Below are 56,809 nucleotides of genomic sequence, written 5' to 3'. Positions count from 1 at the left end.
CTCCAGGCTCTGAGCTGTCAGCACAGAGCCCGACACGGGGCTCGAACTCACAGACGTGAGATCATGACCTGAGCTGAAGTCGGCCGCTTAACCGACTGAGCCACCCAGGCTCCCCATCTTCGTGAAATCCTTGAAGAGAGAAAGAATCTGATTGCCTCAGGTCGTCCTGCAAATGAGTTCCTTTGGAGTCTACTCTATGTCCCAAGACCTTTGGGTGCAGACTGGAGCCCAGAGCACAAAAAGGCATCCAGGACTGTCGGAAGAACTTGCATCTTTAAGTAAAAAGCCATCATGAACAAAGTCTTTGTTTTATTTAATTTTGTGTTCCCACTGAGGAGATTGGACAATCACTGGTTTTTGTTGTTATATATGCACACCTATGATATTACACCAAAAAAATACACAAAACACACATGTATGTGCCTTTCTTCATGAATTCCCAATTGTTTCTATGAAAGCCTTTTTAAAAGTTGTTTTAATTTTTATTTATTTTTGAGAGACAGAGAGAGAGACAGAGTATGAGTGGGGAGGGGCAGGGAGAGAGGGAGACACAGAATCTGAAGCAGGATCCAGGCTCTGAGCTGTCAGCACAGAGCCTGACTTGGGGCTTGAACTCATGAATCATAAGATCATGACCTGAGCCGAAGTCAGAACCTAACCAACTGAGCCACCCAGGTACCCCTCTATGAAATCCCTTTTCAGTGTATCTTCTCAGGAACGCTGATCAGAAGGCTTGGCTTTCCCGGAACCTGAACCCTAACTTGGCAATTAAGCTTCTCTCCTGATAGAGCTTCTCTCCTAAGAAAACCTTCAGCTATTTTTCTGCTGGTCATCCAGTTGGCTATGAGCTGAACTATTTTCATCCACTGTTCCCCACCACACACGTCAGTTCCTTCAGGTTCTTTCCCCAGTTAGCTTTAAAATGAGACATAAACCCTACTCTGCTGTAAAATTCCATGTTTCTCTTTCATCCATCCCTCACCAGGAAGAAAATCATCCCAACCAGCTTCCTCTTCTCTATAGCTAGAGTTGGGTGCAATCACTGTGGTATTAATTAATGAACAGACTCTTGGTCTGGTTGCCCTGGCAATGCTCATCAAAGCGTCAGAACCCTTCCAACAGAACAGCACATCCAGTAGTCGATTAACTGTTTTCTTCACACATGTAAGCCAAGTGCACAGAGCACCTGGTGCAGAGATGGGCACCCAGGGGATGTTCAGTAAACACTTGCTGATTAGCTGACAATACCTAGGCCAGTGAAGAGGGTGCTTAGTCCGCTGCCTTGAACATCTGAAGGCATCTAGAGCTGGTGGCTGAGACACCATCCAAAGGGAATAGTAACCAGTGTGATTCTACAAGAGCATCAGCATGGTGTTGTGACCTTAGAAATAATCTGGAAGAGCACGGAAGGGACTATAAGCCCTTTACTAGGGCAAGGCTGTGATTGGAGGGGAAGACGGGAAAACTAGAGCAATTCTTTCTGCCTGTCATTCCCACTACCATCTCCCAAGGCAACAAAGAAGACTCTCCACTTTGGACTTCAGTCTCAGGGGTTCCTACATAGCCAGCCATTAGCCCAACTCATGCTAGGTCAGACGTCCAGGCAGGAAAAATCTCCCTCACTCAAGTGTAACATAGAATGCCAACTGTATGCATAAACATAAGAACCAGCTTTCAGCTTAGTTACAAGCATGGATTTTCCAGCTTGTTTCTTCTGAGCCCATGTTTGGGGCTGTACTCTTTAGGAAAGTTGAGTCCTCCCAGGTACATCTCAAACCCAAGTGGAAACCGTTTACTCCATTACATGCTCAATCACTGATTGCTTCTCACATTTCTTTGGAAAATAAAGAACAGAGGGAGACCCGTTTATCCTAGCCCACTTAAAGGAGAGTTTATTGAAAAGATGAAGAACTGGCAGTCACCTGACCTATCCAGGCTTCTTGGAAAGAGGATCTAAGTAACTGAGAGGCGTGGGGCCCAAGCAGCTACCCTCTCTGGTTCTCTCAGACAAAAATAGTCGTGCATCTCAGCCTCTCTCCAACGTCTACTATCTTTTCCTCTCTGCTTCATCACTCATGGTTTCTGCTCTCATAATTTAAGCTTTGGCCCGCACTGGAGCTGACTCTGACCCCATCCCTATATGCACTTTGGGCCCACATGATGACAAATAACTCTCTCAGTCCCTCACTATTCCACTTCCAGATTTCAAGAGAGGGATCTGATTGACTCAGCTCTGCTCAGGAAACTGCTCTAGACCAAGTAATTATATGAGAAGTAAGGGGCAAGAGTGGGTTGTATGCTATAGTCATGACCACCTTGGTCAACCTTCCTGATCTGGGCTGGGAGCAACTGCCCAAGGAGGAAGCTTTGGGTGGGAGCATGAACCCCAAGCTATGTTGACTGCAGCTTCTGGAATGGGGATCTCCTGGGCCTTTTTATTTCCCGTAGTTTCTATATACTGCTGCCCATCATTTAATACTTCCTTTTGTTCTTCCACATTTTCTTTTTACCTTTTGAGCATCCTTTTCCTGACCATGGCCTTTGTGGTCTCATCACCTACCCTCAACTCTAGTTACTCCTGCATGATATTCCTAGATTCTTTTATGGATGAAAGGTATCGTATACAATATGGTGCATGATGGTATAGAATCTCCATGCAGACATTCCACATCTTCCACTCACGCTCACCTGCTTGTACTCCACTTATCTGAGCACACAGCCACCTTCCTACTCGCTGAAAAACATTTGTCTCCAAAACTCATGTTGACACGATACTCTATAGCCATCTGTCTACCCAAAGTCTGTTCCGTAAGTCATTTTGTCAGCAAAATCGACTTCCTTTGAGAATTTGAGGACTTAAGCTTAATGAAGATAGTCATAACACATCAATCAGCATGGTCCCTGAATCCAAGTTAAGCCATAAACCAGTTTTCACAAATTTTCAATTCAAACTTATTTTCTAGACTGCTTAATTCTGATTCCTAGAACTTAATGAGACCAGGTGCTTTTTGAGTTCAAAACAATAGCCCTCATTCAAAATAAAAGCTGCACATTATCTCCTTCATTTGCTCACCAACGATTCACCTGGTGTGTGTTAAGTCTTACCTTCTAAGGCGAAGGAGACACAGGTAAACAAAAACAGACAAGTCCCTGCTCTCCTGGAGACAAACATTAATCAAGTATCTGTATTACTGTTATGATTATAAAGTAAGATGAGGACAATGAGGGAAGGAACACAGTTTGAGATCATATAACAAAAGAATTTTATCTAGACTGGGGACAGGGCTGAATTGGAGGTTTCCTGAGGATGTGAGATTTGTATTCAGTGCTGAAAACAAAGTTACCTAGGCCAGCAGGCAAGGATGAGAAGACAACTCCAGGTGGAGGATGTTCATGTGCAAAGGCCATGTAGCCAAAGGCAGCAGGTTGCATTTAAGGAAGTGCAAGACATCCCAAGCAAAGGGATGATAATTCCCAATGAGACTAGAGAGGCAAGGGGACAACTAGACTCCACAGAACTTGTAAGGTCATGTTCAAATATTTGGGCTTTGTCCCAATAGCACAAGGAAGCAGTGCCATGGGAGGACTTTAAGTGTCAGGTGGGTGAGGAAGGGTTGCAGAGGGCTAATACTACCAGACTCCGGTGTTCAAAGACTCCCTTTGGCTATAAAGAGAAAAACAATTTGGAAGGGGGAGGAATGATGTGGACAGACCAAAGAAGCAATGTAGGAAATGTGAGCAAGACAATGGAGCTGGGACCAGACCAGTTGGGAGAAGGGTATGGATTTGAGAGATATTCGGGGGAAACCCATCAAGAGCTGTGCAATCTGCTGAGAGAGCTAATGTACATACATGAGTACATAACTGTAGGAGTTAACCTATTTTAAATGACAGAGAGAAACTGGTTGAAGCGGGGGAGGGTAGTGTTAGCTCTAACCACGAAAGGCATTATGGAGAGAGAACATAGTTCTGAACTGGGGCTTATTGAACATGATTAGATTTGGACATGCTGGAATGGGGGAGAATGGGGACCCCAGATGTTCCCGGGGAATATGTTTTGCAGTTCAGATGATGGGTTATTGTGCTAGTATACTTTACACATAGACTTCTCATTGCCCAGTGAGGAGTAAAACTTGAAAAAAAAAAAGTCAGATAATCTTGAAAGTGCACAGAGGTATTCACTGAACACGGGCCAATGTTTGTGGGATGTCTCCTCTGTGACAGGCACTGTGATTATACACAAATCAACACCACACAGTTGCTGCCCCTAATATGCTTATGGTCCAAGCCCACCATCTTCACAGCCCACGGAGCAGTCTCTACAAGTAGAGTCTGAAGACCGCTTGCGTCAATGTCACCTGGGCAGCTTGCTCAAAGTGCAGATTCCCAGGATTCTCCCCAGACCAACCAAATCTGACTCTCTGGAATGAGATCCCAGAATCTTTAGAGGCTGTATATGCATCTCAAGCCCAAAAATGGAGTGGGGAGGGGTGCGGAGGAGGAAACAAGTATTCTTCAAGTGACTGTGCTTTGTATGTGACAAGCATTTTACATATTAATTAATTTAATCCTCTCCCCCGATACTACCCATGTTTTTATTATCTCCATTTTATAGACAAGGAAACCCAGATGCAGAGAGGCTAAGGAAGTTACCTAATGATACAACACGTGTTGTAAAATGGAGGTTTCCAAAGGTGAGATGTTCTGTTCCACAAGACATTTTTTTTAAGTTCAGTCCAACAGTCAAAACTTGAGACAGACCACCACCTTTTAGCGCAGCAACAGAATGGCATTGGGCCATTTGATGAAAATGCCCCGTGAAGATCTGTGATCTTCCCAACAGAAACAGGTAGAACTCCTTTTGACATCTCTCAGGGGGATCAGTCATGGGGGAAAAGGAACAGAAGGAAAAGAGGGAGCCAAGGAAGAACAAAACTGATTCACAAGCTGGTAAATCGAGTCAGGTGGGCCAGAAAATCACTGGAAGGACCACCTGGGTAATTCACATGCTATCTCTTGACAAAGTCATTGGTTTGCAGATAAAATGGCCTCTTTGACACTTAGACTCCCTGCAGAGCCACTTCTATAGGGAGAAACAGCAAGCAAAAACATCAACACCTTTTCTTCCCCCTCCACTGCCATTTAAATATAACCTCCTGGGTCAGGCACTCGCTGGTCCCTCCCGGATTGCAGATCATACCCAGCAAAGCAAACACAAACCTAGAGGACCAGACCTGCAATTAAGCCACTGGGAGTTAGGAGGAGAGAATTGCCAGGTAGAATAAACAGGCACTGAGACTGCAGACAGACGAGGGTGGAGGTTTAATTCTGTCGAGCAGGGAAGATTGGTGAGCATGTCCCAACTGGAGCAGAGTTTTGCAGCAGAGGTGAAATATTTCATTGGATATTTTCAGAGGGAGATACATGCAGAGGAGCTGTTCCAAATATTTTTTTAAGTATCTTTGCAGTAACAAGCTAGGTAGGAGCATGTGAGTAATTGATGCATATGCATGAGAGCATAATTAAGAACTGTAAGACCTGGAAGATTTTCAAGCTCTATGGCAATTATAAACTATGAAAAAATGCCCTTCCTTGGGGTGTATGGCTATTATTCAAACATCTCTCCTCATTATGGTAGCTGGAACTTACGTGGCACCGCACAGAAATGTAATAAACAAGGGGTGAGCTGTCATAAACTAATAATGATTCCTGGCTTTGTGTTTTTCCCAGAGTCTTCCCATGCATTATTTTATTTGATCCCAGCATGTATTAGTTTCCTATTGCTGCTGTAACAAATTACTACAAATTGAGAGGCTTAAAATAACATAATTTTTTTTTTTTTGCTCTTACAGTTCTGCAAGTCAGAAGTCCAAAATGAGACTTACAGAGCTAAATCAATGTGTAAGCAGGGGTGGCTCCTTCTGAAGGCTCCAGGGGAGGGATCTGTCTCTTGCCCTTTCTCACTTGCAGTCCTTGGCATGTGGCCCCTTCCTCCACCTTCAGGACTGGCCACATAACACCTCCAAGTCTTTTTCTGCTTCTGTTACCACATCACCTTCTGTCCCGCTGACCTCCTGCCTGCCTCTTACAAGGACCCCACTGATTACATCAGACCCATCTGGATAATCCAGGAAAATCTCCCCATCTTAAAATCCTTAATTAGATCATATCTGTGAAGCCCCTTTTGCCTTATAAGGTAACATATTCACAGCTTCCAGGAATTAGGATATGAAAATCTTTGGGAGACATTACTCAGCCAACCACACTGCAGAAACCCTAGGTAGTAGATACCTAAATCCCATTTTGCAGATTAAAAAAAACTGAGATTAAGTCAGTTTCTTGACTTGTCTTTGTTGGGTAAGGTCACTCATGTGTCCCACCAATATTTATTGAGAGTCCTCTGTGTGGCAGACACTATTGTATGCACAGCAAAAGAAAGTCTACTTTAAAAAATATTTTTTACTTTAGAGGGAGAGTGGCAAGGTAGCAGGGTAGAGGGGCAGAGGGAAAGAGAGAGAGAGAGAGAGAGAGAGAGAATCTTAAGCAGGTTCCAACCTCAGTGCAGAACTGGATGCGGGGCTCAATCCCACGACCCTGGGATCACGACCTGAGCCAAAATCAAGAGTCAGGCACTCAATTGACTGAGCCACCCAAGCACCACGGTAAAGTCTACTTTGAGGAGGTTACATCTTGGTGGGACAAATAGATGAGTATTTAATAGATACAAATATATCTGTATTGTAAAGGAAAGGAATAGAGCAGTAGAAAAGAAAAATCAGAGTAATCATTATTTAGGTTGGGTGGGGGGTGTTACCCAGAGGAAGCGTCTTTGAGGCCAAGACTTAGAGGTGTATGGGAGCAGTCAAAATGAGAAGGAGCAGCATGTGATGCTGAGGGAACAGTAAATGAAGATGGCTTGGAGTGGGGAGGAACCTGTAACTCCAAGAAGACAGCGTGGCTGGAGCATAGTGAACAGATGTCGCCTCTGCCTGGAAGGCTTTCCTTAGTCTTGCACAGCCCCTTACATGCACCCCTCATCAGAGGACCATGCTGATTTTTATAAACCTGAAAATTTGGGTCTCTTTGACTAGAATATGAATCATGGAGAATGAGACTGGGTCTGTTCATCTCTGAACACCCAGCCTCACACAGCGCTGGACATGAAGAAGGTGCTCAGTAAACACTCATGGAATAAATGTATGAATGAGTAATGTACAAATCGCTTCTTCTATAAAACTCCCTGGGCCCATGTGATCGGGCCACAGAGTTACCCACATTGTAACTACGGTGCAAAAAAACTATTACTCTTTTATTTCTCCACAGCTGATCTGGTCTTTCTCACAAGCCTTCCGTTCTCTTCTCAATTACCTTCCATCTGCCAGATAGCGAGGTGGAAAATCCTATATTTCGTTTATCTGGTTCGATTTTTAAATGTATGTGTCAGCAGCCTTTCGTATCACCTGCACTCTCGAGGATACTCAGTCTTTCAGATTTCTTAAAAATTTTTTGATGTTTATTTCTTTTTGAGAGACAAAGCATGAGCGGGGGAAGGAGGAAGAGAGAGAGAGAAGGAGACACAGAATCCAAAGCAGGCTCCAGGCTCTCTGAGCTGTCAGCACAGAGCCTGACGTGGGGCTCGAACCCATGAACTGTGAGATTATGAACTGAGCCAAAGTCAGACGCTTAACCAACTGAGCCACCCAGGTGTCCCTCAGTCTTTCAGATTTCTGCTCTGTTTCCACCAAGATGGCAGCCAGGCAGACAAAGGGGGCTTTTCTGCATGTGAACCATTAACTCTTCTTCTACTAGCTCTGCTCAGTAGAAAATGAATTCATCCATGTTGGAATGGAAACTGTTTGAAGCAAAAGACTACACTCTATCAGGCACTCTGGACAGTACTGAAAGTATGGAGTGAATTTCTGATGATACCAGTATCATTACTGGTTATAACTAAGGTGACAGACCACATCCCAAGAGAGAGTCAACATTCTGTGACTAACTAGTAAAACAAGCTTAGGTGGTTGGTGACACACTTTTTCCTGGTCTCATTTTCCTTATCTGTGAAACTCGGAAAACAAAAATATGGATAACATTCTTTGAGTTTAATTTACAAAATCGAGGTGAAAAAGACATTTGGGGAAGGGAAGTTGAAAGATCCAGAAAAGAAATCAAGACCATTGTCCTCACTCCCTCGCCACCCCTCTAATCTGATCTGTCCTCCCAATGTTGTTTGTCATTTCACCAAACATCAAGATCCCATAGAGTCATGTTCCAGGTTGTCTCCTTGGGATTCTAGAACTTCCACTATCTTCTGATCCTGCCTCCTTTTCCAACCTTGTCTTTCCTGGTTTTGTGACCTCAGGCAATCTGTTTTAACTTCTCTCTGCTTCAGCTTCCCTGTCTGGAACTACTCCTTCCTGCCTTACCACAGTTAGTGGCTTACTAAGTCAACCTGACATGACCCAGGCCAGAGAGTAGTGACTCAGTATACATCAGTTCCTTCCAGGCTGGGAGGCCCACCCAGACAGCCCATGTTACATCAGATCCTTCCTCCAGCCTCTGCTCTGGGCTGGAATGCCTTCCCAGCTGAGGCCACTCCAGAAACCCTTCCTGTCCTCCAGAGTCCCTCCGAGAAGGGCAAGCTCCCCTCCAGGAAGCCACATGAGAATTCTTCACTACACCACTTTCTTCCTTGCTGAATACTGTAGAGCCATACATTTCAGGGCTTAAATCTCTTCCATTTGTTCCATGTGACTTCTTTCTTCTTCAACTGGCTGTAAAACTCTTGATGACCATGTCTTAGGCATCGTAGCACAGAGAAGCCAAAAGGAAGCCTAATGTCCTCACACTGGCTGAATTATCTAGATCCTCCTTGGCCCCAGGACAAGCGAACTCAGACGGGGGCTCACAGAGGCAGAGCTGGTCCACCCAGCCAGACACACAGGCTCCTGCAGCAGTTGGAGGTTTCTGGTAAGAGAAGGTGGTAAGAAAGCTGATTTGCCCATAAGTAACTGTTGTAATTATGGAACATTATTCTCAACAGACCAGCGGATGGAAACCAATTTGCATAACAGACGTGGTTATTCATGGAAATGTTTGTGATTTATCTACCAAAGCAGATGAAGACCCTAAAATTAATGTGTGAATGCCAGCTCCAGTAAGCCTAACACTCACTTCCTCACCCTCACCTCAACAAGGCGCACAACTTGCCAAACAGGTCAGCTTTGGTGTCTTCAGACGTCTTTTGTTGGGGAGCTCTGACAAATTGCAGGTCTGAGAGAGTGGCGCAGGAGCAAGGGTGAGGAAACGCACAAACCACCAGCATTTTCCATTAGGCCATGAGGTGAGAGTTGCTCGTCTGATGGGCAGGTGTCTGGTATGAGTCTGGTATGTCCTGGAAACTAGGACCAGAGGGAGAGGGATGGAACACGTGAACCCTGACAAAGAGAAGTTGGTAGGTTCTGAAACACTGGCCTTTGCGTATATCAGAAGCATTTAATGATTTTTTTTGTTTTTAAATATGAGCTTTTGTGAAAACCTGGATTTTCACACCTTGGCCCAGAATTTCAGATTTAAATGGTGAAATAAGGTGCCTCCCTGCATGCCCAGGGAAGCAGCCATTCTAAAATGCAACCAATACAGAATCATGTGAAGAATGTGACATGCCATGAAAGTGCCACGTGTTGAAATAAAGAAGGTGGTCAATGGGGCCCTAGAAGCTGTGTGTTTCAAGCCCCCCCAGGACATTCGGATTTAAGGCCCCACTGGTTGGACACACTAGGGAGGGGTCCAGGTACCCTACAAGGCGTAAAATACCCATGTCCTCAAGTTCAGGGCTTGAAACCAAGGGAGCAATGAAGGTAAAAGCCTCAGTTTTGAAGCAGACTCCTTTCCAGACCACTTTCCCTCTGGGGCTGTAATAGGGAAGAGATCTTAGAGCCAGTGAAGAGACCGAACTACAGGGAACAAATGGGCAATCCCCAAGTGAAACCTCATAAATCTGGGGCTCTAAGGAGGGAATTCACACTTGAAGATAAAGACCTGGGGCTTAAGGTATTTGTTTCTCCTAAAGACTTTTTTTTTATGAAATTTTTTAATGTTTTATTTATTTTTTTGAGACAGAGAGAGAGCATGAGCAGGGGAGGGGCAGAGAGAGAGGGAGACACAGAATCCGAAGCAGGCTCCAGGCTCTGAGCTGTCAGCACTGAGCCCGACGCAGGGCTTGAACCCACGAACCGTGAGATCATGACCTGAGCCGAAGTCGGACACTTAACCGACTGAGCCACCCAGGTGCCCCAAGACTAGCTTTTAAATGTCTATTAGCAACATTTGTTTGCCTACCTTTTTTTTTTTTTTAATTCTTTGCAAGGGAAAGAAAGCTTTCAGTTTGAAACTCCAAAACTTAAAATCAAAGGTTGGCTCTGCTTAAGGTCCCTGCACACTTTCAATTATTTTTGGCTCAGGGGATATTTATACAAGCTCCCATGGACTCCTAGCAACATTTAAGGTAGCAGCTATCAAATAAACCGACCCATGTGGTGCTTTAAGGGCAGTCTGCAGGGCGGGTCACAGAGAGTCCCTTTGCTTAAGCTTAAGGGGAGCCCACACTCCTGAGAGGGATCAGCTGAAGGGAACTGGGCTGTGGGAGTGACTCAGAGGACACCCATGGGTGACAGAGGGTCCGCCCACACACTCAGCGATGCAGATCAACACGAAATCATCTGTAGAGTTGGACGGCGTAGATGGCCGTGGAAGCTCCATGCATTCACATGAGGACAGTGATGTCACACAAGCACGAGCACAGATGACAGTAAGTGACAGCTGATGGCGCACAGCCAGGAAGCAGAGCTCACCGCTGTGAGGGGAGCCGTCAGGGGGACAGGGGAGTGCACAGCTGGCAGCACAAATATTTAATCACTAGGAAGGCCTTTGCTTCAGCGGCTCAGGCTCGTCTCACTGTTTAGCCATCTAATGATTTGTTTGCTTTTCCAGGTGCCCAGAGGTGGCCCTTCCCGGAGGGCAGGCATCCCCATCTTGTCACTCTAAAGGAGAATCCTCTATTGGCTGTTGATGGACTGAACTCTCAGGACACATTACGGATACGTGAGCACAATGGGTGGGGACCCAGGTTCCCAGAGACTTGTCGCTTCTGGGTGCCCTGACCTGGGGATTTCTGACCAGCTGAGCCTTGAGCTGGGAAGGTCCCACAGGCTGTTGTTGGAGGCTTAGCTAGAAACTAGCCTGCTTCTCTTCTCCAGCCTCCCACTGCCTCTCATTAAGGAGACTTCCAACATGCTTTCTCTCTCTCTAAAAAAAAAAAAAAAAAAAGACATCTGATTATTTTAATATATGATGTAGAAAGTTGAAAAAGGCATTAGGAGGGATGCTGGGCATAACCAAGAAATGATGAGAAATCCTGGGAACTGACTACATGGAGACTGTCCTCGGCTGGGTAGAATGAAGTTACAGATATGGGATGGAGGGAAGGCATCCCAATTGTGGAATGGGAGGGCTGTAGGTAGCTGAGAATTGTGTCCTAAGGCTGGGCTTCTTCCCTGTCTTAGGAAAGTCAAGACTTAGGAATAACTGACCACACTCAGCTCAGCTCTGCCCTCTACCTCCTGGGGGTGACCAGCCACAAACTGCCCGTGTCCTGCCCGGTCTCTCTGGGGCAATGCCCCCCACACCCACCCCACCTTCCACACACACATGGCCAGTGCTGCGTGGCTAGGTGGGCTTACCAGGATCAAGCCCCTCCGGTTGACAGACCAGGGGCTACGTCTTCCAACCTGGTCTCCACCAGTAATAAAAATGACACTTAGACTAGTTTTGTCCTATTTCTCAACTTATTGAGAATCTGGACAAGGAGGAGATATGTTATTTATTGGGACCTTCAAAGGCTTTGGTGGAAAGAGCACAGGGTTTCAAGCCAGGAGCCCAATGTCTGAATTTGGACCCTACTTCCTTTTTTTTTTTTTTTCAGTATATGAAGTTTATTGTCAAATTGGCTTCCATACAACACCCAGTGCTCATCCCAAAAGGTGCCCTCCTCAATACCCATCACCCACCCGCCCCTCCCTCCCACCCCCCATCAACCCTCAGTTTGTTCTCAGTTTTTAAGAGTCTCTTATGCTTTGGCTCTCTCCCACTCTAACCTCTTTTTTTTTTTTCCTTCCCCTCCCCCATGGGTTTCTGTTAAGTTTCTCAGGATCCACATAAGAGTGAAACCATATGGTATCTGTCTTTCTCTGTATGGCTTATTTCACTTAGCATCACACTCTCCAGTTCCATCCATGTTGCTACAAAGGGCCATATTTCATTCTTTCTCATTGCCACGTAGTACTCCATTGTGTATATAAACCACAATTTCTTTATCCATTCATCAGTTGATGGGCATTTAGGTTCTTTCCATAATTTGGCTATTGTTGAGAGTGCCGCTATAAACATTGGGGTACAAGTGCCCCTATGCATCAGTACTCCTGTATCCCTTGGGTAAATTCCTAGCAGTGCTACTGCTGGGTCATAAGGTAGGTCTATTTTTAATTTTTTGAGGAACCTCCACACTGCTTTCCAGAATGGCTGCACCACTTTGCATTCCCACCAATTATGCAAGAGGGTTCCCATTTCTCCACATCCTCACCAGCATCTATAGTCTCCTGATTTGTTCATTTTGGCCACTCTGACTGGCATGAGGTGATATCTGAGTGTGGTTTTGATTTGTATTTCCCTGATGAGGAGCGACGTTGAGCATCTTTTCATGTGCCTGTTGGCCATCCGGATGTCTTCTTTAGACAAGTGTCTATTCATGTTTTCTGCCCATTTCTTCACTGGGTTATTTGTTTTTCAGGTGTGGAGTTTGGTGAGCTCTTTATAGATTTTGGATACTAGCCCTTTGTCCGATATGTCATTTGCAAATATCTTTTCCCATTCCGTTGGTTGCCTTTTAGTTTTGTTGGTTGTTTCCTTTGCTGTGCAGAAGCTTTTTATCTTCATAAGGTCCCAGTAGTTCATTTTTGCTTTTAATTCCCTTGCTTTTGGGGATGTGTCAAGTAAGAAATTGCTGTGGCTGAGGTCGGAGAGGTCTTTTCCTGCTTTTTCCTCTAGGGTTTTGATGGTTTCCTGTCTCACATTCAGGTCCTTTATCCATTTTGAGTTTATTTTTGTGAATGGTGTGAGAAAGTGGTCCAGTTTCAATCTTCTGTATGTTGCTGTCCAGTTCTCCCAGCACAATTTGTTAAAGAGACTCTTTTTTCCATTGGATGTTCTTTCCTGCTTTGTCAAAGATTAGTTGGCCATACGTTTGTGGGTCTAGTTCTGGGGTTTCTATTCTATTCCATTGGTCTGTGTGTCTGTTTTTGTGCCAATACCATGCTGTCTTGATGATTACAGCTTTGTAGTAGAGGCTAAATTCTGGGATTGTGATGTCTCCTGCTTTGGTCTTCTTCCTCAAAATTACGTTGGCTATTCGGAGCCTTTTGTGGTTCCATATGAATTTTAGGATTGCTTGTTGTAGCTTCTAGAATAATGCTGGTGCAATTTTGATTGGGATTGCATTGAATGTGTAGATAGCTTTGGGTAGTATTGACATTTTGACAATATTTATTCTTCCAATCCATGAGCAGGGAATGTATTTCCATTTCTTTATATCTTCTTCAATTTCCTTCATAAGCTTTCTATAGTTTTCAGCATACATCTTTGGTTAGATTTATTCCTAGGTATTTTATGCTTCTTGGTGCAATTGTGAATGGGATCGGTTGCTTTATTTGTCTTTCTGTTGCTTCATTGTTAGTGTATAAGAATGCAACTGATTTCTGTACATTGATTTTGTATCCTGCAACTTTGCTAAATTCATGTATCAGTTCTAGCAGACTTCTGGTGGAGTCTATCAGATTTTCCATGTATAATATCATGTCATCTTCAAAAAGTGAAAGCTTAACTTCATCTTTGCCAATTTTGATGCCTTTGATTTCCTTTTGTTGTCTAAATGCTGATGCTAGAACTTCCAACACTATGTTAAACAACAGCGGTGAGAGTGGGCATCCCTGTCGTGTTCCTGATCTCAGGGAAAAAGCTCTCGGTTTTTCCCCATTGAGGATGATGTTAGCTGTGGGCTTTTCATCAATGGCTTTTATGATCTTTAAGTATGTTCCTTCTATCCCGACTTTCTCGAGGGTTTTTATTAAGAAACGTTGCTGAATTTTGTCAAATGCCTTTTCTGAATCGATTGACAGGATCATATGGTTCTTATCTTTTCTTTTATTAATGTGATGTATCACATTGATTGATTTGCGAATGTTAAACCAGCCCTACATCCCAGGGATGAATCCCACTTGATCATGGTGAATAATTCTTTTTATATGCTGTTGAATTCGATTTGCTAGTATCTTATTGAGAATTTTTGCATCCATATTCATCAGGGATATTGGCCTGTAGTTCTCTTTTTTTACTGGGTCTCTGTCTGGTTTAGGAATCAACGTAATACTGGCTTCATAGAGTGAGTCTGGAAGTTTTCCTTCCCTTTCTATTTTTTGGAATAGCTTGAGAAGGATAGGTATTATCTCTGCTTTAAACGTCTGGTAGAACTCCCCTGGGAAGCCATCTGGCCCTCAACTCTTATTTGTTGGGAGATTTTTGATGACTGATTCAATTTCTTCGCTGGTTATGGATCTGTTCAAGCTTTCTATTTCCTCCTGATTGAGTTTTGGAAGCGTGTGGGTGTTTAGGAATTTGTCCATTTCTTCCAGGTTGTCCAATTTGTTGGCATATAATTTTTCATAGTATTCCCTGATAATTGCTTGTATCTCTGAGGGATTGGTTGTAATAATTCCATTTTCATTCATGATGTTATCTATTTGGGTCATCTCCCTTTTCTTTTTGAGAAGCCTGGCTAGAGGTTTATCAATTTTGTTTATTTTTTCAAAAAACCAACTCGGTTTCATTGATCTGCTCTACAGGTTTTTTTTATTCTATATTGTTTATTTCTGCTCTGATCTTTATTATTTCTCTTCTTCTGCTGGATTTAGGCTGTCTTTGCTGTTTTGCTTCTATTTCCTTTAGGTGTGCTGTTAGATTTTGTATTTGGGATTTTTCTTGTTTCTTGAGATAGGCCTGGATTGCAATGTATTTTCCTCTCAGGACTGCCTTCGCTGCATCCCAAAGCGTTTGGATTGTTGTATTTTCATTTTCATTTATTTCCATATATTTTTTAATTTCTTCTCGAATTGCCTGGTTGACCCATTCATTCTTGAGTAGGGTGTTCTTTAACCTCCATGTTTTTGGAGGTTTTCCAGACTTTTTCCTGTGGTTGATTTCAAGCTTCATAGCACTGTGGTCTGAAAGTATGCATGGTATGATCTCAATTCTTGTATACTTATGAAGGCCTGTTTTGTGACCCAGTATGTGATCTATATGGAGAATGTTCCATGTGCACTCGAGAGAAAAGTATATTCTGTTGCTTTGGGATGCAGAGTTCTAAATATATCTGTCAAGTCCATCTGATCCAATGTATCATTCAGGGCCCTTGTTTCTTTACTGACTGTGTGTCTAGATGATCTATCCATTTCTGTAAGTGGAGTGTTAAAGCCCCTGCAGTTACCACATTCTTATCAATAAGGTTGCTTATGTTTGTGAGTAATTGTTTTATATATTTGGAGGCTCCTGTATTCGACGCATAGGCATTTCTAATTGTTAGCTCTTCCTGATGGATAGACCCTGTGATTATTATATAATGGCCTTCTTCATCTCTTGTTACAGACTTTAATTTAAAGTCTAGTTTGTCTGATATAAGTATGGCTACTCCAGCTTTCTTTTGACTTCCAGTGGCATGATAAATAGTTCTCCATCCCCTCACTCTCAGTTGGAAGGTGTCCTCAGGTCTAAAATGAGTCTCTTGTAGACAGCAAATAGATGGGTCTTGTTTTTTTATCCATTCTGATACCCTATGTCTTTTGGTTGGCGCATTGAGTCCATTTACATTCAGTGTTATAGAAAGATATGGGTTTAGAGTCATTGTGATGTCCGTAGGTTTCATGCTTGTAGCGATGTCTCTGGTACTTTGTCTCACAGGATCCCCCTTAGGATCTCTTGTAGGGCTGGTTTAGTGGTGACAAATTCCTTCAGTTTTTGTTTGTTTGGGAAGACCTTTATCTCTCCTTCTACTCTAAATGACAGACTTGCTGGACAAAGGATTCTCGGCTGCATATTTTTTCTGTTCATCACATGGAAGATCTCTTGCCATTCCTTTCTGGCCTGCCAAGTTTCAGTAGAGAGATCGGTCACGAGTCTTATAGGTCTCCCTTTATAAGTTAGAGCACGTTTATCCCTTGCTGCTTTCAGAATTTTCTCTTTATCCTTGTATTTTGCCAGTTTCACTATGATATGTTGTGCAGAAGATCGATTCAAGTTACGTCTGAAGGGAGTTCTCTGTGCCTCTTGGATTTCAATGCCTTTTTCCTTCCCCAGATCTGGGAAGTTCTCAGCTATTATTTCTTCAAGTACACCTTCAGCACCTTTCCCTCTCTCTTCCTCCTCTGGAATACCAATTATGCGTATATTATTTCTCTTTAGTGCATCACTTAGTTCTCTAATTTCCCCCTCATACTCCTGGATTTTTTTATCTCTCTTTTTCTCAGCTTCTTCTTTTTCCATAAGTTTATCTTCTAGTTCCCCTATTCTCTCCTCTGCCTCTTCAATCCGAGCCGTAGTTGTCTCCATTTTATTTTGCAGCTCATTGATAGCATTTTTTAGCTCCTCCTGGCTGTTCCCTAGTCCTTTGATCTCTGTAGCAAGAGATTCTGTGCTGTCCTTTATACTGTTTTCAAGCCCAGGGATTAATTTTATGACTATTCTAAATTCACTTTCTGTTATATTGTTTAAATCATTTTTGATCAGTTCGTTAGCTGTTATTTCCTGGATGTTTTTCTGAGGGGAATTCTTCTGTTTCATCATTTTGGATAGTCCCTGGAGTGGTGCGGGACTGTGGGGCACTTCCCCTGTGCTGTCTTGAATAACTTGCGTTGGTGGCAGGGCCGCAGTCAGACTTGATGTCTGTCCCCAGCCCACCACTGGGGCCACAGTCAGACTGGTGTGTGCCTTCTCTTCCCCTCTCCTAGGGGTGGGACTCACTGTGGGGTGGCGTGGCCCATCTGGGCTACTTGCACACTGCCAGGCTTGTGGTGCTGGGGATCTGGTGTATTAGCTGAGGTGGATCGGCAAGGTGCACAGGGGTGGGAGGGGCAGGCTCAGCTCGCTTTTCCTTCGGAGATCCGCTTTGGGAGGGGCCCTGTGGCAGCGGGAGGGAGTCAGACCCTCTGCAGGAGGGATGGATCTGCAGAAGCACAGCGTTGGGTGTTTGTGAGGTGCAAGCAAGTTCCCTGGCAGGAACTGGTTCCCTTTGGGATTTTGGCTGGGGGATGGGCGAGGGAGATGGCACTGGCAAGTACCTTTGTTCCCCGCCAAGCTGAGCTCTGTCGTCCGGGGCTGAACAACTCTCCCTCCTGTTGTCCTCCAGCCCTCCCATTCTCTGAGCAGAGCTGTTAACTTATGACCTCCCAGATGCTAAGTCGCGCTTGCTGTCGGAACACAGTCAGTCCGGCCCCTCCGCTTTTGCCAGCCAGACTCGGGGGCTCTGCTTGGCCGGCGGGCCGCCCCTCCACCCTGGCTCCCTCCTGCCAGTCCGTGCAGTGCGCACCGCCTCTCCGCCCTTCCTACCCTCTTCCGTGGGCCTCTCGTCTGCGCTTGGCACTGGAGACTCCATTCTGCTAGTCTTCTGGCAGTTTTCTGGGTTATTTAGGCAGGTGTAGGTGGAATCTAAGTGATCAGCAGGACGTGTGGTGAGCCCAGCGTCCTACTACACCGCCATCTTCCCAGGATTCCTGGACTCTACTTCCTAGCTGCAACTTGGGCAAGTCATTTAGCTCAGCAGTTCCCTAAGGAGAGTTTGTGGGTCCTTCCAGGGCCCAGATGAGTCAAACTGTATAAATAAAAGTGCCAAGCTGTTTTTGTCCTTGCAGGTTGTGTCGACCTTTACACCACTGGTGCAGAAGCAACGGCGGGTAAGCTGCAGACACCCTGACACGAATCTGCCTGGTTGTAACTGGACTGCACACTCTCATCATGTTCCTCCCCACCACACACTCACAGTTAAAAAAGGAGAAGAAAAAATGCCAATTTCATTTAAGGTCTTAGATGAAGCAGTAAAAATGACTCGTTTTATTAAATCTTAACTCTTGAACTCATGCCTTTTCAGTATTTTGGGTGAGGAAAGTGCACCTAAAGGGAGTTTAGCAGCAGAAACCCCTGGTGAGAACCTTCCCATGAACAGCTTTCCCTGGTGCCCCAGATGGCAGATTTCCAGCATGTTCCAGCAGTTCAGATTTCCATAGGTTTGGCCATATGGTACCACAGTGACTTCTCTGCCATTCATGAGCCACAGATGTGCCTTCTTCATTGAAGTGTGAATCAGCTCTGAGTTGGGGGAAAGGAGCTCTCCCTTGGCCACCCTATCGCAGTCCCAGGGAGGGCACATGACTCTGTCCCCGCTCATGGCACATTATTTCGCCCTCTCATTATGTTTTATCACCCAATCTCTCCTTACTCCAATCCCCTGTTAACGGTTACAAAGTCTTTACATGAAGCTTTCTTGATCACCTTCCTGTGTATTTCTCTCTCCCAATTGGGCCCTGATGGAGCCTCCTACAATAAGACAGTTTCCTCCAAAGGACCATCCCCTAGAAAGGAAGCCTTGTGGTCAACAGCCCCCCAGTGTCCAGTAAGATCCCATGGTAGTACAAAGGGGTTTTTAAAGCTCCTGCCCAGAAGCCCTGGTCTTACTGGTGTGAGTCTGGGTGGAGAATGCCTTGTCTTGTCCACTGAGTGCCCTGTTCACTTCTTGGACTGCATCTATTACACATCTCACAAGACAGATGGAACAGAAATTCCTTTCTGGCTGAGTCCTGAGAAGCACCTGTAAAGCCCCTATTAGCCCCCTTCCTTCCCTGCCTCCCTCAGTGCCCTCCTGATAGAGCATGGCCTGGGCAGGACAGCAAGGCTTGGGGCGGCCTCTTGTACAGCCTGTCCCAGGATGCCCTGTCCTCATCATACTTTCAACCTGGCCTTTGTCTGGGTCTCTGAGACGTGAGGTGGGACAGGGTGGCCTCCTCGCCCCACCTGCCTCCCTGGAGCAGCTCATCCTCTAGCCATGAGGGGTTGACAGCAGACCTGTCTGGAAAAGCACCTATCAGGGCCTTCTGGGGTTCCATGACTGGAGGAGAGAGAAGGCCCAGAAGGAGATAAATCATGAGAACCTACCACTTCCTGTGGACCTTGGGTAGGCCGCCTAATGTTCTCTGAACTTCCCATTTCTACCTCTGCCACTCTGTCCTCTGCTAAGCGACTAAAATGATCTCTCCAAAACACACTATATCCTGCCACAGCCACTGTTCCTCTCAGTCCTGTCCCTTGTTGTTCCTTCCACCTCTCTCCCCGGGTACCTCTTAGCATTCACACCCAGCACACGTCCTCCAGGAATGCTTCCAAGACTCCCAGGTTAATCTGAGTTCCCCAGTGTGCTCCTCATGCTCTGTGCTGGGCTGACTTTCTTGCATTTTCCTCCAACCACCCTTCAACAACCTCCTTAAGAACAGGAGCTCCATTTTCATCCCTGGGCACTGGGATCTAGCCTAGCCTATTTTTTCTCACAAAAACTATATAAATAATAAATTCAAGTACATATGGTAAAGTAAAATAAAATAAAGGCCTATCTGTCTTCTCTGTGCTTGGGGTTGTTGAATAAACATAAGCTGTTACTAGAGCCTGGTCTAACTAACAAAGTAACCAAGACAGAGTTTGACTAAGCTTAAATCCCACAGCTAATATGTGGTGGCAGCTGGACTCTAACCCTTTTCTTTCCTCTTCACTTAGGACAAGGGGAGGGAGCAGCAGAGTCGCTGGGAAATGGTCCAGGGCTGTGGTCTTCAGCATTGCTCAGTGCCCTGCATGGTAGCCGGTCTGTGTGCTGAGGGCTGGTGGAGAGGGGGCACTGAGGGGCCACCCACCACACATGTAGACATAGCACCCACATCTCAGTAGCCAAGCTAGATACTTGGAAGCTCCCAGTTCTGCCCCCAGCCCCCACTTCCCTGCTCTGGCCCCAGGTGTCCCGGGGGAAATGACACTGTTGCAGAGGTAGACGCCAACCCCACTACCAGTGAGCCAGTCCACTCACCAAACAGACGGGCTCACAACCAGAGCAAGAGGCTCAGATCACGTGGTCAACTGGATCAACTTAAAACACAGTGGAAAGCAAGAGGGGAGAGAGGGGGGTAGTTAACACACTTAAAATGCCATGGGAGAGGGTGAAAGGACTACCCTACTGAAACCTGGGTTGCACAATGCCCATGTGTCTGTACCTCTGCTACATCAGCCCTTTCCACTGATGGTGTGGTCACAGCACCAGAGTGGAGGCTTGAGCAAGGAGCCCAAAGGACAGAAGGGGCTGGAGCCCAGCTGCACAGGGGTTCCATCAGAGAGACAAGGGAGGGAGGGATGGCCAGCCACAACTGTAGCTCACCAGTTAGTCAGCTGGGAGGCGTGGCTCTCTACCTGCACCTCCGGGGCTGAGAATGGGACTGTATGGGTGGCACCGATGGGCAGCTGATTGGACATGGACAGCCTTGTATGTTGGGTCTGTTGTATGTTGGACTTTTCCTGAGTATTTGGTGCTTCCTATGCCTCATGTATATTCAGTGAGTCATGAATATTCTGTGTCTGCTCAGCTCCTTCCTCCCTTCCTGTGTTTACACACATGCTTCCCCTCATCTGCATCTAACCTGTCTCTCAAGCCGTCTGCTTCTACACTTGCTTTGATGTATCCTTATTAGTTGGTTTCTCTTATTTTCGAGAGCAGAATCAAATATTCTCAAATAATCCAGCAAAGGCACATAATGCCAAGTCTGTTCCTCGAACTGGGACCCCCAGCTGGGTGCAAAACCCCTACTTTACTGGGTGCAAAGCTCTCTCACACTGAAAATCTTATCTGATCTTTGCCACGGTCCTGTGAGGCAGGAGTTACCAATAAATCAGAAGATGAGCACACCAATATCTGGAAAGTGACATGACTTTCCCAAGACCACACAATCACACAGCCCGTAGGTGGCCAAGGGGATGTAAGCTCAAGACCTCTGGCTTCTGGTCAAGTATGTTTCCAATTTCACCAGCACCTCCCCCCACAAGATCAATCATTTCTACCCCCTGGAAGACCCCACCTTTCACAGCAGACCTCACAGAATTCAGACCCCTCTTCCCAACTCCCGAGCCTCACAGCCTGGCCCAGCCTGATCTGAAGCCACCATCATTCCTAGAAGCCTGAGTGGAGTGTGCGTGCGCACACACACACACACACACACACACGGAAAGGATAGGGAACAGTGCACAGGCCTGAGCAACAATCTCACAGGAGCACTTCCAGGTGATGCCTGCAAAGCTAACTGCATATTACAACCTCCTAGAGTCCACAGAAAGCCTGGCTGCAGCCCACTCCTTCCAGAAGTTCCTCCACTCATGAAGAAACGGTCGTAGTTTGAGGGAAGGAATGTCTGCACCCCAAGAACAGCATGGTTCTCTCAGCGCTAAACCTCAGGCCAAAGGCACTCTAACGATCTCTGATTTCTCCCTTCTCAAGGAAGCCGAAGACCAGGAAAAGAATGTTCTTCGTGAGTTAAACATCTGAGCTGCACCCAGGGAACCCCCAACCACGTTCAGTGGGAATGAGGGTTAGCACACAGGCCAGCCTTGCTGAGGGGCCTGAACCAGGCCCACGTCCCCCAGTGTGTGTGGTGCCAAGGGGTGGAAGGTCAGAGGAGGCAGCCTGGAGGTCCGTCCATTCAGCCTGAGCCCGTGCTGCTGCCAGCTGTGTGGCCTCCGCGGGGCTGCCTCCCACCGTTACTGTTGATGAACAAATTGGCCCGAGAGCTGTGGGAGTGTGAGCTTGGTGAAGCTCCCTGTTGGGGGAGCCTTGACGCGAGGCCAATGCAAAGCCAACACAAAGACAACAATCATTTCGATCCTTCGATTCAGCCAAAACGAAAACGAATCCGGGAACGGGATCTTTTGTACAAAAGCTTTCCAAGAGATGTTTTCCGAACAGAATCGCAGCTTGGGTCTCAGGCATCAAGGGCCTTGTGGCCTCTGGTTTGCTCTGGCTCAGAAACCATTTAGCTTCCCCTTAGCCGAGAGGGCACAGCACAGGCCTGGCTCTGTGCTAAGCAGTTCAAGTATGTGATCACATGTGATCCACGGAGCACCCTCTGGACTGTGGATATGAGCCCTGGTGAGTCATCAGGGTAACTTACACCAGTCAGTGGTGGAGCCCGACTCAAGTACGCATCCTTTTTGTTTTTTTTAAGGCCAGCCTGGGCTCTTGCAAATTTGCTAAATCCAGCCAGAGGCAGATTTAGAAATGATACAATACAATCTCCTCTAACTGCACACATGACTTAAAAAAAAAAAAAAAAAAGTTGAATTGAGAAATTAGGGAATTCATCTGCAGCCCAAGAATAGCTGGTCAGGGAAACAAAACAACACCCAGACTCCCTGATAAGGTGAGGCCTGAGCCTTCCGCCTGCACCCCCAGCCCCCCCGACCCCCCTGTGTTGGGCTGCACAACTTCTGGTCTCTTTCTCTGGCAAGCCAGAGAAGCTGAGCACACTGAGGACAGAGATGATGACTTACCAAGCTGGCCTCCCCTCGGGCTGGGTCTGACCCCAGGCCAGCCACCTCCTGCTCACAAAGCTTCCACCGTCACTTGTAACCTGAAAGCAAAAGGCTCTGGAACTTGACCCAGCTGGTTAATGCTTCTGGGAGGGTGAATTCTGAATTTGTAAAAGAAAATGATGTCCAAGTCCGCAGGATGTCAAAATAACGTCCCCAGGATGTCAAAATAAGAAGAATGTCTTTAGAAGAATGTCTCTTCAAAATAAGAGAAGTCCCCAGAATGTCAAAGCCTGATGAGACTTTCAACAGTTGTTTGAACTGCCCCTGGGACCAGGGCACGGCACAGGACATCAGAGTAAACTGTACCTTAAGCCATATCAGAGGGGCCCTTTTACAGGTAGAGGAAAATCGTGTTTCTTTAAGCAACACTTATATGCTACCATCTTTTGGTTAGCATCTCAAACACACCCTGACTTTTCAAGGACAGGATTCACCTGAATTACTTCAAAAATTGTTCATCCATTCAGTAAATCCCAAACATGAGCTAAGCATTAAGTGAGGTGCTAAGCTAGGTCCTGCGGTACCTGGGTGAGCGGCCTGGACGCGGTTCAATCTCCCAAGGAGCTGCGTTCACAATGGTTTAAAATGCTTTTGCTTTTTCAGAAACAAAAAAGCTATACATTATTTAGGGGACAGTATTTGTAAAACAAAGTACAGGGCATCCATGAAAAACTAAGCAGAAAAAAAACGGAAAGGAAAGTGAGTTCCATGGGACTGAAGCTGGTCTTTTGAACCGAGTCGTGCTGGCGGGGCACTGAAGCAGCCCAGTTTCCCAAGCTGGAGACTGAAGGTGTCACTTGCCCGCACCGCGAAGGAGCCCTTGCGTGGGGACAGAGCGCCATCTAGTGCTGGTGTGGCCTCAGCACATGCCACAAAGGGGGGAAGGAGGCGCCTGCCTCCAGGTAAATCAGGTGGAGCTCACAAGGGCACTGACAAATGCCAGAAGAGCTGGCATGTTACCTCTCGATACTGTGAGGTGAGTGTTGTCACCATTTTATCAGTGACGCTGCGGGGATTCAGAAAGATGAAGTCATTTCACCAAGGTCCCCTGAAGTAAGGCAGGGATTTGAACTCGGTTCTTCTGACTCCCAGGTCATTGTCTGCACCCTGTTGACTTTCTAGCTTTGCTGGGGGACAGGAAGGGCCTGAGTATCTCAGGATGAGGCTTGAAGTTCTTGAGTGATGCCTCAGCCCCGCAGGAGAGGACCTGGATGCCATGACAGAGCTTGCATGGGCCTGGCCACCGCCTGCCTATGCCACCTGGGCCCACGCTGCTCCCTCAAACAGAGCTGAGCCCTGGCTCCTCTGCCCCACTGGCTGCGTTCCTGACATTCCATTCCATTCCGCACTTTCCTCACTTCTGGGTCTTTTACCTCCCTGCCCCATGCAGTACATTCCATCAGGAACCTTGTCTTTCTGCCCTCAGTGTCTAATCTGGTGCTTCTTTACTAAGCATCATCTGCCAAGAAGCCTCGCCCCACCCGTCCCAGTGCCAGGCCACCTGTCAGTCATCTGCTGCCCCAGCAGACGGCCACCCTGGTCCCCGGTGCCTAGCACGGTGCCTGATCCACGGTAGGAGGCTGACCAGTGTCTTCCGACAGGTGGATGAATGTCTGGCTGGATGGCTGGATGGACAAATGGATGGGACGAGAGCTCACTACCCAACTGGCCTCACCACTCGCTGACCAGCCAAGTTAGCCAATGAGCCCGTCAGGACAGAGCATCACGGTGAGGACAGAAGTCTAAGGGCGACTGGCTTCATCCTGGACTGTGGACTCGCCACGCCTTCTCACGATTAGGTCGGTTCTAGATCACACCTGAATTGCCCAGCGGAGTGTCTGGAACAGGTGCTGGCAAGTATACGGTCTCATGGAAGACAATCCCAGAAGTTGCCTGGTCAGTGGTCCAGAAAACCCCCAGCTGGCAACCTGGGCTCTGATGCGGAAACTTCTCTGCTCCCAAGGTTGCAGGCGAGCAGAGGGCAGTGTCCTTGTCTGCTTGACTTCAGAGGAGCCTTAATAACAAGACGGTCACTTTCTCAGAGGTCCCTAGAGCTGAGTGCCTGACATTGGAGAGTGGGGCAGTCCTCCTGAGGCCACACTTCAAATGGCTTGAACAAACAAATGGCTTGAAATGTTCAGAGCGGGGACGTGGAGGGAGAAGAGGAAAGTGGAAATGGACTACGAAATCTTGGGTGTTTCCAAAAAGCTGTCACTACGAGGGAGACAATTGATTTATTGAGTGCCCATAGTACATTGGCACTATTTCATATTCATAATGGGCCAATGATGTAGACATTCCGGGCTCCATTTTACAAAGGGGTAAATTAAGGCCCAGCTAGAATGCTCCTTCCTAACCTCTCTTCACTTTCATTCCTGTTGGGTTTTGTACCCCTGAGTCCTCAGAGCCCTGGAAAAGAGACAGTACTCAGGACATGAGGTCAGCGGCCCCAGATGGTCGTCTTTCCAAAGCCCCCTGAGAGCCCGACACACAGCCTGCTTCTCCACTAAGCCCGGCACAGCTGGCCCACTTTGGCCTACCCCTGACCCGTGCAACTCATTTCCTCCTTTTTTCCCATTATAAACATAAATGCATATACTTCATTGGGGAAACATCAGATTGAGAATCCCAGAGGCTCAAATCATTTCTCTAACCCAGCGTGACGGTGGCAAGAAAGAAGTGCTATTTACAGTCAGCTCCCAACTGCCCTGCCCCAGGCTCCAACTGGAATCTAGAAGGTTCTCTTTGGTGGCTGAGTTTTTATACAAAACATGAGAGACGGAAAAGAGAAAAAACACGGATAAAGAAAGGGGTAGGTATTTTAAGTCCCCTCTTGTAAATGTCCTTTTCTTTCACCAGGTAGGGTCCTTTTCTTCTTTTTTTTCCTGGAGATTTTAAAAGCTTGCACAAGTGCTCATCCCAGTGTTTTCTGCCTGTTTATGCTGGATGGGTGGACAACCGCACCTTCTGGACTCCCTGACCTCACCTGTCTTGGCACCTGAGGACCGATTCCTTGTTCTTCCTTCATTGGGCTTCTGGTATGCATGCTTGCTGCTTATCTGGGTCATGATAAAACTTTTGGCTTTTGACTTCCGGGAAATAGAGATGTCCACCTGTCAGACCTTCAACCTGGCTTCATTCTGACCCTTGTGCAGTGTATCCTGTCCCAGATCTTTACTTACCCCACATGCCCTGGAGTAACAGAGGATGGGGAAGAGATATTTGGGGGGAGAAATGGCTCTGCTCCTGGTCTCCAGTACTCAGCTTTGGGGGACATTGGAAGGAATGGAGGAGGAGGTCAGCAGGGCATAAGGCATCTCTGAGTTGCCACAATGACAGCCTCAGGTGAGTGAGGATAACACATGAGTGACATAGGAGGGCAGTTCAGACCATCGAGAAGCTAGAAGGGAGATTCTATCAGGCTTAACTAACTTAGATAATAAATACCATCTGTACCACACCATCACACTGTAGCCCAAGTGTCATGAACGAGATGATAGTATCACGTTCCCAACCCCCAAAATCTTCCAAATTTCCTTCATGGGACCAAAGCAATAGCTGTTTAATTAAAACAAACATTCACAATAGCAGAATCTAAAGACAGAGATACTGACAAATAAATAAACATAAAAATCTTGGCTATAATACATGATCATCCCTTATAAAATTGGTAATATCTCATGTACCTGGAACTTTATGGAAAACCATTTCACGTTTCATCATTTGGAATCAATAAAGGTTTTTCTAAGTAAAATTCTTTTATACTTCCTAAGCCTGGCTTAGAAAGTGTTTGCTCCTGCTAAGGGTCCATTTATCTGACCGTCAAGCTTCCTTTTGTTCTGCCAATGGGCACCCTTTTATCCCATCATTCAGCTTCCTCCTTTAGTTTTTTATGGGCTTGGAAACCAGACGATCATGTTTATTAGACAGTTTGAAAATCGAGAATAAATAGGATTTTAATGAGTGGCTCTGTGTTGCTAACCTATGTGTAAAATGTATGGGCTTTGGTAAATGGCTATTATTCTGGTTTTCTTCCAGGTTCTGGGTTGGTTGGGATGTTGTTAAAGTGAGGCGGCATGGTAGTGCAAAAAATCGAGTATACCCACCAGCCACTGATTAACTCTATGATATAGCATGGATTTGTTGTTCTTCTTTAAAGTAGCACAGAGGGGTGCCTGGGTGGCTCAGTCAGTGAAGCATCTGCCTTCAGCTCAGTTCATGATCTCATGGCTTGTGAGTTCAAGTCCCACATGGGGCTCTCTGCTGTCCATGCAGAGCCCACTTCAGATTCTCTGTTCCCCTCTCTCTCTCTTTCTCTCTCTCTTCAAAATAAATAAAAACTTAAAAAAATAAAAATAAAGTAGGTACGGAGAGGGTATGGAGAATTATTTGAAATGGATAGTCCATAGGTCAAGTAAACAGATTGACACTTGTTACATGTGGGGAGCCCTTTGAGAATTCAGGTGTTTTAAATCCATTGGTTCCCACCTACCACCCCCCCCCCCCGCCGCCCTCCACCACCCAATTCAATCATCTGGAGATATGGTAGCAGAAGACCATCCAGTGACCTCAAATGCCAGAGCCAGCCCAACCCACCTGGACTCTGCCAAGCCTCTCATATTCTGTGTTCTTAAAAGCTCAATATAGCCCCACCCCACCTCCACACAATTGAAATTTAGCCTATGCCTCCACCAATTTATAGATGCTGGTACAGTTATTTAAGGACATATTAGTCCCTCTTCAGATCTTGAAACCTAGACTATTACTCCAAATGGGATATTTGGCTAAGGCTATTTAAAGTTAAGGCTATTTAAATTGGATAGCCATCATCTTCAAGCGACCAAAATGCGATCAACAACAACATAAACTGTAAAAAGGCTTATCATTGAATTAGCAGTAAGTCTAGAGATAGATGATTCCAGAGTTGGCTGAGTAGCTCAATAAAGTCATCAGTGGCTCAGGTTCTTTCCATCCATCTGCGTGCCAACTTCACGCATTGGATTTCATTCTCAGCCTTGTTGTAGCATAAGCCTTGAGAGCTGTTGTTATTTTCTCTCTTGTAATGCAAGGATCTGACTTAGGCTTTGGTTGACCAGGCATCTTGAATAAACACTTTACCAGCCATAGGACTAGATAGAGAGATCTTGGTTCATTTCTATAACTGACCATTTGAACCTCTTGTTTCTGTTTTTCCCCCTCTTCCCACTTTAAATTCCCACTCCTGTGTTAAAATTCACCAACAGAGAATGAACCCATGAAACCCTGCCCACAACCCCAATAAAAGGAGAACCCCAGGCATTCTCTCCCTCTCTCTCTGTCTTCCCCTCACAACAACCTCACTGTGCAGCCCTAGGGGTGCTATGTAATTTCCAGGTCTTATAAGTAATAAATATTTATTTTTTCAAAGTTAAAAAAATAATAAATTGGACAGCCATGGAGGCAGTATTGTTAAAGGTTGACATACCAACTCTGGAATCAGATTTCTTAGACCACGTCAGCTGACATCCCTGCTGTGACAAGGTTGTGGCTGGAGAATGACAATTGGTCTTTACAAGTCCAAGGCAATCTTTGCTAACTCCTTTCCCTTTTTGCACACTGCCTATCCAAGGGGAAGGTCTGCAGAAAAGAAATCTTCCCAGCTGAGAAGACGATGACTGGAGACACGGTCCTGAAGAACAGTAAATGGGCTGAATGTGGATTGGTTTCAGTCAAAGGCTACCTTTGAGCCACATGCAGAGTTCTCAGTGAAGGCAGACAGGGCTCCAGCCTTCTCAGGAGTACAGAGTCATCATCAGCCACTGAATATATTGGGGAAGCAAATTACGGTCAGTGCAGGCCCACCTATGACATTCAGCTAAGGGTGCTTCATTTCTCTGTCACCAGACCCAGGAGGCTGACACAAGACTTAGGACCTCCTCCCCCTCATTCCTGGGAAGCCACGGAGACAGGACATTAATGGATGGTTTAGCCAGAGGGACCACACCATCTGGTAGTAAGTATAAATCAACCTGAAATATAATCAACCTTGACTTCTCATGGTGCCGGTGAATGATGATAACCAAGATACAGGCTGATTCTGTATTCAGTTCTCAATGCAATTTCCCGCCATGAATTCAACTTGGCATGCTCATGACAGCGGTGTGCAGGTGTGTGGACCAACTGGGTAGCAGAAATCCATGAGAGTCTATTCTACATGTTTACATTTAAGGGCCCATTTGTCTGACAGCTTTATGTGGGTGTGATGAACAGCCCCTCTAACTCACACAGAGAGAACCTTTGGAGAAACCACTCCCCAAGCCAATTACATCAAAATGGTGATACTGATGATGGTGGCGATGAAGATGATAATGTGAAGTTACCAATGGCGTCAGAGAAAACCTGCGTGAAATTCTAACAAGTTGGCTGCCACTCCCTGTAGGCCTCCTTGGATGGCCCTAAGGATCTCTTTCTCATGGAGCCAGTGGTGGTTAGAGCTGAAGAGGGCCTTAGAGACCACCTAGCCCAACTCATTCATTTTACATGTGGGGAAGCTGAGGCCCAGATCTATTCAAGTTGATTTGCCTAGGGTCTCACAGCTAGTTATAGGAGTGCTGTGGGTTCTACCTGGGGCTCAGTCCAGTTCTCTTCCCGTGATGGCACATTGCATTGCTGGGGTCTGCTCAGGCTGTGGACTACCCTGTTTCATGATGTCCTGCTCTCCCAGCTCTGAGTCTGCACTATAGAAGCACTGCTTGGGATCTGGACATGAGCTTGGGGATTTGAGATGGAGATGGACCCAGAAGATTCTAACCATTGTCCCTCTAGCTGAATCTTACCTTCACACTCAGACGTGGCCAAGACTGAGGTGAGACACATGCTGAGGGTCCCAATATCTTGGGAAAATATTACATGAAATGGACATTTGAGGTCAAGGAAGAAACCTCAGCTTTTACTAGGACCTTTTTAAGCAGCCCAAATAGAAGATGTGTTTTTACAAAGAAAGGGCAGATGGTTTAATTCCAGATTCCAGTGTCTTTGCAGCAAACCCCACTTGGCACCACATCTGACACATAGCAGGTACACAGTAAATCCATGAGGTTTGAAGGATCGGGCAAGACAATCAGTATCAGGCACAGATTTGTCCTCTCGGTTTATCGCCTCTTTCACTCAACAAACATTCGTGAAGCTCCTATTACATGCAAAGCACACTGTATGAAGTTCAAGAAGAGGACATCCAGACAGATCAGAATCCCTACCTTTATGGGGAAGGCTAAGCCAGCTGTTGAGAAAGATCTGCCTGATCTTTCCAGAAATCTTAAGCCAATTTTGTCATTATTTATACACTAGCCAGGACTGCACACAATGTTCCCTCTAGAGGAGGGAGCCTTTCCTACTCTCCACTCTGCCTCCTTGGCTCCTTCTGATCTTTAAGGTTTCAACTTCGATGTCACCTCCTCCAGAAAGGCCTCTGTGAAATGCCCTATTCAGACCAGCTATCTTATTACTGTCTATGCTGGACTTCATTGCTGGCCTGGGTCTTCACCCCCCTCTGTGTCCGTGCCCTCTGCAAGTGACTTTGATGTTCCTCTCATGACAAGGAGAAGGCTCTTTCCCCAAGTGCTGGAAGTAGGCTTGGCCACATGACTTGCTTTGGACAACAGAATGAGTTGCAAGGCATGATGTACCTGATCTCAGACACCCTGCGTGTTTAAGCTCACTTCCCTGTGCTTCTGCCATTGTCCTAAGACCATGAGACTAGCCTGGCCAGAGCTTCCTCAATGAAGGTACCCCAGAAAAGCCCCCCGTTCACCCACTGATCATGAGCCAGCCAGCTGAGATCCACTGACTTCCAGCCACGTGGCTGGGGAGCTCCATGAGTGTTGCTGTCACTGCTAAAGTTAGGTGGATTTGTCACATGGCATTATTGTAATCATAGTTATTGGGTCCCCTGAGTCAGTCTCCTGGTCCCTGCATAGGTGCCCAGCACAGAGTGAGTGCTTCGTAAAGAGCTGGCAAATAGACAAATAGGTATAGTCAAGGCAGGGCTACATCCCAAACTCAGTAGAATGAAGGACCCAGAACCCTGGTCCTTCACATGGACATGCCGTGACCACCTCTCTCTAAGATGAGGTGTGTCAACCCCACAGAGAAGGGCTTACCTCTGGCTTCTGGAGGTAGATCCCTTTGCCATCTTGGGTTAAGTTCTGAAAGGCATCTGTGAACATGCACCAGAAAGGAACACAGATGTGTCTGGAGACATTACAGACTGGTTCCTCCATCCATCCCCTCACCTGCAAACCCAGTTTTAGCCTGTGTGCAGCCATGTGTGCACTTTACAAGTGTAAGTGAACTGCCTCAGACCTTTGCCTCTGGGACAGGCAGGGTATACATGAGTTTGGAGCAACATAGCTGGGTTTCTTGGGTGCAGAGCCAGCGTGCCCCATAGCTCCTGGCCTATTGTTTCCTCCCTGGTAGCTGTCTTCTCTCCTGCTTGGACTGGGGGCAGGTGGGCAATCCGTGAGGCACGCAGAGGAAGCACCGGCCCTGCCTCCTTCCCCCCAGCTCACCCTCCATGTACTCTGCACGCAGCATCAAGTGGACGAAGCTGACGAAGTCCATCTGGAGGTTGGGGCCGCCATAGCGGATAAGCATCAGCTGGCAGACGTCATTGCTGAGCATGATTCCTGCATTGAACACAGACTCCCCCCATGTGTGCTGGGGACCTCATATCCCCTCCGCTCCACCTGAGGCCCCTTGATTGAAATTGTCCCTCCCCTTCCAGGACCTGAATCCTGATAACACGGGGATCTTCTTTTATGGGGCTCATTAGTTTAATTATTAGCCAATTTTCTTTGTCTCATCTCAACTCCCCCTTCCTGCCCCCTTCGGCCACCAGCATGAGGATCTTTTTAGCGAGCGGGTTACCGGCCTTCAAGGCAGGAGGCAGTCTATGCAGCCGTGGTCAAGAGCATCCGCTTTTGAGCCTGATCATCCTGGACTCAAACTCCAGACAACTTACCTAACTTGCCTGAGCTCTAACTTCTCCCTCTGTAAAGTAGGGATTATCCCACGGTGTTGAAGATTACATGAGAGAGTGGATGTTCCAACCCCCCCCCCCAAATGTTAGCTATGACCATAGTGATAGCAATAATAAATCCTTCTGTTATTTGCAGATCCACATCTTTGGGCCTCTGGACTCAGGGAGCAACTGTGCACATTGGAATTACTTCAGAAGCCACGCACCCCTCCCCTCCCCGCTCCGCCCGCAACATCTGCTCGGCCTGCACCTACCTGCATCCCTCATGGCAGCCTGCAGCTGGGTCCTGTTCAGGTATCCTGAGTGACTGCTGTCATGCTTGTGGAAAACCTCCTGCAAAGAAGCCACACCAAAGGCTCGGGAACCAAGCGTTTCTGTGCACCACATGAGAGCCCCCCCCCCCCCGGCCATGCCCCAGCATCCATGCTGCTATTGGCCATCGTGAGGCTCTGCCAGCAGCACCTGCTGCCAGCACGAGAAGAGGCAGAGGGTCCGGGCTTCTGAGAAAGGGAGCGTTTTTTGCTTTTGTTTTTGTCACGGGGATGGACAGTCTGGGTATAGCAAAATGTACTTGATTGAGGCACGTCATCCTAAACCTTGAAGGGCTTCCAACTTTCTGACTCAGGAAGGTGAGAGGGACAGTTGTGAGTAATAACTGGAAAAATGGGAAGAAGCCACTTGATGCAGGACTTTAAATGCCGTGCTAAGGAGTTCAGACTTTATCGGAAGACCGTGGAGAGTCTCAAACAAAGCAACACGATCAGATGTGCACTTTAGAAATCCAGGAGACTATCGGGGAGCCTGGGTGGCTCAGTCAGTGAAACGTCTGACTTCGGCTCAGGTCATGATCTCACAGTTCGTGGGTTCGAGCCCCGCATCGGGCTCTGGGCTGACAGCTCAGAGCCTGGAGCCTGCTTCGGATTCTGGGTCTCCCTCTCTCTCTGCCCCTCCCCCTGCTTGTGCTCTGTCTCTCAAAAATAAATAAATGTTAAAAAATAAATAAAAAAAAAAAAGAAAAGAAATCCAGGAGACTATTGCAACAGGCTCTCTGAGTTTGGGAGAGAGGGAAGGCTGGCCCACCGGAGGGAGAGCAGAGCAGACTGGGTGAAGAGTGGGGTACACGGGGCTGAAGGGGTAGTGGTGCCGCACCCAGCTTTGCAGAGCTGCTGCCTCTGCCCCTCCCTCAGGGACGTGTTGTGAAGACACGCTCTTACCTGACACAGCATCAGCTGCTTCCACAGGTCCCTGAACTCCTGGATGCTCACGGTACCCGACGCATTAAGCTGATAGAAGGTTAAGGTCAAAGCCGCCAGGGGAGTTGCACCCACACCTCTGAGAGCGGCAGCTGGCCCTCCACACGACGGGGTGCGATTTGTGGACAGCCCTGTCCCGTGTCTGATCTCCCTACTTGGCCTCTGCTGGCTGGTCAGTCCAGCCCACGGCTCCCTCGCCCTTGCTAGGAAAGGACAGAATGAGCCAGAACACAGCCACACTGGGAGAAGTCTGATGATGGCGGTGATGATGGTGATGAAAACAGCTACCGTCTAGTGAGACAGGAGAGTTCGACCCAGCCAATTTGATGTGATTTAAATAAAAAACAGTAACTCTTTTTATGTTATTAATTGCTCAAACCAACTTCTGGAAGGGGTCAGTCACAGGGTGGCTCTTTTATTTAGTCATTTTAGAAAAGGTTAAAAGCTTAATGAGTGGCTTTGAGCCATGTCCAAACACCCCTGCCTCAGAGAGACTGGGTCAAAATATCATCACACACACCTCCATCTGGGTCCTTCGGGTGGCTCTAGGACTGAGTTACACACTTTAATTACATTACTTCATTTTCACCTCATAGGTGAGGTGGGTACTCACTCCCCTCTAGAGTGGATGATAAAAGGGGGGCTGATGAACTTCCTGCATCTGATGATGAGGTTGGGACCTCCTGCAATGCCTGCGCACCTGACTCCCGTCCCGTGATGTCCATGCTGTCTGCAAAGTTTCTATAAAGACTGCTTTTGTATTCACAACCCTCCCACCATGCATTCACACACCTCTCTGTAGTACAGATAATTAAACTGTGATTAAATGGTTCACGTAGAAAGAGGGTTTGCTAGAAACATCGGAACCAGGAAGGCAGAGTCTGTGGCATGCACTGAACTTACTGAGCTCTGATTTCCTGATCTGTCAAGGCGAGCAGCCACTGCCCTGTCACCACATGAAAACTTGGAACCCTGAGGCTCTTGTAACAGTTTCTTGTTACTTGGGGGATTGTTACTAACCACCACCCAGCAGCTGCCTCATCCTCCCTATCAGGAAATAAGATTATTTTTAGCAATAGCTAATAGTGAAAATGTAATCGATGACAGCACTTTGCCTGGGTTACCCCATTTGCATTCTCCCACTGATACTACAGAGGAGCTGTAGCATGTCTATGGTGCACACAAGGACCTGGAGGCACAAGGAGGCTACATGATGTGTCCGAGATCACACAAATAGTAAGTGCTTGGGCTGGGATTCAAACCCAGGCAGCCTGGCCCAGAGCGAGGCTCTCCACCAGCAGCGTGCGTCCTGCCACAAACCTGAAAAGATACATCCAGTAGGGCCAGGATCCCCTGGCAGGCGTCCAGGCTGAAGAAAGGCTGGGCACTCCCCAGACCTGCAGAGGGACAGAAAGAGTCTGCATGGGGCCCCGCCCTAGGACTGCACAGCCCTTTTCTTAACAGTAAGAGGCAGCACTATCTAGGCCACCTGTAGGTTCTAATGACTGTCATTCATGGGGAGTAGCGGGAAGCAGGAACAAGAGGGCAGGGAAAAGAGAGAAGGCTTAGTGGTGATTCCTACACCCAAAAAGCACCATAAAACCCTGCAGAGAACACCTGATTATAGCCTGGTCTTCTTCCACAGAGGGTCAGATGAATGGAGCCCTGTGTACCTGGGAGAGAGGTACCCTCACAGAGTCACGGGCTCCCAAGTCTGAAAGAGATCTGAGACATTAATTTGTTCAACTTCCACCTAAATGGGAGGTTTCTTTCCTCAGGTGGTTGGTGGATGGTCTGTCAGTTACGGGTGCTCACTTTTTCACATGGTCGGATAGCTCCAGTCAGGAGAAATTTATGTTAATTCCGAAAGAACCGCCTGCAAAATTCAATCCCTAGTCCAAGTTCTGCCTCCAGAAGAGCATGAACAGACATCCGTCTGCTCTTCGATGTTTCTCCTGCATTCTAAACATAGCTTCTAAACCCTCTCCACCTTCTTCTAGACCCTATGCTTTGCCACCTTCTCTCTAAAATGCAGAACCAAGACGGGAACGTACTCCTTCAGCTACAGTTTGATGAGCAGAGAACAATGGGGCTATGACTTCCCAAATTTTCAAGCTGCACTTCCCAAAAATTATGTTCCAAAGATGATGTTCTGCAGAGAAAGTGTTTTGAGTTCAAATACATTTGAAATATTTTGTATCTATAGACCCTTTTTCTCCATTCACCATGCATCTTAGCATATAATAGGTACTGAGGAGCCAACATGGAAATTTTGTTTTTGTTTAATGCAGAATTTCCCAAGCACAATTGACCACAGAATCTAACCCCTTTTATTTCATGGAACACTTCCTAAAACTTCTTAGTCTCTAATCTTTCTTGCAACACAATTTCAAAAATACAAATCTAAATGTTTTCATTAAATATAGCCTGAATTCAGATGAGCTGATTTAGCAGCAACTTGAAACTGTTAGCTTGTGTTAAGCTCCAGGTCAATGAAATTAACCAGATATCTTTCACATAAACCTCCACAAAAATGAGATCTCTTCTGTTAGGAACTTATGCAATTAATTTTTAAAAAAATAATGAAATGGCAGTTTTTCATTATCAACCCGACTCTGTTTCATCTTTTTGGTTTTGGGCACACTCTGTTGTGAGCATTTTCAATTCTGCTATCTGTTATGTTAATGATTCCTCCCAGCTTTGTGCCATCTGCAGATCTGAAAAGCCTATCTCCCATGTCTTCTTCTGAGTCATTGATAAAAGCTGGGGAGATGAAGGGCACCAAGGGTAGAAACCAGAGACCCTCGTCTATACTTAGAGACTCTCATCTATAACATAGAATTACCCCTCCGGTTTTATATTTATATAACTCTTGGGAATGGAACACATCTCATGTTGCTACTTTCCAACCCACGTGTCATAATTTATCATCAGATAGTTTACCAAGTATTTTGCCCAAATCCACAGTTCTCTGATCTGCCAATCCAGAAATTCTCTCAAAGGACTATAAGAAAGCAATTTGCCCATACACTCTTTGGAACGCCATTTTGCATGCTTGTGATCAAATAATCTAAAAAATTATAAATGTGCACAAGCTATCTCTTCTAGATAATTTCCCTAGATTTTCCCCCCCCCAAGATGTGGGGGAGCTCTCATAGTCTATAATTTCTAGAATCTCTCCTTCTGGCTCTTTTATGATACCTGAATTTGGCTTTGAGGAACCATCTGGAAATTATTCCAAGCCCTGAGCTATACAACACCCTGGACTACAATTTGTTTGGACTTGAAGTCTTGGTTTCACATAAAGGAGAAGTAATAACATATCTTAGGTGGCAAATACCCTTTAATTGTTTGGTTTACTTTTTTCATTTTGAAGTCCTTCTTCCTCCCCAGAGAAATCATGTTCTTCTCTCTTAAAATATACATATAAACATTTTTCCATGGACTTTAAGCTTTCCTAATAATTTTTCTCAAGCGTCATATGAAGGCATCCACACTAGCCATTTGCAGCCCCCTAAGGGAATGTGCTCCCCTCCTTCGATTTTTATAGGTTGGTCAATTTAAATACGAGTTCATTAGAACGTTCCCTGGTCAGCTCGTCAATACTTAAGATTTATGTACCAGCTTGGGTATGGTATTCCACACAGAATTTATATGCCAAGAAGTACTCGGATATTCTACTCAAATTCTCAAGCTAGCAACACTTCAGAAATATTTATTTTCACAGCCATGTATCTCTACACACCCCAACTAAGCAAGAAAACCTCCAAAACCAAAACACTATTTTCCAAGCTACATAAACTTCTCTACTGCTTTCTCAGACCACATGATCCCCTGATGTAAGACACAGCTGTCTGGGGGACCATTGTGCAGCAATTCATGTGCTCCACAGGGGAAAGAGAACAGACCCAGGGTTCAGCAACGTTGTGTCCCCGGAGTCCTACAGGATGACTCTGAAATACTCACTTGACCAGGTCATGTGGTTCAGGACCTTCTGCAGCTGCACTGCGTTTATTTCTGGACACTGAAGGGGAAGCAGAGTGGCAGGAGGAAACCATCATTACCGAAGGCTCATTAGATGCAGAGCGGCCGCCACAAAAGAGGGCTGGGAGTCCACTCCCACATCAGCTCAGCATGGTACACATGCCATTTCTGGGTGGAATAAGTGATGCTGGGGGTCAAGTCCCGAGGACCCCAGCAGGGCAGGGCTCTTAAGAAGCAGACTAATAATGGTGATTTTCAAATTGGGTTTTATCAAGATGCTTCAAAAGTTCAGCAAGCTATTTGGTTTGAATTTGATTTTATTTTTTAATGTTTTATTTTTGAGAGACAGAGAGACAGAACATGAGCAGGGGAGGGGCAGAGAGAGAGGGAGATACCAGAATCCGAAGCAGGCTCTGAGCTGTCAGCACAGAGCTCAATGTGGGGCTCGAACTCACGAACCGTGAGATCATGACCTGGTCCGAAGTCGGAAGTCAGATGCTTAACCGACTGAGCCAGCCAGGTGCCAGTGAATTTTATTCTTAATAAGGCATCTTCAGCCAAGGCTCCAAATTTTAATTTCAGAGTTTCTCAGAAGCAATCCTTTACATTAACATTTAACTTTAAAAAATATAAATGAAATACAAGCAACATACAGTTGAGCTTATGAAATAGATACATACTCACAATATACCTTTTTTTTAATCTGTTTTTTACATATTGGGGTTCTTGGTGAGATTCCATTAGATAAAAGGACTGCAACAGAAAATGTTTGGAAACCTCTGGTATGGAGGAAAACCTTTATAACAACTTATGTAAGAGTCTGACTATCCTCTCTGACTACACTATGCAAAATTCCAGGGGTGAATATAAGAGAACATAGGTGCAGGCACATAGTGAATTAAATCCAGTGTTATGAACACAAGGAGCTCATGGTCTTCTAGTTTTAATGACCTCACTAAGGTGTCAGACCCCATATTTCTAGAGTATTTCTTGCCATATTCCTCAATGGATTTAGTGCCCTAAAGGTTAGGGACAGAGGGGCCTCCAGAGCCTTGCACAAATACCACTGGCCTCCTGACCTGGGTCAACCCAAGGAAAGAACTCAAGGGAACCAGGTATGTAGCCCCAGGCCCTCCTCTTCCCTAATGCCCTCTTACCAGCCCTATCCCCTCTCTAGGTGACCACCCAAAGGATCTTTCTCCTTGGGCTCTCCCAGACTGCTAGGGCTTGTCATGACCATGCTCTGAGCCACTACCGACACTGACCCTTGGCTCTACTATAGTCCATTTTCTCAGGGATTAAAGATTAAAGCTGTTTCTCCTACAACTGATCAATGTTGCTTCCAAGAAGAGATATGCATTTTACAGGAGCCTTCTGGAGACAGTCCACTTTCCCCCAGTTGTCTAAAAACTTGAGGACTTAAATAGAAAGTGGCAGTCTGGCAAAGAGCAGCCTTACATCGTGCTTCGTACACAGGGTCAGTATACAGTCCCCAGCTTTGCCCACTGCTCGCCACCACACCTGGTCAACTTACCTTTTCAAAGAGTTTAGTGAAGAATTCATCCTGCCCTTCATTTTTGTCTACTATTTCCTATAGGAACAGACACACAAAAGACTTAGTCGTTCACCTGGATACATGGACGCTCATGGGCGCACTAACGTCTCATGACCCCCAGGCCCCAGAAATCCCTAAGTTTGACCTTGTGCACTGTCTTAAGTTTTCTACCACCATGTTCACACATTCTTTGTTTCTCCAATTCTCACTGCCTTTGGGGAAGTAGCAAACAGTGAAATGGGCAAAAGAAACATCAGGTAGAAAGAAGCAAAAGCAAGTAAATGTATCACTCGTGTACCTGGGGCTCTGGACCCTCAATGACAAGGATGTGACCAGAAGGATGTGACCAGAACAGCTCCTCTGGTGCAAAAACAGCAGAACCTGGGGGTGCCTGGGTGGCTCAGTCGGGTCTGACCCTTGATTTCAGCTCAGGTCATGCTCTCATGGTTCATGAGGTTGAGCCCACATCGAACTCTGCGCTGACAGCACAGGGCCTGCTGGGGATTCTCTCTCTCTTCCTCTCTCTCTGCCCTTCCCCCACTCATGCTCTCTTTCTACCTCCAAATAAATAAATAAATAAATAAATAAATAAATAAATAAAATTTTTAAAATTATAGAAAAACAGCAGAACCTGGGTGCCCTCAGGGCACAACAGGTAATGAACTATGGGTGCCATGGAGTAGGGTCTGCAGGATCTGCCGACTTTCCCCCACAGCTTGAATGTGAGGGGAGAAGCCCACCATCTTGGCTTTGGAAACAGTCCCGCATGTAAAATCCCACTTGCCTACGTACCTTAGAGAAGACAGCACTGGAATTGCATCCAATTTCACTGAGGGAAAACAGAAGGCAGAATTACTTCTTGGGATCATCTGGGGAGCACTTTGGCCAACATTCTCCCTCCCCTGGGAACATATCTTCCAAGTTCCTTAGCCGTGTGCCATGTGGGCTTTGCCCAGCTCTCGTGCCTTATTCTCACATCTCCTGCTTGAAGTCGACAGAGCAGCCATGTGGCCCAGCACACTACTTGTCCCTCCCAACATGCCTGGCACTGTTCCTCATCTCCCCACCTTTGCTCACACCAAGCCCCTTTCGTTGTCTCCACCCACATCGAACTACTCCTACTCATACGTATGACTCGGCACCGACAGGCAGTGAGGCTTGAGGTCAAGTCAGACTACCCAGGGCCAAACCATGGAGAAAAAAAGAAAGGGAACTGGATTCTAAGCATTGAAGGGCTGTCGTGTCAAAACAATCATAAGCAGAAGAATAAGTTGGACTGGAATGTGTTTGTATATTGATTCACCTACACACACTTATGGCATCTGAGCCTGCTCATTGATGGCGGCCTCTCCTCATCTGCCCAATCCCCTCTATGCATCTCCTAGAAACTAACACCTCCCTGAAGTCAGCCCTGTCTCACCCCAGGACCATGGAAGTTTGGCTCAGAGGCTCTTCCTTGGTGTTCTCCTAACACCCTGTGCAGATAAATGCTTGCACTGGATGCAGGATAGCATAAATAACTACTCATATGTCCCGTCCCTTCCAGGCCCTGAGCTTCCAGAGGGCAAGGGCCAAGCCTGTTGTAGCTCTTTCTCTTGAATGTCTAGCAGACTGTTCATTTGTTAGAAGGAGAGCGGGGAGGAAGAGGAGAAGGATGCTCTCCATGCAGGGAGCTCCCTGCTCTCCCTACCCCTCTTCTGTGTTGGCCACAGACCCCGTCCTCTGCCATTTCCACCTCACCTTCTGTATCTCCCCTAGCCCCAAAAGGCCCCCACCTCCAGGGAAGTCCCATGTCCTTACTGAAAGATGTGCTTCCTGGAGAATACTCTCAGGACAAACTCTGCTTCCTGGCCAGCCTTGGATGTGCAGGGCACAACGAGGTATGTCCCTGGCTCCAGCTGCAGTTCCTGACTCACTTCTTTCTCTGTGAGAAATGCTTCAGGCCATCTTATGGGGGCATTTTTCCAGAAAAACTCAGAGGGCAGTCTCCTCTGGTCACCATAGTGCTGTGGGTGGAGGACGGAAGAGTCCCAGTTAAGGTGATCCCCAGGGTGTGTAGCCTGGCCTGGGACCCTTGGCCAGGAGACAGGATAAGGTGGTCTCTGATTAGCCAAACCCTACTGCTCCAGGGGAGGGGTGAAGGGGTAAGGAGTGGAGATGAAAGAATAGACCATGACAGGAATGGATACCGTTGCTGGAACCCTGTGCGAGGCTGAGTAGACATGTCAATTCACTTGACTTTATGTTAAAAACAACATCATATACAAATGATGTGAGAAACGTCACCAGGCCTGTACTTCCCATTTACGTTTAAGGGTGTGAGGCTCAGACAAGTCAGGTCATATACCCAAGGTCACCTAGCTGGTAAGAGTCTCGGCCACGGTTGGAACTCAGGGCAGCTGAGCCTCCAATGTCCATGTCCTTTACACTTCCCATGGCAGCCCCCATGTATGCGATACAACTTCAAGGTTAATTATGACATGATTATGGTCACCCATACAGGTGGACCGCCAAACATCTCCCCACCTACATTATAACAGCTACGTACTGATAAATTGGACATTCTACATCATCTCAGTGGAGGGGAAAGAGAGTAGGACAAAAGTTCAGAGGACCTGAATCAGGGCTCCGGCTCTGACATTGCCTGGACATGTGTGGGTTTTTTGTTGTTGTTTTATCTCATACTCTCTTTCTCTTACTCTCTCTCTCACCCTCATTCTCTCTCTCTCTCTGTCCTTTCTTCCTCCTTTATTTCTCTATCTTTCTCTCTTGCTGCCTCTCCCCTTTGTTCTCACTCAGGGTTGTGGAGGGAGACAAGGACCATAAGTAGGATCCTCACTCTAGTTTATATACAGATAACAAAGACATGACCTACCCACATAAAAACATATTTCACAGATTCTACTCAAGGCCACAGAAATAAAATAAATCTCCTGATGATGCATGCTTTCTTTATCAGATGATAAGAACTAGGGAATCATCCTATTGCCATCTTTGCCTTGGCCTCTAGGAATCTCAGAACTAAATTTTATATTCAGCCATATTAACTGTCCTAGGTTTAGGGCTCCTGGTAGAATCAACTGCTTACTTTATCCATGTATGACTTTTTTCATGCCTTTAAAATTTTTTTAAACTGTATTTATTTTGTGAGAGAGAGAGTGGGGGGAGGGACAGAGAGAGAGGGAGAGAGAGAATCCCACACAGGCTCCACACTATCAGCACAGAGCCCAATGCAGGGCTTGAACTCACAAACCACAGGATCACGACCTGAACCAAAATCAAGAGTCGGATGCTAACCGACTAAGCTACCCAGGCGCCCCTTGTCTTTTAAATCTTGAACTGGCTTATAGTTTTGTTCTGTCTATAATTTATTTTATTTTATTTTATTTTTAATTTTTTTTTCAACATTTATTTATTTTTGGGATAGAGAGAGACAGAGCATGAACAGGGGAGGGGCAGAGAGAGAGGGAGACACAGAATCGGAAACAGGCTCTAGGCTCTGAGCCATCAGCCCAGAGCCTGACGCGGGGCTCAAACTCCCGGACCCCGAGATCGTGACCTGGCTGAAGTCGGACGCTTAACCGACTGCGCCACCCAGGCGCCCCTGTTCTGTCTATAATTTAATTGTAGGTTGACATATATATATATATATATATATATATATATATATATATATATATATATGGAGAGAGAGAGAGAGAGAGATGCATGATATAAATAACTATTTTTAAAATTTTATAGGCAACTTTGGGAGCCTTCATGTTCCCACAGGAGGGAAAAAACCAAAACTGATCCAAGATACCTAATGCAAAAATGGTTTCTGTTAAAAAAAAAATCAGTTTAATTCAGTTTAATCAGTTTAATGTCAAATAATTAAGTTTTCCACTCCTGTTTCTTTGGGAAACAAAACAATAGCTGCCACCCTTTTGGAGGCTGGGATACCTCAAACCTTAATTGATCCTTCTAGGCTGCCACTGCAGGTAAGGGACAGAGTGGTTCTTGCCCTCTGCCTGGGCTTCTGTCCCACTTTCCTGAGCCTTTGCCCCTTGTCTCCAAGGAGATGGGCTGCATGGTCTCCCAATGTCCCATATGTTATAGATCTGTTTTATTATGAGCTTCAAAACTCAGGCAAGGATGTGATTACCATTCTCCCTATGCTGTGACAGCCTCTAGCTATTTCTGTAGGGATTTAATAAATTCTAAAATTTATTGGTTCTGCACCAGGCTCGGAGACCTCCCTATAGATGCAGAAGGATTTCTCAGGGTCCTTGGCAAGCACTCATTTCTTCTACACACACGGGCAGCCAGCATTTTTGCCAGACATCCTCGTAGCTCCTTATGTAAGGCTGCTACGGTCAAGCTGAACCTCACGGGTGACATCACTCCAAACCAGGGCCAGCTGGTCAAGTGTGGAACTCACCTTGCTCAACTGAAACACACAAAAAAAGAGAGACCTCATTAGGCACGAATCCAACTCTTGCACAAGCCCTAAGTGACGGAGGCTGATGTATAGGGAGGCTCTAGCCAGAGGCCCCCTTCCCTCCCTTAAGACTTGCTGTTCTAGTCAGGGACATTTTAATCCATCATCAAGAATTCTGGAAAAGGGTGAGGGAAGGCAACCTTGGCTCCTTGGGAGAGGAAAAGAACACCAGCCACCAGTACTGATTATAGAAACTGCGTGCCGGGCACCACAATAAAGCCCTGGTGCGTGATGTTCTTTTACTCTACCCTTTGCATAAATATCATCGTCCTCACTTTACAGAGGAAGCTGACGCTCAGGGGCAAGGAGGTGACTTGTTCCAGATGACATATTCCTAAGGGATGGAGCCAAAGCCTGCACCCAGGTCTGTTTGTAGACAGAGGCAGATGGGGAGGAAGTCGGGAAATGGAAGAAAGGATGACCAGTGGTGGGAGACGCCCCGCGAGGCCACATGCCCCCGAGGCCCACCTACCCTAAAGAGGTAGAAGCCAATGGCCAGGTGAGGCTTCCAGTTGCGGTGCCTGTGCCTGGGCTTCTGCAGCAGGGACACCAGCACGCTGCAGGGCATAGGGAACCTCCTGCCCTCCTGAAGGCTCCAGACAGACAGCAGGAACTGCGGGTTCTTCCAGAATGTGTCTGCAGCAGAACACAGAGAGGTGGGTCAGGCCTCCCCACACCCCTAGCAACTGGCTCCCACAGACCCAGGGCACCTCCCCTGGGCTTGCCACCCAGAGGTCCATGTGGACAGAGTCGGGTTCTCAGCCTCCCCTCTATCCACCCTCCCACTCCACCTCCTCACCCCGTGTTCCGCCATAGACACGCAGACCGGAGTATTCTCGCTGCTGTAGCCCCTTCACCCAGCACACTCACTGCCCGATGAAGTGACTGCATTCATGAACGGAGGAGAACATGTCCATGACCTCAGGGAGGTTTGCATTTTAACACGGACCAAGCCTTAGCTGAAGGGCAGCTTGAGCGTTGGGGCGGACCTCTCTGGCAGGAGAGGGGAGCCGGAGCGAAGGGTGCCTGGCCGGCTGAGACCGTACCCCATGGGTCTTTCCTTCCAAAGAGATGGCTCAGCACTTCCATTATGGAGAAAGGGACACAGTCACCAAACCTCTCCACTTGGAGAGTTCAGACACGTTTGCCCCCTGTAACCGGTGAGCTAGGAATCCTTGATGTTATGTCACTACCAAAACCGTAGGCAAGGAGGGGCCGATACAGATGATAAAGTTACCATTTCACTCCTGCCTTTAAAGGGTGGTTATTTCGGGGCGCCTGGGTGGCTCAGTCGGTTAAGTGTCCGACTTCGGCTCGGGTCATGATCTCACAGTTCGTGAGTTCGAGCCCTGCGTCAGGCTCTGTGTTGACAGCCTGGAGCCTGCTTCAGATTCTGTATCTCCCTCTCTCTCTGTTCCTCCCTCGCTCACTCTCTCTCTCTCTCTTAAAAACAAATAAAGATTTAGAAAGAAAGAAAGGAAGAAAGAAAGAAAGAAAGGAAGAAAGAAAGAAAGGGTGGTTATTTCAGCATGGAAACAACCTTGTCCTAAAATCAAAGATTTAAGCCACCCTTTTACTGTGGCATGTGTGCCGAGGAGGACACAGCCCAGGGCCAGAGCACACAGCTCGGTCAGTGAAGTCCCTCCACGCCTCAGCCAGATGGCCCGTGCAGGGTGAGGGCCTCACCACCATCCCCAGCAGCTCTGCCCGCATCCCCACCCCTGCTGGCCAAGCTGCCACATTAGCCCCAAGGGCCCAGGCTCCTGTGCGCGTGCTTACCTCGGGGTGACTTCATCGGGCCACCGGCCGTGATCCCCTTTTCCCATCTTCCTTCCCGCATGGTGTATGTCCACTTCTGGCCTACATCCTGACTCAGCAGGCCCGGAGTCAGTTTGCAGATGACCAGAAGCATGAAATGTGTTTTAAAGTCCTTCAGTGTCATCCTGTGGAGAGGAAGAGGGAATAGCATGACGTCTCCTCATCAGGACCAGAGTGGGGGCTGGAACCAAGCTGCCCCACCAGCCCCAGCCCCACACCACACCCTGCTGAGTTGGCCTTGGACACAGGAGAGCACAGCTGGCTAGATCAGCGTGAGGGTGCATCGGGGGTGATGGACCACCCTCCTGCCCCCTACCCGTGGCTGCAAGCAGCCTCCCACAATGGGTGCCTGGCGGCAATGTTCCTGTTTCGCGGATTGCGGTGATAAAGCTGAACTGAGGCGCTCATAACTAGCCAATTAAGATACAAATGTTTGATAATATTTGCACAAGTCGGTTCTCAATTATAAATTGATAAAATTCTTAGCCCCTACTTGCCAACTTTGTGGCTCAAAGCATGCTAGCCGAACTGACTGATGCTCAGTTTACTTATCTGTAAAGTGGAAATAATAGTATTTTCAGGGTTTTGCAGTTCAGTGATGACTTCCAAAGAGAGAGGGTCGCAGCGGTCTAGAACGGGTGCAGAATGGGAGAAGGAGGCCCGTGGGAACAAGGGTGAAGTTAAGAGTAAGGGCAAAAAGCGAAGGGCAAAGGGAACAAATGGGGCTCATGTCAGACACCCAGAAACCATATTAGCTCAGGGTGTCTTGGTGGCTTTTCATAAAAAAGGGGTGAGTGGCTTTGGGGCGGTTGGGAGTCATGTCATGGCGCTCTGGGGGGTGCAAGTGAGATGGCTCAGAGTTTATAATCTCATCTTCCTTTCAGGCCAGGAAAGGCAAAACCTCAGGATTGAGTGCATTGAGACAGAGCGCAAGTCAGAGAGAAGGAGGTGGCCAGCCAGCCCTCTGCTCTGCTTTGAGGGTCCACTGAGCCCCACACCAGCGGTCACAGGTCTCACTGTAGAGACTGTGACCGTTTGCAGGGGCTGTTTGCCCGCTAGACTGTGGGCCCCTAGTGGGTCTTCTTGATCTCTACACAAGAGGTGCCTGGCATACACATGGCACCCGATAAATAGGCTGGGTACCCAAATGTAAGCTAGAGTGTTTGTCCCAAGTCCCCGAGTCAGATACCAGAATTCTCCATCATTGCTTTTCCTCAGGAGCAGAATCTTCTCCTTGGGGCTCAGTAGCTCCCACATACCCGAGCTGAAAATAGAAAAGGGATGTTTCCAGGGGGGGAAGAAAGGGTTGCAGAGGACGTGGCAGAGATGCTTTAGTAAATCCTCTGCCATGTCATTATTTACCTCATCTTAATGCTGCTTTGCAGACAACCACACCTCACGTCCTGCTTTATAAAAGTAACACGTAACCTTAACTCATCCCTCACTGTGCCCCAAGCTCTGGGCCAGGCTCTCGACATACTTTCTCTCATATAAGGTTGACAACAATTTTTATTGCCGTTCTACACATTCGGAAACAGAGGTTAAAAGAGATTAATTCACTTTCCAGAAGTCACAAAGTTATGAAATGTCTGAGAGTATTTGAGCCTACATTGGTACTCTGTATTTTCAAAGCCCATGGTTCTGAACTTCCATTGGTGACTGTGAAGGAGTTAAGGCTTCCCTGCGTCAATTCCCCACCATAAACAACTAAAAATGGGAAAAAACATTGAAACAAACAAAACAAACAAACAAAAAAACCTGTTCTCAGATGTTAGACTGCAGGCAGCATAGGGTTCTGACCCCGAAAGAAGGGGAACAATGTCACCTAAACCAGTTTCACCTAGACTCCGCCCAAAACTAAATACCTGGAGGGTGACACAGGGAATCACATTCCGATAATAGCGATAATAGCGGAAAGCCCAGAGGTCATGACCGGTCACCAGAAGGTTGAGGCCAATCCAGATCGTCTACCTCTGACTCAGCAGGCTCAAGAGCACACTGAACCAGGAAAAGAACACTGGGTTAGACTCCAAACACCTTGCTCGAGTCATGCTGAGAGACCTCGAGGAATTCCTTTGCTAACGCATCAACATCTTCATCCGTAAGATGGGGATAAAACGCCCTACCTTACAAGAGCATTGGTCAGAGGACTAGAGGTAATGAAAATTCAAAGTGCTTGATGGAAATATGCAAATAGGGGAGACCTCCGCACATGTGAAGTAAGTGCAATTTTTACTTCCAAATAAATACAAAAATAAACATGGGCAGGGAGAAAAAAAAATATTCAAAGCCGCTTAGCACAGGGCTGGCAAGCTCTCAATAAACATTAGTTCAATCATTATAATGAATGAGAACACAATCTATATATCATTAAGCATCTCATGAATGTGAGAGCTTGACCTTCACAATCTGAAAGCTCCCCTGTCAGGCTGGAGCCCAAGAGAACACTTGTGAATTTGTGTGCAGGCGGCCAGCTCCTTTGCCGGCTTGCCCCGCCCCCTCCTGGCCCCTGGCAGCCGGTGTCAGGCGCTCACCTGTCACTCCAGTCCCCTTTCCATTCCACTTTGCCCCAGGGGTTCCGCAGCTTGACTAGATATTCTGGTCCATGTCTGCAGGTCACCTGTGCAAAAGGAGTCGCAATTTAGGTGGCTGGGCTGAGTGCCAGATGCAAATGTTGCAGATATCTGGGTGGGACTTGTGCCTGACAGATGAGACCTTGAAAGGGAAGATTAAAGGCACTGAGGGTTAAGAGAAGAGAAGAAGGCTCTGCTGCTTCTTAGCTGCTGAGACCTATGGCAAGTTCCTTAACCTCTGTGTTCCCTCATCTGTAAAGTAAAGCTAATTGTCACATCTCGCTGCAATGGGTTGAATGGCGGCCTCCAAAAGTCCGGTCTACCCGAAATCTGTCAGGGTGATCCTATTTAGAAAAAGGCTCTTTGCAGATGTAATTAAATTAAGGATCTCGAGATAAAATCACCCTGGATGAGGGTGGATCCTAAACCTAGTGACAAGGGAAGGGAAGGAGAGGGGGAAAGACACAGAGGAGAAGGCCATGTGAAGATGGGAGAAAAGATTGGGTTCTGCATTCCAAGCTAAGGAAGCCGGGAGCCACCATCAGCTGGAAGAGGTGAGAAAAAATCTGCCCCCCAGAGCCTTCAGAGGCTCTCATGACCCCTTGATTTTCAGACTGCCGGCTTCAGAACTGGGAAAGAATACATTTCTGTTGTCTGAAGCCACAGGATTTGTGGTGATTCCTTATGGCAGCCCCACTTGGCTAATATGCCCACACCCAGGGTTGTTGTAAGGATTGAGTTAACATTTGTAAAGCAGTTAGGACACTAGTTAGAGCAGAGTAAGTGCTAAATTTTGTTACATATGTTAAATAAACATGAAACAAAACATAGGCATAAACATGTAACTGCTATACTGAAAAGCTGCAAAAATAATACAGTTTCTTTATTGACCTCACCCTGCCCTTCCCTACTGTTAACAGTTTGCATAAGCAGGGTGTAATTATCAACTAAAGAAACGGAACATCAATGAAATGTCAAGTCGACTACATCTCATTTGTTTAAATGGATTTTTTTTAATGTTTAGTATTTATTTTTGAGACAGAGAGAGACAGAGCGTGAGTGGGGGAGGGGCAGAGAGAGAGGGAGACACAGAATCTGACACAGGCTTCAGGCTCTGAGCTGTCAGCACAGAGCCCGACGCGGGGCTCGAACCCACGAACCGTGAGATCATGACCTGAGCCTAAGTCGGCTGCTTAACTGACTGAGCCACCCAGGCGCCCCTGTTTAAATGGATTTTAACAGGTAAAAATACATGGTTCAAAACAAAAATTATATGAAAAGCGCTGTATTAAGTAGTCTCTTGCCTACTTAGACCTCTCTATTTCCAGCCATGCTTCCTTCCAAACACTTTGAATGCTTCTGTATTCAAATATGAATATATATTATTATTGCCTTTTTTAAAAAAATTTAATGTTTATTTTTGAGAGAGAGACAGAGCATGAGTGGGGGAGGGGAAGAGAAAGACAGAGACCCAGAATCCAAAGCCCGAGGAGAGGCTCAAACTCATGAACCACATGATCATGACCTGAGCTGAAGTCAGCCACTTAACCAACTGAGCCACCCAGGCGCCCCTACTGCCCTTTCTTTCTTAAAGAAAAAGTAGCATACGATATAAATTCTCCTGTCCCTCACTTTTTCTACTCAACAGCTTTCTGGAGATTTTCTGAGGCACTGCATGAAGCACTTCTCATTCTTCTGCAACAGCACACTGACATAAAAATCTAAGTTTTGTTAAAGGACTATGAAAATAAGTGAAAAGCTCTTGGCATGCACACACACACACACACACACACACACACACACACACACACATATGACTGGTGCAGATCTGGGAGGAGGAAGAAGTCAGGTTGCAGTGGAGTTCAAGAAATTTAAAACAGTTTAAGGGAATCAGGGACTTGGGGACATCAGGCCCTCCAGGGGACATCAGAGGGTGTTTAAGACTGAACCAGTGGATTTCTTACCTGCATGCTTTTCCGTGTGGCCTCCTCCACCAGGAGTGCCCTCACCAGGCACCCTTCAGGGGCCAGCTCAATGTCACCTCCTCTACGAAGTCTTTTCTGACTTCCCCCAACCCAATCAGGAGAATGTCTTTTCTCCTCCCTCTGAACCTTGAAATCCTTTTGTCTATTCTATCGGCCCCCCAACTTTCGACTTTGCTTCCTTACCATTCTTGCATATGATGTATCTCCATACCTGACTATAAGCTCTGTGTAGGCAGGGACCCTGTCTAATTCATCTTTCCCTCAATGGGGGAAGAAAGATGAATAGCAATGAAAAGAACCTGAGAGATTGACGAAAAGGAACTTCTGAGAAAGAAGTAAGAATTTGGGTGGGAAGCCCCAGATATGAAGGTCATCAGTGGCAGCCCAGAGTGAAGGGGTCTCAAGGAAGGGTTGGAGTCCAGCAGGGCTGGATGGCTGATCAGCTGGGCTGCCACAGGGCAAGAGGGACCGGGATGGTGCCCCACAGGTGGCAAAGGCCAGACCCACCCCATCACTCCAGAACACAGATGCACAGGTGCAGGGCACCCACCACCTGCTTTAGCAGGCCTGGAAAACCCATCAGACAATTTGCCTCTCTAGACTGGGCACAAATAATAACACTCACCAGAGCCTTGGTAAGAAGCCTTGGGAGAGAAGGAGAGGGGCCTGAAGAGAAAGAAAGGGGCTGGTTCCACCCACCTTTCTGATTCCTGTGAGGGTATAGGCATGGCCGCCCACCAGCCCGTTCTCCAGCACCCTCTCTTTCTGTGGAGGCAAGAGAACTCCTGTCAGCCCACTGCTAATGGTTTATGTGGGGGTCATAGGGACCTGTGTGGTCAAAGCAAGGGCTTAAGGGGAGGGCTGGGAGAGACCCACGCTGTATCCTCACAGTGGTCAAAGCTCTTCGGCACCCACAGTCTCATTAGAGCCTCTAAATCAGGGTGCCATTCTGCAGCGAGCCCCATCCCATTGTACACAGGACAAACTCAGATTCAGAGCTGCTAAACCATCATGTGGGGTGGCATGGCAGTTGCTCCTGGAGGCAGGGCTGAACCCAGAACTCCCTACTCTAGTTAGAAGTTCTTGGTTGTTACTAAATCAGGCAGTAAAGACCAGTTGTGCTAGTAAAGCATCTTGCCCCTGGGTGATACTTAGTCACTGTCAGCACCCTTGTCTGCATGCCGTCTGCATACTACTGTGGCCTTGCCCACCCCGAGGGTTCTGCATGGCCGCTCTGGTTTGAACATCAGGACTCTAGGTGTAGGAGCTGGGTGGGAGTGTCAGGGCCCACACTGAGGTGAGGACAGAAGTTGGTGGATGAAGGGGATGGGAACAGGAGAGGACATTCTGCCAGCACACAACCCACTCGCACCCCTGAGTGTGTCTGGCAGCCAATGAGGGTTCTGCTGTAGGTGGCCCAGGTGAGGATGTCCCAGAGGTTGCCAGGGGCCTCTGCCGGCTTGATGGTCATTGTCACCCCTCCAGTGAAGTCCACAAGTGCTTCAGACACCTGTCCACGCTGCAAGTCTTCATAGGAGCCAGACAGCCTGCCCGGGGAAGGAGTAAACATGGGAGTAGAGGGGAAGGGGCATTTGTATTGTAGCCTAGGATGATCCAAGTGAGTCTAGTGAACCCCCTGTTTGGTTCTTCTCTGGGCATACACCTGTTACTCCTTCCTTCCATCCCCGGGGCAAAGGAAAATCTGCACTCTGACTTCCTGTCCTTGTTAAATAACTCCATCCATTAGGGAAAAGACAAAATTCCTAACTGCTTGTTCAGATGGGGAAAAGTCTACATAAGGGATTCTGGATACATCACTTCTATATTCAAGGAGCCATACCTCAGTGGCTCTTGTACCTCCTTCCTCTTGCACTCTCCCAGCATTGATGAGTTAGAAACAGAAAGAGAGAGTGGGGAAGGGAGGGGAGGGAAGGGAAGGGAAGGGAAAACATTTCTGGTGGTTGTCTTACTTAGCATAGGCCTTTTCCAGAAGAGCTCCCCAGAACACGTTTTTGTAAGTGGAAGAGACAAAGACCAGCTGGCCAGCTGTATTCACAGGAAGTCGGTCATCTATCACCACAGGAACCCACTTCCCAAAGTGCCAGAACTGGAAGGAGAAAGTGTCCACTGGTGAGTAAAGATTGCCATGGAAGGCAGTCAGCTCAGGAGGCAAAGACATGACTCTTCCAAGAACCTTCTTTCCTATGGCTTCCTCTGGGCTGGGGCACCAGGAGGATACTCACCCAGAACTGGAAAATGCCGGCATAGTTCTCAGTGAAATTCTGATTCAGGGGAACGACACGGCTCAGGATGTCCTGATGCAAAGTCAGAGCTTGCAAAGCAGCCAAGAACCAGCAGTCACCTAGGCCAGAGAGTACAGCGTCTGCATGGATGTACCACACATTCAGGCACATTCTACAAGTGTCTGCATGAATCTATTGAGGACTTATCACATGTAAGAAATGCCTAGTCCCAATTGCTATCCTCTCTGGACTTGTAGCCTAGTTTCACAGAAGGGAAAGATCCACTCAGAGGAAGACAGTTAGTGAGGAGGAGGTGGAGAGGGGCATTGGCTGGAATCTCAACTTGACACCAAGAATCGAGTCAGATTCCTGGACCAGCTTTTGGCTTTCTGAATGCCACATCCTCAGGAACTTGGACCCAAACACAACCAAACTTTTCTAAAGTCCTACCTCTGTAAGTGATTTAAGTTCTCCTGAGAAAGCCTCAGCTCTCTCTGGACTCCATTTTTCTGTCTGTGAAATGGGTGTCACTACATTTCCCTTCCCCAGTGGCCAAGGTTTTTTTTTTTTTTTTCTATTCCCCTAAAAGGAAAGTTGGGATGAGAATGGGTTTACTTGGACTCTATCTGGGGTATCTAGTGACTGGTGTGCTGAAAAGGACTCATTAAGGGGACTAGAGTAGAGAGAGCACATTCTCCCAAGACAAAACTTACACCTGTCAACTGGTAATGAGGGTTATTGTTAGGCAAGTTTGGGTGTTCCCATACATCCTCAGAGGACCAGCTGTTATCATTTTCCCAGCAAGGCCACAGCACTTCAAGGTGGAGTTCAGGGTGGCCATTTTCCCCCATTGGGATCTCTCACTTCTCCTCTTCCACACCCTCACTCTGGGCTGGGCCAGGCTCGCAGGTGCCAGGCCTATGTCTCCAGGGGCTGTGCAGACTTACCTACCACTCCCTGGCACAGGTCCAGCCTTTTGGTGTCAGCAGAATAGAACTGGGGATTGCTGTGCAGCTCCTGCAGTGACAGACAGAATCATCCTTCTGACCAAGAAGAAGTTCCTGGAGCTACAGCGACTGTAGTTTCCCATACCCCAGGACTGGACTTGTGGGGACATAGATATAGGATACATGTGAAAGCAGGGCTGGCCCAGACAATCTGGCATATGGATTCAGCCCACTGTACTTCTCACTCCTTCTTGCAGCCCACGTAAGCCGGAGTCCTGGAGAACTCTGTGTGGGCACTGAGGTACAGGGCTGGTACCCACAATGCCTTTTCTTAGAGCTTCTGTTTAAAATGGAAGTATGTCTTTTGGAAGGTGTTCTTATGTTTTCCTACAGATCTTCACATTCTCCTCACTGTCGTCCTACATCTTCCCAACCCACCCCCCAAAATAATGGTTTCTTTGCCTTTCTATGCTGAGACATGGGGCAAGGTGGTGGTGGGAGGTGGGAAGGGGTGGTCTGTGCTTCATGGGAAGCACCGAACCCCTGGGGTTCTGCACTGGCACAGCTCTCCTGAGGTCAGGTGTATGACAGAATCTATGTCAGCAGTTTCCAAACTTTCTGGGAAAAGTAGAATCTTGGCTGCTCTCTAGATTGGGAAGCCCACTTGGGAATCTTATGCACAGAAGGGACTTGGTCTGGAGCTGCAGACTTTGATGAGAAGTCTGGATGGGCACAGAAGAGTAGAGAATTTGTAGCACACACTGACTTTACTTTGTTATAGATGTGACTGGGAAATTGTTTGTGTAAATCAAGTTTGGCGGGGGCCAGACTGTCTTTGAACACATTAAGTCGCCTTTTAAAGGAACCATCAGAACACTTTATAAAGTGAAGAACATTGTTGTAAAGTGATTAATAGCTTCTTAATTTATGTGTTCCATGGGCCTGACTTTGGGGTTGGGAGTGAAGATATGTGAAAATGTGTCTCTTTGCAGATGGCCTCAGCAGAGACTCAGGGCGTCCTACCATCTTAGATGAGGTCAGACAGTACTTTGGCCACAGCTGCCCAGTGTATTTCCGGGGAGGAGCTGAGGGAGAGGCACACCTCAGACCCCTCTCAGCATCACCCCTGGTTTTCTCCATCTGGAAAATAGGAATGTGGGCACTCCCCCATTCCCCTCACATGGAAATCAATGACAGTGAGTAAGATGCTGCATCTGGAACACTCCACCATTCTTTGGTCTGGGTTGACTTGGGGTGTGTGTGTGTGTGTGTGTGTGTGTGTGTGTGTGTTGAGGGGATGCTTCCCCACAACTCCCCCCTTACCGGAGGCCTCCTCCACTGCAGGCCGGGCGGCAGCTTCCGCAATAGGGGCCCGCTGCCCACAGAGCACAGGCTGGCCGGGAAGCTGTCATCTTCAAAGAGGCGGCCTTCCATCAGGCACTTTTCCCTCAGAGCCTTGTAGTCCTGCTTGGGGAGCTGCGAGGAGCCCCCCAGTGAGTTCTTCTGCCCCATCTTCCATCTGCCTCGGAAAGACAGACACAGAGACATGGCAAGTGTGGATACGGACCCCCGGGGTCTTCTGGGATGGTCTCTGTTGCTCCTGGAATGGAGAGCCGATGTTCAGTTTACTTGCTGCATCCAGAGAAGAGAAGGATGGAGAGAAAGTGAGATGGGCTGGGGCACCTGGGCCAGTTCTCGTCCTAGAGAGTGAGGGTCCTTGAGTGCTTGCTCCAGTGCTGGGGCTCGAGTTGGGGGTCCAGGCTCCACTACCAAGGCCTGAGGGAAAAGAGGGGTGTCGCCAGCCTTAGGCTGGGTCCTGGGCCTGTGACCATGCCAATGTCAGTGGGACACTTCTGTTTAGCAGGGAGGTGGGGAGGAGGGCAGCAGGAAGCAGAAGCTCAGTCCATTGGGCTTGAGGGTCCTGGTGCCAGACAAGGAAGGAGTAGTGGCTGCACCTTCTGTCCTGCCCCACAGAGCCATCACCCCTACACTCGCACACATCCTTCCTCCTGCAACTTCCCTGTCTCTGGCTTTCCTCATTCTATATTCTCTTCAAAATTAAGTCCTTCCTTAAAGACATTTTTGGCAATGTAAAAAAAAAAAAACATTTATGTACATATCATGGCAAATACTGACAGTTGTCTCTACCTACCCATTCACTCCTTTGCCTTATTAATAGGATCTCAGTTTGGGTCACTCAATTATAAAACTTGATTTCCAAGACCTTCTTGTAGGACAAGTTGGCCACCAATACAGTGCTGGCCAATTAGATCAACATGGTAATCTATCAGGTGGGGCTTTTGGAAAAGCTGTGACTTTACCAGCTTTCCCAGTTGGCACCACTTTTGACCTCTGCCCTTTCCCCTTCCTAGAAAGCAGATGTAACACCTGGAGATAGAGTAGCTGTGCTGGGATCACTAGGAGAAAGCCACATGCCAGGAGTCTGGATCTTGATGATTTCCCTGAACACACGTACAGCCTTGGTGGCTTGCCTCTAGACTCATTACATGAGAAAGATAAGCCATTTGCTTATTTAAGCCATAGTGGTGGCCAGACTCTGCAGGGTTCTCTACGTCAACCACTGTTGTGTCTGTTACAGGCAACCACAGCACTCCTAAGTGACAGTCAATGGCATGCAAAATTTTACATACATTTTCGTGAGATCAATGGATCCTCCTTCTGAAGCTCGTCAACAAGCTTCATGTTAAGAGCTCTGCAAGCCAATGGGACCCCACCAACCCCAATATTCTAGTGCTTCCTTACATCTCCTACATCTATTTTTGTGCAGTGGTGATTCCATAAGTCAATGGTTTTATGGCCTCTATTATTTGCATTCTTGTCTACTTAGAATCTGAAAATGTCAGAAGCTAGAATAGGCTTTTGAAATCATCAAATCTAGTATTTCCCCAAAAATATTTTAGCTGTGGGGTTCCTTCTTCAAATGAAATCCTCTAGAAACTCAAGGGTAGAGGCAGGTTGGACCACAGTGCATCTTTGCAAGGTTTCTCATTTTATAGTTTGAAACCCACCAGTCTTATCTAGCCCCACTCATTTTTTAAGTATTAAAACCAAAACCCATTCATCCATTGGCTCATCAAAAATTTTACTGGGAATTTGTCATCTGGTGGGCTTGAGCTAGGTAGGCATCATTCCCCAGAGGCAGTCCCTGCCTTTATGGTTCTTCCAGCCTAGTGGGGATCAAATGATCTTCCCAGGGTTGCATGGGAAAATTTCACCAGAGCCCTATCCAGACCCAGGGCCCTGATCCCCATAACAGTTCTCAGCCCTCAATGTGAACAGCTCTCATTTGCACCAGTACAGTGCTTGGGACAGATTGTATATGCACTCAAAGCAGTCTGCCATCAAGTCTATGCCAAGTACAAGTACTCCCTCACAGCGGTAGGATGATCTGCAGGTCCTCATCATTTGTCAAGGTCTTACCCATCCTCCAAAGTCTAACTTTATCTCCTCCACCAGGAAGCCTTCCTTGACTTTCCGGTCTTCACTGAGTTCCCCTCACCTTGCCTGTCTACTGACCCACTGCCTACCTCCTAGGACACTGGTGCTTCTAACTGGTGCTTCTCAAATTATCACTAGCAAAGTACCTATATTCTTTTATCTTCAACTTGTCACACAAATTAATGAATATAAATTATTAGAAAAGTGAAATTTAAAAAAAGATATACAAAATACAAGCCTTCCTTTAAAAATTCTTTTCAGGGGCGCCTGGGTGGCGCAGTCGGTTAAGTGTCCGACTTCAGCCAGGTCACGATCTCGCGGTCCGTGAGTTCGAGCCCCACGTCAGGCTCTGGGCTGATGGCTCGGAGCCTGGAGCCTGTTTCCGATTCTGTGTCTCCCTCTCTCTCTGCCCCTCCCCCGTTCATGCTCTGTCTCTCTCTGTCCCAAAAATAAATAAAAAACGTTGAAAAAAAAATTTAAAAAAAAAATTCTTTTCAGATTCAACAGAAACACAATTATTTGGTCCATTGCTATAAAAGTTCCTGAACACTTACCCTTGGTTTTGTATTTAGCTCATCAAGCGCCGTGAGGGACCAGTTCACGAAACAGCCTTGTCCTTGGATTCCCCTGCGGGCTCTGCTCTGAGTGATTCACACACTGAAACCTCACCTGTCTAACACCCGTTTTCATCCCCCACAGGATTAACGCTGGTGGAATGCCGTTTGT

General features: G+C 47.0%; 1 protein-coding gene across 1 annotated transcript; it reads right to left on the bottom strand.

Moving 5' to 3' along the window:
* Positions 1 to 28,541: 28,541 nt before the first annotated feature.
* CAPN14 (calpain 14) lies at positions 28,542 to 54,172 on the bottom strand. Its single transcript, XM_047067663.1, has 21 exons — positions 53,948 to 54,172; positions 52,625 to 52,694; positions 51,678 to 51,796; positions 51,405 to 51,541; positions 50,807 to 50,981; positions 50,134 to 50,199; positions 47,411 to 47,496; positions 46,066 to 46,140; positions 44,838 to 45,001; positions 43,531 to 43,694; positions 42,999 to 43,007; positions 40,379 to 40,584; positions 39,371 to 39,407; positions 38,558 to 38,614; positions 37,006 to 37,063; positions 34,372 to 34,436; positions 33,001 to 33,069; positions 32,041 to 32,119; positions 31,317 to 31,433; positions 30,909 to 30,964; positions 28,542 to 28,568 (listed from the first exon to the last, which is right to left on the bottom strand). Exons 1-21 carry the CDS (start codon positions 54,170 to 54,172, stop codon positions 28,542 to 28,544), a joined length of 2,061 nt encoding a protein of 686 aa, XP_046923619.1.
* Between the last annotated feature and the right edge of the window lie 2,637 nt (positions 54,173 to 56,809).

Source organism: Lynx rufus, unplaced genomic scaffold, assembly GCF_022079265.1.
Source record: "Lynx rufus isolate CCGP_SWC_20201006 ecotype Redwood Valley unplaced genomic scaffold, mLynRuf1.p SCAF_8, whole genome shotgun sequence".
Classification (NCBI taxonomy): Eukaryota; Metazoa; Chordata; class Mammalia; order Carnivora; family Felidae; genus Lynx; species Lynx rufus.
Note: the sequence above shows the minus strand (reverse complement) of the source record. Positions and strands in the feature narration are given on the sequence as shown.

Bases quoted from the DNA above. Each gene is read 5' to 3' on its own strand.
- CAPN14 (XM_047067663.1), bottom strand. From the start codon at position 54,172: ATGTCTCTGTGTCTGTCTTTCCGAGGCAGATGGAAGATGGGGCAGAAG. The intron at 52,695-53,947 runs GTAAGGGGGGAG...CTGTCACTGCAG, and splicing joins TGCAGTGGAGGAGGCCTCCG to GAGCTGCACAGCAATCCCCA. The intron at 46,141-47,410 runs GTGAGCGCCTGA...TTCTATTTTCAG, and splicing joins AAAGGGGACTGGAGTGACAG to CTCGGGTATGTGGGAGCTAC.